This window comes from Dromiciops gliroides, chromosome 4 (assembly GCF_019393635.1).
Source record: "Dromiciops gliroides isolate mDroGli1 chromosome 4, mDroGli1.pri, whole genome shotgun sequence".
In the NCBI taxonomy this organism is placed as follows: Eukaryota; Metazoa; Chordata; class Mammalia; order Microbiotheria; family Microbiotheriidae; genus Dromiciops; species Dromiciops gliroides.
The window spans coordinates 438861736-438933080 of NC_057864.1; the positions used below are offsets into that span (position 1 = coordinate 438861736).

A 71345-nucleotide genomic window follows, 5' to 3' on the forward strand; every position below is an offset into this window, starting at 1 on the left:
GTGCAAGTTCTTCTAATTCCTCGGCATTGGTCCCTAATGCAGCTCTCCCGGGTACCAGCAGCTGTCACCACATCTCTGCCCAGCTGGAAATCATGGACAGCTTAATGTAGCAGATGGGTGCTCTGGACCCCCAGGCCATGTGGCTGTTAAGTCGAAATGTGGAGTCGGACCAGGGAACCTCCATTCTTTAGCCTCTTCTGCTATCAACTCCCCTAAATCTCTGGCTTCCATAAGAGTTCACCCAGCCATCAGTAACACCACCATTTCCCAGGAATCTCCAAAAAGACCTTCACTGACACTAGATTGGGTCAGGGTGAAATCACAGTCTAAACCCACCAATTGCCAAACTAGAAGATTGTCTTGACACTTGCTAGCTGTGTGACTCTGAGAAAGTCACTTAACCTCATTGCCCTGAAAAAAAAAAAATAAAATAAATAAATTAAACTAGAGGACTTTGTAAATAATCAGTTGCAATCCTTCCCTTAGAGGTTTTACTTACCTGTTTTACAGGAATTACACATTGTGAGGAATTGGGTGTCTGTTGATGTGGCGAATCAAAATTTGGCTGGCAAAAGTTTTCATTGAAATCACAGTATAATATCCTCTTCTCCCCACTATGGTGGTATGTTTTCCACCCACATCAGCACTTGACATGGGCAAAGAAATGTGAATAAAATGCCCCCAACACTCGATGTTACCTCAGTTTTTCTGTTAGCCCACTAGGCCCAGTTTAGGACTAAATGAGTGGAGTTATTCAAATTGCCCAGCATTAATGCTGGGGTTTTCTTTCTTCTTTCTTTCTTTTTTTTGGGGGGGAAAGCAATGATGGTTAAGTGACTTGCCCAGGGTCACACAGCTAGTAAGTGGCAAGTGTCTGAGGCTGGATTTGAACTCAGGTCCTCCTGAATCCAGGGCAAGTGCTTTATCTACTGCACCACCTCAGCTGCTCCCAGGTTTTCTTTTTATCCACAGTGCTTGACACATAGTAGGTACTTAATAAATATTGTTGACCCATGATTTTAGGCCAGGATTTTGTCAAGAAATATGTTGGGGGCAGCTAGATGCGCAGTGGTTAAAGCACCGCCCTGGATTCAGGGAGTACCTGAGTTCAAATCTGGCCTCAGACACTTAACACTTACTAGCTGTGTGACCCTGGGCAAATCACTTAACCCCCATTGCCTGCAAAAAAAAATAAAAATAAAAAAAATAAGAGATATGTGCAATTCCTTTTGGACTCTATATTCAATACCATACTTGGTAGTTCACCAAACTAAGTGTCATTTCCTTCTTTAGTTTTTTTTGTTTTAAGTCATTTTTCAGTTGTGTTTGGCCTTCATGACCCCTTTGGGGTTTTCTTGGAAGAGATACTGGAGCAATTTGCTATTTCCTTCTCATTTACAGATATGGAAACTGAGGCAAGGAGGGTTAAATGACTTGCCCAGAGTCACACAACTAGTAGTGTCTGAGGCCAGATTTGAAATCAGAAAGTCTTCCTGACTTCAGGCTGGCACTCTATGCACTGTGGCACCACTAGTGGCCCCTTAGTTCTTTTTTGTGCTACCAATCTTGTTTATCCTTGGTGTAGATTTTCATTTCTATTCCCTTTGTGAACTTAAGGCAGAGGCCATTATTTTTTTTCCTCAATTTATAAGCAATTAAGGAATAACAATATAATAGATTCTAAATATATGCTGCGAAAGGACTTTAAAGGCCATTTTTTCCAACGACCTCATTTTACACATCAGGAAACAGAGGCCTAGAGAAATTAAGGGATTTTCAAGGTCACACAGGTGATAAAAGGCAGAGAAAGAATTTTAACTCAAGTCTCCTGACTCCAAATCCAATAAGAATTAAGGTAAAATAAACCAAACTTATAGAGCACACAATTACTAAATTACAGAAACACAGGAATCAAAAACTATGAAATGCTTAACCTAGTTTAAGAAACTGGCACCACACTTCCTTGGTTAACTAACTCTGTTCTCATCTCCAAGGGTTATAATACATGAAATAATAACAGGTTATGCTCCAACATAAGTCTAGGAGATGAAGAGATATTGAAAATATATTTTTCAAGGGCTCAAACCTTTTTTGTATCATGGGCACCTTTGGCACATTGGTGAAACCAGGTGGATCCCTTTCAGTATAATGCACAAAATAAACTCATTGGATTGCAAAGGAGAATCAATGATATTTTAAACTGTTATAAATTTATTAAAAAAAAAAACAAGTTCATGAGGGGGCAGCTAGGTGCACAGGTGGATAAGCGTCTGCCCTGTATTCAGGAAGACCTGAGTTCAAATCTGGCCTCAGATACTTGACACTAGCTGTGTGACGCTGGCAAGTCACTTAACCCTCATGCCCTGCAAAAAAAAAAAATTTAATTTTCTAAAAGTTCATGGACCTCAGTAAGATTCTCCAAATCAAATAAATATCTACATTGATATTCAGAGACTTCAGTACAAAAAGTAGACACCTGTTGAGAAGAGCAACAACAAACACACATTAAAAAGCATAATTAAGGAGCAGGAAATGAGAAAGGTCAAGAAAGTGTAGGTTGTACAGAAACTTTATATACCATGAATGATTTTCTTCAGAATGAATCGGACATGGTTCATCGACACTGACACCCATTGACATGACATTGACATGGTGAGTAATGGCTACTATTCATATAACTCTTTAAGATGGGGAAAGCGCTATATATAATTATTATCTCATTTGATCCTCACAACAATTCAGGAAAGTAGGTGCTTATTTTAGATTTACAGATGAGAAAATAGGGGCTAAAGGGATGTAACTTGCCCAGGTAGTAAGAAACCTGAGAAGGCTTTATTCAAACTCAGGGCTTCCTAAACTTTAAGTCCAGCACTCTAGTACTATACAACCTAGCTACCTCTAAGTACCAAATTATATCATCACCACCCCCCCCCAAAAAAAATGGAATGGATTATATTTTAAGAGATGCAATTGATGTGAGACATTCTTGAATAAGTTATGTACAATTAGAAAATTACTTGTGGGGGGCAGTTAGGTGGCGCAGTGGATAGAGTACTGGCCCTGGAGTCAGGAGTACCTGAGTTCAAGTCCAACCTCAGACCCCGGCCACAAGACACTTGACACTTACTACTGTGTCACCCCTGGGCAAGTCAATTTAGCCCCAATTGCCTCACTAAAAAAAAAAAAAAAAGAAAGAAAAAGAAAATTACTTGTTAGAGCAAAGATCAAAATTAATATAAAGTTATATGGAAAAAATGCTACAAGTCATTAATAATTAAACAAATGCAAATTAAAGCAATTTTGGATTCCTTCCAATAAGATTAGTAGAAAGGTGACAAAAAAAGAAAAATGACAAATGTTGGAGGGACTGTGGGGAAATGGGCACGTTGATACACTGCTGGTAGAGTAGAACTAGGAGTAACAATTCTGAGAGACTCTGAGTCAATGCAATATTCAACTATTATTCCAGAAAACTGATGATGAAGAATGCTGCCTACTTCATAACAGAGAATTTATGGGCCCCAAGAAATACAGAATGAAAAACATATTTTTAGATATGACCAATGTGGGAATTTCTTTTGCTTGACTATTCACATATGATACCAAGGTTTTGCATTTCTTTCTTTTTTTAGTGGGCATGTTTGGGGAAGAGAAAAATAAATGCCTAATAACTGAATAAATGAAATTTATTTAATAAAAAATAATACAAAGCTAGAAGGAAGAATTAAAATGATAAAAAAAAAGAAAAAGTGCGGTGCTACCTGACCTATTTGATAAAATTATTGCACTAAAATGGGAAATGGATGAAGAACATCAACACTGAATATGACAATTTAATACAGAAGTTTAACTAATATAAAGCAATTGGCTTAACAAGGAGGCCAAAAGAACCTAAAAACTGCCTTGGTTTTAGACAATTTGTCAAGTGGAAAGATGTGACAGTCAAGGGCAACACTGGCTTAGATCATAAACTCATTTCTATGATCTAAGAATGGTAGAAGGTTTGGGAGGAGGAGGAGGAGGAAGAGAAGGAGGAGGAGGAGGAGGAGGAGGAGGAGGAGGAGGAGGGAGGAGAAGTAGAAGAAGAAGATAGTAAAGAGAAAAGCTAGTTAAAGAAAACTTGGTGTAAGCAGCTAAGCAAAGTCATCTGAGGGCATTAAGGATGATACCCAAAAAAGGATAACAAATAGATAAAGTATGGAAAACATCTGCAAAGAAGTTCATAACAAACTGCACCATGAAAGAATGTGGAGCCACCACATTTGGATGCCAACTTGACAGCTTAGATCTGTTGCTGGAGGATAGAAATGACATTGAAGAAAAAAGATGGGAAAAAACAGCCGGATGAGGACAAGAAGAGAATAGGAAGAACAGCATGGACATTTAATCATTGGGGCAATAAGGATTGGTTCTCAAAATAACCAATAATTCCCAACCCATTTGCCTAGTTTTCTCTGTTCTGTAAAGTTTTATGAGAATTATCTATACATAAGTCAAAGATATTACTATATGAGAAGGTATTCGAAAAGAACAGATGGGCTTTATCAAGCAAAATTTCGTACAAGCTCACATCTTTACCATCACATAAATAACTGAAAAATGTAAAGAATACAATATCCCAAACAATGGTTATTATTTGTTTAATTATGAAAAAATAGTTCCATTTGGCAAATCAAAATACTCCTTACAGGTTCTTTTCCAACCAGCATCTTCTATGCTCTATGTCAAAATCATATACTATTACTTAAAAGGTATAATGACAGGGGCCAGCTAGGTGTGCAGTAGATAGAGCACCGGCCCTGGAGTCAGGAGTACCTGAGTTCAAATCCGGCCTCAGACACTTAACACACACTTACTAGCTGTGTGACCCCTGGGCAAGTCACTTAACCCCAATTGCCTCACTAAAAAAAAAAAAGGTATAAACGACGGAGTTATCTTGTTCAATGACTCTCCAATTATTAAAAGAAGGGGTGACACAGACAAGTACGTGTAAGCTTAACAAAAGATGTTCACCATTGGATTGGAGGAAATACAGGACAGAGAGTCAAGGTTGAAGAGGAATTCCTTATCAATTATGGGGTTCTCCAGGTATTCCTCTTTGTGCATGACCACTGTGATGATTGCCTCGAAATCTGAAACACTGAGATCCATCATAGATGAAAAAGACTTTGGCCTGCCTCTCTGCACAAGAAAAACCAAGGTGAATGAAGATTGCCTATTGTCAAGAAGGCCTATATGATTTGTAAGTTGGATGGATAAGGCTATAGAACTCTTCAATTTTCCATAGAAAGATTATTTACAAACCACACACACACACACACACCACACCTACACACACACACCTGTCTAGTGTTGAACAGTATCATAGAACCAGGATTGCTAGAGGCCTCATAAGTCACTTAGTCCAGTCACTCATTCTTCAAATGAAGAAACTGAGCCCCGTGTTGGTGTTGACTTGCTCAAGATATAGTAGGTACATCAGGAGAAAGCATTTGATCCCATGCTGCCTCAATAGAAAGAGGAGGAAAGATTGTTTAACCCTTTGGAAAATTGCAAATCACCTCAGATTTTTCCTTAAAAGGTCCATCTTTTTCATTCTAATACTCTTCTGGAGATGCTGCCTGAATGTGAGTCAAGAAATGATATGAAAAAAAATCTTAATTAAAAAAAAAAGGAATAGTATGACTCAGAAAAACAAGTTGAGGGTCAACATGATGCCACTAAGGGAAGCTACATAGTGCAGGAGATAGAGTGCCAGGTCTGGAGCCAAGAAGACCTGAGTTCAAATCTAGCCTCAGACACTTAACAGCGTGAGCCTGAGTCAGTCACTTCACCCTGTTTGCCTCAGTTCCTCATCTGTAAAATGAGATGGAGAAGGAAATACCAAGCCATTCCAATATCCTTGCCAAGCAAACCCCAAGTGGGGTCACGAAGATCATTAAATCTTCAAGTCAGAAGATCTGGAATTTTACAAATGAGGAAACTGAGGCCCCTAGAGACCCCCCCTCCACTGTACCCCTGCCCATAGTTGGGCAGAGGCCTAATTCTGACTCTTATTAGCTATTTTGTTGTTCAATTGTTTTAATCACATCCAACTCTTTATGATCCCGCTTGGGGTTTTCTTGGCAAAGATATGGGAGTGGTTTGCTCGTTTTCCAGATGAGGAAAAACAGGGTTAAGTGACTTGCCCAGGGTCAAACAGATAGTAAGTGCCTAAGGCCAAATTTGAACTCAGGAAGATGAGTCACTGTGCCACTGTGTCTTCAAAGGCCAACTGTCCTCTGTCCCCCTTCTCTTTCCACCAAGCCTGGGAAACCCTACCACACCTTTTATAGGGACCAATGGAAAAATCAATGGCATAGGGCAGCTAGGTGGCACAGTGGATAGAGCACTGGCCCTGGATTCAGGAGGATCTGAGTTCAAATTTGGCCTCATACACTTGACACTTACTAGCTGTGTGACCCTGGGCAAGTCACTTAACCCTCACTGCCCCAACCAAAAAAAAAAAAATCAAACCAATGGCAACTTAGAACATGTCAGTTGAGGTGGGATCACAATGCCTTCCTGTACCCCATTTGATCTATCTCCAGCTAGGCCATGTCCCTCCCCAGGTAGCCTCCTAGAAGTGATGTCCTGAGTTAGGGGGGGGGGGATAGGAGATAGGTTATTGTCCTCTTTTCTAAAAGGCTAGCTCCCTCTGCCCAAAAGGTGTGCAACCTGGTGTCTCTGTCCACCTCCCCTCTCACTACAGAACAGTGTCTGTCCCCCCACAGGGCTTTATGTCCCATGGCTGCTACCTAGGCATGCCAACAGGTATCATGAGTGCCCAGAAGACATAGTTCTAGAGAACCCTTCCCCTACCCTTCCCCAACCCACATTGCCCAGTTCCTACCCACCCTCACTTCCAACTTCTGCCTCAGGTAACACAGAATCCCAAGCTCCTTAGACCCTCCAAACCCACTAGCTTCTTCCCAACAGTTATTGGTCAGGGACCATCTGCCCTGGCACTGCTCCCCAAGATCTACTGGGGCCTCACCATCTCCTCCATACCCTCCAGATGCTAAGAACCACCCGGCCTTTCCATCCACCCTCAAGCTGATTGTACCTCCCGCTATATGTTGTCTCCCATAATTGGGAATGTGAGCTCATTCAGAGCAGAACCTACCTCCTCTTTCTAACTGAGGTCAGAGTGGCTTAGTGGTAGCTTGGTAAATGCCCAATAAATATTTTTCTATCCCTTAAGTCTGCCTCCCACAAACTGAGTTTTCCACTTGAATTAGGGCTCTGTCTCTTCAAACCTCAATTTGCTCATCTGTAAAAAAGAAAGCTAGCGACACTTCCTACCTACCACAGAGGTTCTTTGGAAGAAAGTATTTTGAAATCTTAACATACTATAGCAATGAGAGTGATTATTGCTGCTATTATTGTCTAAAAGATGACCCTAGTGAGAGAGTAGGTCTGGAAACTCAGGGGGTTAATATTGTGCAATAAAAAAACCACACACAATAACAAACCATGTACTTGTGCCAGGTTTCTTATTGGAAAGGCACAAAATTCCTAGGGAAAGATCCGAGCTTGGCCTTTGTCCTCTGTCTCTCTTTCAAGGCCAGTTGCAGCATTTGTCAAACAGAAGGCAATCTGCACATCTCTTGGCCACGGTGTTACCACTGGCACACTCAGAAAACCCTGAATGGATCGTCTGGATCACCATGGATTCCATCAACTTTGCCCTCACAGAAGGTGCCGTTTGGGAAGGTCTGGGGTAATTAATACAGCCTCACGATTCCATCATGACAAGGATTTGGAAGTCATCTGAGTTTTCTTTTGTATAAAGTAGTGTGGTACATGGGTGACATAAGGAACAGATTCATAAGTAATAACCATCATGGTGAGCAATTAAGGAATAAATCATCTTAAGGAAACAACTGCTTGAATGCTAAGTGAAGGAGAGAATCCCCTAATACCCGATGTCTCCCATGGAAATGAGGAACCAGGAAAAACTGGACACCATCTTATCAGAGATAAAGGCTTTGAAATAATCTTCCTTTAACATGAAAGAGTTGGGGGAAAGCAAAGCTGGAACCAGGAGCCCAAGCCACCAGCTTCTTCCCATTCATATGAAATATACTCCCCCTCAATCAAATTGTTCTCTATACTTTCATAGGTACCATTTTATTCCCTTTGATAAAATAGAAATTTGCAGCCGTTAATCTTTGTGTGATGAATGCTGGAGGAGATAAAGATTCAAGAGAAGATTTTAATCCCTTTAGGGAGATGGGAGACACACCCCTGTTTCGGCTCAGGATGAGGAGTAAGGGGATAATTGGACACTGATCACATATGGAAGTTCCACAATCATGGGAAGCACACCGATAGTATATTCTTAGGCAAGAACAAATTTCCAATAAACAGGAGAACCTGTAAATAGAGAGTTGTTATATGCGCGTATATAAATATGTACATATGTATCAACAGTTACAGAAAGCCTTCTTTCCCAAAATCTCAATGTGAGTCGACAGTGTCTATGATCTCTTTCTTTTTTTTTTAGTGAGGCAATTGGGGTTAAGTGACTTGCCCAGGGTCACACAACTAGTAAGTGTTAAGTGTGTATGGTCTCTTAAGAAGCTAATGAGATCAGACTACAGTGAAAGGAATAGTATCCAGTATTACAGAAGTGTTAGTGCCGCTGTACTCTGCCTTGGTCAGACCACATCTAGAAACCATGGGGGTGGTACAGTGGATAAAGCACCAGCCCTGGATTCAGGAGGACCTGAGTTCAAATGTGGCCTCAAACACTTGACACTTACTAGCTGTGTGACCCTGGGCAAGTCACTTAACCCTCATTGCCCTGCAAAAAAATAAAATAAAAAAAGAAAGAAAGAGAGCAGAGACAGACAAACAGAGACACAGAGACAGAGGAAAAGAGAGCACTGAAAACACCAAGCAGGCAACAGGTACCATTGAGCCAAAAACAAAGTCTTCTTCATTCTCCGTTAATGAAAGTAACCCTCCATTTAGCTTAATAGCGGATGAAATATTTTCTGCAGCAGTAGATTTATCCCCCTAATTACTTATTTAGTCTGATGTTTCCAAAACTAAAAAGGACTTACCCTCACAAGGCAATAAATACCCTGGTTATAGCAAAGGTTAAAAAAAAATCTAAGTATCAATTAAGTAGCTAGTTGCTAACTCAATTATTTTAAGCTGTAGTCCCCGAATATCTATTTATTTATCATCCTGTTTATGTACAAGCTGACTGATTGATTACAGTTTCTATTTAGAGAAGTTTTTTCAATTCAGTTATCTAGCCTACTTTTGGGCAGGGGGATTCGGTTGTTAAACATTTATCAGCACAGAATTAGGATTAGGGTTCCTACTCTAACCCTGTTCTAACTGTTTCTAATTTTACTTTTTGGGAGAATTATCATTCTAGTCTTCCACCTAACTTCTCAAAGGGAGCAGACCCTTATTCCCTCTGAATATTTTGAAACCATCAAGAGAAATCACAGGTTAAACAAATGCAACCCATCTGAAAAAAAATCTAAGTTTTCTCCCCAGTGATTTTCTGAATTTTTTAGGTTTGGAAAAAGAACAGAGGCTATACAGTGGAAGTTGAATTGTCTGAGATATTTTGATGTAAAACCAGCACCCTAAGATCATTAATGTTAAGCTATAGTGGGGATTTTAAAGAAAAGACAGCTTCTTTTCAGAAAATATACCAGAAGGTGAGGAAACAGATGGAAATACACCTGAGACAGCATGGGAAGCGTGAGTTTGGGACTCAAACAGTGCGAGGTTATAACAAAGACATGAGAGAGACTTTTCAGTGACCATTCGGACCAGCCATTCTCCAGGAAGCAGCTGCCTCAGTGTCTACAAGGAATGGGTGAACCATCATCCATCACATAATGAGGCTGCTCCCTTTCTTCTCTCTGTGGCTTTGATATGGGAAATCCCTGGTGGTCCTTCACAAACGGCTCCTTTGGAGAAATCGAAATTGGGAACTCAACTCTTAGTAGAAGAAGTTGGAGAGACCTTTACCAGAGGACAGCCATACCCAGCCACTCCAAGGTTTAATGTAGGATCTTTTATTTTCAATCCCATTCATTTAATGTGTGATAATCTCTAATAGTGGGTAGCCCTTATGGGTCACACAAGCTGTAACAGATATGAGAACTAAGTGGGAATCCAGGAAGAGGGAGTCAGGGCAGAAATACAATCAAAATAACTTATAACATTTATATATTCAACTCTAGACTAAGTAAGATGAGAAAGAACCTGGATCAAGGCATTTAATAAGCTGAGAGCCACAAGGCAAGCCATTCTTTTCCCACCGTCTCAGAGGGGTAGACAGAGAATTCAAGGAGGGCTGTAAGCCACAGGGACCCAATTTGAGTCCAAGTAGACAATCCATGTCTACAAATGTGCTAGAAGAAATTGCAGGAGTTGGAACATCTGGAGCTTGGAATGCCACGCTGAGATTCCGATCTTGGCAGCAGCTCCAAGCCACACTCCATCATGCTAAAAGAATCACTGTCTTCTGGGGACCCAGACTGTTCCTGCATGAGGGCAAAACAAATGGTTCACAAAGTTGCACCAGTTTCTTCACACGGAAACTGCAAAATGAATTTTAAGTCTTCCGGTATTCATTGCTTACCAATGGAAGGTGGCCAGATGCATCCTGGATTTTAATAAGAACTGATCTCAAATTCACTGTAAATTAGTTTGTTCTGTGATGGGAAGTGATGAAGGGATATGAGATGGAGAAGACACCAATATCAGGAGGATGGTCGATAAGCCCCCCCCCATTCAATTCAATGAGCTTACAAGGTAATGAAACTTTGGGGCATCTGTTGGTCACCACCCCATAGAGAAGAACAAGCATTTATCAAATGCCTCTTATGTGCTGGGCACTGTGCTAAGCACTTTACAAACATTAGCTTCAAGTACCAATGGACCATCAGTACTTTGTTAGGAGAACAAGGGAGTTCTACCAATTAAACTTCAAGCACTAGAGCTGTCTCCAAGATGATCTAGGGCTCTGGGAAGAATGAACTCTTGTCAGAGGGGTCCCCCCACTCTGTTGGCTAGTGATATAGCTAACATTTATCCAAAATTGTAAGATTTTCCAAAGAGCATTATATGAGTTATCTCACGACCCTGTGAGAGGTGCTATTATTATCCTCATTTTTATAGATGAAGGAACTGAGGCAGGATTTGAACTCAGGGCTCCCTGACCCCAGGTGTAGCATTCTATTTACCACCTAGCTGCTGGTTGCCTCTCATCTCTTTTTGCCTTTTCCCTTGTGCCTTCCTTCTAGAGTACAGAACTGGGGGGAGGGGAAGGATTTATCTCTTCCCACCCCCACCCCCATTCCGGGAACACTTAATGGTGCCTTTCAGCAGAAGTATATGTCAAACTTCACATCCTTGCTCAGATAGCTTGAGAGGGGAATTCCTGGACCTCACTTTCTGCCTTTGTTTCCCTTTCTGGGCACAAATGATAGACCAGACACCTGATAGTAGAATCTCACAGTCCAAAGATGATGACAGCTCGAGTGATTTACCTAGCCCAGGCAGGAGAAGAATGGGCATGGAGGACACCTTGAGCTGATTCAGTGGATCAAGGCCCCCTTGCCTGAGGTTGTCTGTCTATCATGATCCAAGTGTCAGAGGGAGCACTGGGACCTCCTCGGGACTGTTCTGTGCTCAAGTTACCAAGAAGTGATGTCCACAGCGTGTTTAGTTCCCTAAGCCAACGAAGCCTCAAAGATGATCTCAATACCTTTAAGGAAAAAACTAACCTAACTTTTTTAGGGCTAGAGGTCCGATCATTACTCCTACCCCAGATGGCCAACAGGACCAAGGGCAGAGGGAAAGCCCTGGTGGGAGCACAACTCCAAGGCAAACACTGCTTGGGACCACATCTACTTCCCCCTTAACTACTATGGAGAGACCTCCACCCTGCCCTCCTGCCTGGTGAGACCCTTGCCCAGACCAGCATTACACAAGGGGCCTCCGCCATGCATGGCGCTCCAGCCTCACATCTGGGCCACCTTGCCCTGCCTTGAGTACCCTGTCCTCCCCTCCCTTCTCCCCCTCCTTCCCAGCTCCCCTTTATGGATTGTCCTTTTCTATTAGAACATGTTCACTGAGGATGAGGACCATCTTTTTTGACATGTATTTGTATCCCCATCAACAGCATTTAATCAATGTTCTATCATCTCTTTTTTCTCTTTCCTTCCCCTCTTCCCCCCTTCTCTGTCTCTGTCTCTCTCTCAAAGGACTTCATAATCCATTTAGTCCAAGACTTCTTAGCCTTTGTTGTGCCATGGAACCCTTGCTTTAGTAGTCTGGCGAAGCCTATGGATTCCTCAGCAAAATGTTTTTCAATGCATAAAACACACTGGATAACAAAGAAAATCAATTATATTGGAATATAGCTATCAAAACACTTTTTAAAGTTCATAGAACTAAGGTCATGAACCTCTGATCTAGTCCAAATCCCCCCATTTTACAGACGAAAAAACTGAGACCTGGGGAGTTTAAGTGACTTGCCCAAGATCACATGGTATAAGTTTTTAACAGACACCAATCCACACGAACGGAGGACGTTTCCTCATCTGGAGTTCCTTATACCAATTAAATAATAAGTCTGTTCTGGAGAGCAACTTGGAACTATGCCCAAAGGGATATAAAATGGTGCATACCCTTTGACCCAGCAATTCCACTACTAGATCTGTATCCCAAAGAGATCACAGAAAAGGGAAAAGGACCCACATGTACAAAAATATTTATAGCAGCTCTCTTTGTGGTGGCAAAGAATTGAAAATTGAGGAGATGCCCATCAACTGGGGAATGGCTGAACAAGCTGTGGTATATGAATGTAAGGGAATACTATTGTGCTATAAAAAATGATGAGCAGGAAAATTTCAGAAAAACCTGGAAAGACTGAAGTGGACTGAAGCTGAGTGAAGTGTGGAGAACCAGGTGAAAATTGTACATAGTAACAGCAACATTGTTTGGTGATCAACTGTGATAGACTTGGCTCTTCTCAGCAATACAATTCCAAGACAATTCCAAAGGACTCATGATGGAAAATGCTCTCCACATCCAGAAAAAGAACTGTGGAACCTGAATGCAGATTGGACTATACTGTTTCTACTTTTTTGTTGTTTTTATTCTTTTTTGAAACTTTTCCCCTTTGTTCTGATTCTTCTTTTCACAACATAACTAATGCAGAAATATGTTTAATGTGATTGTACATACATAACCTATATCAGATTGTTTTTTGTCTTGGGGGAGGAAAGGAAGGAGAGAAAAATTTGAACTCAAAATCTTAAAAAAAAGAATGTTGTAAATTATCTTTACATGTAATTGGAAAGTAACAAAATACTTTTAAGATTAAAAACCGTAAGTCTACTTAAAAATAATCACTACATAGTTAGAACTAAAAGGCTTTATTTCAGGAATTTAAATCGGTAAACTGACCTTTTTAAAGGCCAGAAATATTGAGAGCTTTACATCTTATTACAGTAGGTAAGAGAAAACTAAATTCAAAACCACTGGAAGGAACATGAGCCATCTGGGCAAAGTTTGGACAGACTTCATAGGCAACCTGAGTGGAGACAGAGAGAAAAGCTAGCTGGCCTTTCGTCTAGGCAGAATAGGCAAAGCCGACCCTGTTGTTGGTCATGTCATACACAGAGTAGTATTCCTTGAGGAAGACGTTACCCAGAATCCACAGGGGCTGCCCATTGGGGGAGGGCAGATAGGTGGCCTCGATCCCGAGCCGGCAGTAACCATTGTTCTATAGAATGAGAAAAGGGAAAGGTTTAACTAAACCTGGGCTCCTTTCCTAGGGAACTTCCCCATCCCATGGTCTTCCGTAGCTGGACCTCTGAGGCTTTGTTTATCCTCAATCAATCTCCACCAAAGGATTCCCCAGGGCTGCCAAAATGTCACCTGGGACACAGAAAGGGTTATCTAGGCTCACCCTCCTTAATTCCTGACGAGTCTGGGAAGTGGATACTTACGTTGAAAACATAGGCAGAGGGAGGCAGAGGAAACTGCGACCCATTGATGACAAAGCTGATGGCGGGCATATCCTGGATGTAGTTGCAGTTGACCATAAACTATGGAAGGAATAAGCAGAGCGGATGTGGGCCTTGGAGCCAGAGCAAGAGGCTGCCCACCCCTTACCCCCACTGTGAGTCATCCTGTCAGATCCCCCCAAGCCCAGCACCTCCAGCAAAAGCTATTACTGAGGGGCAGCTAGGTGGTACAGTGGATAAAGCACCAGCCCTGGAGTCAGGAGGACCTGAGTTCAAATTCCACCTCAGACACTTGACACTAGCTGTGTGACCCTGGGCAAGTCACTTAATCCTCATTGCCCCCACCCCAAAAAAACTATTACTGAAACATATTGTTGGTTCATAGGAAGACTAACAATGGTCTTTCCTTGCCTCTGATTTCTAAACAGAATCCTGGGATTTTTGAGTGTGAAAACAGTATGTCATAAACACAGAGGAGCAGTCTCTGACCTCAGAGACCTCTAGTTTAAATAGAAGAAGGCACATGTAGAATTCACATCATCTGTATCCCATATAAGTATAGACAAACACATAAAAGCTTATGTCCTTGTCATTACAAATCAAGGTTTGAAGTAGCAACCAATAATTGTCTACAGAAGGGGCTCGGCCATCCCAGGCTTCCCATAGGGAGAAGAACGGACAGGAATGGAGTGAGGGAGCAGCTAGCTGCCTTCCCCACCATATGCTTCACAAATAACAGCCCTGAGAAGGACAAAAGTTCAGAACTAGAAGATTCTTCAGAGGTTGCCTCCAAAACCTGCCCCTGAGCAAAAATCCCTGCACAACCTCCCCACCAAGAGGCTCTCCAGCCTTGTCTGGCCCACTTCTGGAGACTGGAACTTAGGGCCTCCTAAGACCTCCGATTTCATACTGAGACAGCTCTAGCTGTCAGGAAGCTTTCCCACAAGCTGGCCCTTGGGGCCAAGATGAAAACTTCTAGTCCTCTCTTCCACATGACAGCCCTTCAAATATCTGAAAACAGAAATGATTTCTGTCCCTTTCCCCCTCCTTCATTCTCATCCAACCCTCTGCCAAAGCTTTCTCTTCTCCAGGTGAAAAATCTCACCATCTTTGTGAGGTAAAAGGAACATACTTCCTAGCAGTATCAAGGATCTATTAGCAATATTCATATTCATTCTCTCTCTCTCTCCCCCCCCTTCTTTCTTCCCTCCTCTTTCTCCTCTCTCCCTCTTCTCCTTCCCCCTCTCCCTCCCTCTTTCCCTCCCTCCCTTCTTTACTCTCTCTATCTCTATCTCTGTCTGTCTCTGTCTCTCTCTCTCACCGGATCTCATTTTTACAGTCAGTTTAGAAGGCCTGTGGTGGCTCACATCACTTACTCTCCTGGACGACCCTTCTTGCATTTGAGGAGCTCTGCATTACCACGCAGTGGTAGCCCTCTAGGAGCAACAGCTCCTGCCCATCCAGGGATACTCCATGCTCAAAGAGCAGATCCATTCCCTTCTGCTTTGACTCCCTCTTGTTCTTGCCCAAGAACTCAAGAATTCCAAAACCTCCCCCTCCTCCCCGCCCCCCCCCCCCTGCTGCCTCCACCCTTCCTAGGCTGAGTTCAGGCTCCTGCTCAGCATCAGCTCATCCCAGCCCTCCGCAGATGCCCCCGGAGATGCCCCTGGTCACTCACGTCGCCGTTCTGAGCCATCTGGGCTCCTGTGGCTTGCAGGAAGGCATTCATGTACTGCTGAGGGACAGCCAGAAGGAAGGTTCCGGTGTCCACGATGGCCTGGCAGCCCTGGGAGCACCAGCCAGTGGCCTGGTTACCCATGGCAAACCTGAAGGGGAGAGCAGACCCCACGCTGTCAGACTCCTCAGTGGACGACTGAACCAGGCCAGAAGCAGCTGTGCCCCTTCCCCAGCCCAGCAGGTCCTGAGAGCCGACCATCCAGCTGGAGAAAGAGACAGGTGGAGCAACAACTACACTAACAGACGCTAAGCACCGAGGGAGTGAGCACTGCAGACATTCGGAGGAGGGAGAAGTCATGGGCCAGGATGGCCCAGAGTCAAAAGGGCTGCAGAACTCCAGACTCCTTTGACATCTTAGAAATCCTCTAATCCAGGGGCAGCTAGATGGCACAGTGGATAGAGCACCAGCTCTGGAGTCAGGAGGACCTGAGTTCAAATCCGACCTCAGACACTTAACACTTACTGGCTGTGTGACCCTGGGCAAGTCACTTAACCCCAATTGCCTCACCAAAAAAAAAAAAAAGAAGAAAGAAATCCTCTAGTCCAGTCCTTTGATTGACTGCTAGGAAAGTGGTGCCCAAGAGAAGTCGGGTGACTTTGCCCCAGGTCTCATGGCTCATGAGTGGCCCACACTGGGATTAGAAGTTTGGGCCAGGGTAGGCTTCCTGAAGGAGGAGGGATCTGATCTGCCTTTGGAGGAGGAGCAAAAGCGGTTAGGCAGAGAGAAGACAGGGGACTTTCTGGCAGATGGTATGGAAATAAGGAAAGATGATGTGGCAAGATGGGGGGACAACTGCCTGTGAGCCGAGAGCTCATGATGGGGAGCAACGGGAAATACCTTTGGACAAATTGACTGGTGGGAGTTTGTGAGACCCTTGAATGCTAGGCAAAGGAGTCTGGGTTTGTTTCTGTGGACAAAGAAGAGCTGCTGAAAATTTCGGAGAATGATTAAAATCTTACTGGCAATCATAAACTCCATACACTACAATCGTAAAAAGTATCACCATTTCCAAAGGCCTTTCACATGCACAACCTCATCTGAGCCCCTTTGTGAGATAAAGCAGAGCAGGTATTATTATTATTCCCATTTTACATATAAGGAAACTGAGGCTCAGAAAGGCGGAGGCAGGGACCCAAAGAACACCAACCCACTGGTTTGGCAAGATCCACGTGACCAGCCAGGGGTGTGCTACAGTCATTTTGAATCAGCTACAGATTGTTAAGTGTGAGCACTTACACTTCAGAAATGAGCAAACTCTACAAGGCAGGGCTTGATTTATCATTTCACTTATTGTCTAAACTTAAGAAAGTAATGGAAAAATTTATAATGCATGTACGTCATGTATATTTTTCCCCAGAAAAGCTTATTGTTAAACATTTACCAGCACACTGCTGCCAATATAATTTAAAGTTTGGAGCAGTGGATAAAGCACTGGTCCTGGAATCAAGAGGACTCAAGTTCAAATCCAACCTCAGACATTTAACACTAGTAGTTGTGTGATCCTGGGCAAGTCACTTAACCCCAACTGCCTCAAGGATCTAGGGCCATCCCCAGTCATCCTTATGTATATCTTGCCACTGGACTCAGATGGCTCTGGAGGAGAGAGTGAGGTTGGTGACCTTCCATAGCCCTCCCTCACTTAAATCCAATTCAGTGCAAGTCATTGGCATCATCTCCCAATGTCATGGTCCTCTTTGAAAAACAAAGGACAAACAGTAACACTTAAAGGGTTAGAGGTCAGAAGGCCAAATGTTCGGATCCACCTTGGACTTTAACTTACTAAACAGATTGTGAAGTCCTTAAGAGGGCTTTCCAGCATCCCCATGACAAGAGAAAATGCTCCCGTTACCCTCCTCCCTTTCTGCTACACCTAGGGAATAACAATTGCTAGCATCATATAGCACTTGAGAGTCTGTGAAGCATTAAAGAGACCAGAAGGCAGTTTCTCACAAGGGGATGGCCTGGAAACACTGTTTCTCAGCTCCTGGACAGATTAAGGAAGTGACTTACTCCTCAATGCCGATCTGCCAGTAAACTTCCTGAGTCATGGGGGTCCAGGTGATCTGACCAGAGTAGAGCTGAGGGTCCACACCTCCGAGGATGAGCTCCCCTCCATACTGCTGAGTTGGCTGACTGTGAACAGAAAAAGAACCTGGTGAGTCCAGGTGCCTGATTCCCTCCTCAGTCACGGGGCTTTAGGAGGGCTTCCCTGGGCCTTAGCTTGCCAGAAAACCCAGGGTCAGAGTTAGACAGGCTGGACAGTCAGAGTTAAAGCAGAGTCATTGACCCAGGAAGGAAGAAATAGGCCTGGGAGTCAATGATGTTCTTGAATGCAAACTGGGTGAAGACTCCCTAGAGCTGAAGAAAAACGGTTTGGGACTGGGGTCTGGGTGAAGAAACATCTATGGAGTCACTTGGAACTAGACCTGATGGAAATCCCAAGCGTGCTCTTCAGAGACTGGTCCTGCCCTTCACACTAACCTGCTCTCTCTCTGCTGGCTCTCTGCCCTGAACCTGGAGTGTCTTATGAAGAAACACCCCAATGACTAATTTGGAAATGTTTCACATAATCGTACATGTATAACCTATATCTGATTGCTTACTGCCTGGGGGCAGGGGAAAAGAGAGGGAAAGAGGGAGGGATAGAATTTGAAACTCAAAACTTTAAATAAAAATGTTAATTATGTATAAAAAAGAAAGAAACGCCCCCGGGGAGTGGAGGGATTAGGGGACTTAACGACCCCATGGATACAATGGCATCTGGGGTAGGCCAAGGCTGAGTGGAGAACAATTTTCTACTTAGAGTTCATGGTCAAGTTTGGGAGATTTCTCTTCCCTCTGAATTCCCTTTAAATGACCACAGGCTTGCCCCACTTTAAGCAAACCCAATACATGAAAATCCAGGTGTACCAAAGAGATCATCAGTGGGAAGTGATTCACTTGACAAAGGTTTGGAACTGTTTTGTAACAAAAGGCTTCATCCAGTTATACCTTAAAGTTAGATTTAAACTTGATTCCCAAAAATTCAATTTACAAACAACTTTTAGGAATTTATCTATTGTATAAAAAGTAGACCACCCATGTCTCATTCTGACACCCACAGTGTCACATGCTTTTGCAATAATAACAATAATAGCATTTCTATAGTGCTTCGATGCTTTACATACTTATCTTATTTGATCCTCACAATAACCCTGGGAGGTAGGTGCTATCGTAGTTTCCTCATTTCACAGATGAGGAAACTGAAACTGAGTTATATCTGCCCCCTAACCCCAGAAACATGATTTTGCTTCTGGGCGTGTGACTGTAGGGCAAATGGAACTGGTTTCGGGCTACGTCTATCAGCATGATGTGATGGAAAGAGCTTTGGAGCTGGAGTCCCAGAACCTCAATTCAAATTCTGAGTTGCCCAGAATCATATGCCTAGTAAGCATCTGGGGCAGGATCTGAACACAGGCCTTCCTGACTCTATCAGTCCAACCACTGTACCAACTAGCCTTTCTGACTAGAAACAGAAGTCCCTGGAGCTCTGAGCACACTGAGGCCCTAAGTGCCCTGGAAGCCTTGCCCCTTGGCCCTGTTTGGTGGAAGATGAGCTCTTACCGGGCGAAGTAGAAGCTGAAGATTGGCTCTGAGAGCTGGCCCTGTTGGAACATCCCCTGCATCACCGTGGGAGAATTGCCTACAGCCATTGCTGGGTAAGCCATGCCCAATATCCCATCAAAGTCAGAATAGTAGAAGGGAGTGACAGGCTCGTTCTCACTCAAGCCAAACTCCTGGTTACGGATGACAATGTTCTGAACCTGGGGAGAGACGAGAGAATTGGGTGAGAAACCTCCATCCCACAGAAGAGCTTCAGGACACTAAAGCCAGAGAGAATCCAGATGGCCAAGCAAAGGAAAGCAAGCAAACGGTGGGTCTATGAGGAATCAAATAAAGCTTAAAAAATAGATTAAATAAAGCTCAGGTCCACAAGGTGAGGCTAGAAACCTCAAGAGACCCAAATCTCTCCTGAAAAAATCAAAAGCTTTATGTGTGTGGCCTCTTCCAAGGCTAGACCTTGGGTCTGACCATTTATGATGTGACCACGAAGGACAGAGCCAAGGAAATATTTTATATCTTCCCCCTAGCCCTGGTAACATGATTTCACTTCTGTGTTTACAACTCTATAGCAAATGAAACTGATTTTAGATTTAAGATGTGATGGAGGGGGCAGCTAAGTGGTGCAGTGGATAAAGCACTGGCCCTGGATTCAGGAGGACCTGAGTTCAAATCCAGCCTCATACACTTGATACTTATTAGCTGTGTGACCAGGGCAAGTCACTTAACCCTCATTGCCCCGCACCAAAAAAAAAAAAAAAAAGATGTGACAGAAAGAGCTTTTGATTTGGAGTCCCAGAACCTCAATTTAAACCCAGGCTTTGCCACTTAGAACCTCTGTGGTCTTAGCCAAATCGTTTCTGCTTTCTGATCCTCAGTTTCCCCATTTGTAAGATGAGATTGGGCTAGATAACCCCTAAAGTTGCTTCTAGCTCTAAGTCCATGGTTCTATAAGGAACAGTGATTTGTTTGTTTTTTTAAAACCCTAGGGAAGAGATTAAGGGGGGGAATTGAAATATCTGAAGTAACCTAAGATTTGTACCATTATATAGAAAACAGAAACCATTGATTTATTCTATTTCTCCAGAAGGGAAAACAAGGACCACTGAGCAGAAGCGATGTGGGAGAAGATTTTGGGTCAATATAAGGAATATCTGAAAAACAAGGTGGTGTACTGGATAAAGTGCTGGTCTTGGATGTCCGGAAAGCCAAGCTCATCAGTTCCTACCTCTGAAGCATACAAGCTGAGTGACAGGGAGCTATCCAATTGTCCCAGTGACCCAGACATGCTCTGCAACTGTAAGTTAACCAGTGACTGATCTGCTCCAGCAGTGAGAATGTCCATACCTGATGAAATCACAAGACTGGACCATCCTCCCAACCCACCTACCCAAGGGGATGCTGGAGCCCAAACTGGAACCACCAGCCTTGTTATCTTTTCATTATGAGCATTTACACCTGGGAAAAGTAAATGCTACACAACAGGACTTGATTTACTGTTTTGTTGGTTGTCCAGACTTAAAAATGTGATGGTGAAAATAATGTAAATTAAATTTAAGAGTGTGCTGTGCAGACTCTTTTTCCCATCACTGGATCGACCACACTAAGAATTATTTAATAGGGCTGTCCAGTCATGGAACAGGATGCCTAAAAGGTCCTTAGAAATGTGCAGGTAAGGGCGGTTAGGTGGTGCAATGGATAAAGCACCAGCCCCTGGATTCAGTAGGACCTGAATTCAAATGTGACCTCAAACACTTGACACTTACTAGCTGTGTGACCCTGGGCAGGTCACTTAACCCTCACTGCCCCACAAAAAACAAAAAACAAAAAAAAAACAAAGAACAAAAAAAGAAATGTGCAGGTACTGCCTGAACCCCCCACTTTGCTGAGGTGGGGAATTATAGGCAATGGAGTACTGCATGTAAGGTCAAACTTTTTCAATATGTTGGTTGGTTTCAATGAGTGGGTGTTTTTCCTCTTTTAAAAATTTTCATTATAAGGATGTCTCTGGTAAAGAAATGGGGGGGGTACTGAAATGCAGATATTTAAAACAAAAGATATCAATAAAAATAATATTTCAATAAAACAATTTTAAGACTGTTCTGGATGCTGAGAGGTATCAATAAAATCAATTTTAAAATTGGTCATAGATGCTAAAAGATAGCAACAAAAATCATTTTAAAAAATCTGTTCTGAATGCTAAAAGATTTCAACAAAAAGATATTTTTTAAAAATGTCACCTCTCAGGCGGCTAGATGGCGCAGTGGATAAAGCACTGGCCCTGGATTCAGAAGGGCCTAAGTTCAAATCCAACCTCAGACACTTGACACTAGCTGTGTGACCCTGGGCAAGTCACTTAATCCTCATTGCCCTGCAAAAATAAAACAAAAACAAACAAAACAAACAAACAAAAAAAACCCACCTCTCTCGGAAGCTGAAAGATATCAATAACAAATCAACTTTTTTTAAAAACTTTTTTTGGTGGGGCAATAAAGGTTAAGTGACTTGCCCAGGGTCACACAACTAGTGTCTAGTGTCAAGTGTCTGAGCTCGAATTTGAATTCAGGTCCTCCCGAATTCAGGGCCGGTGCTTTATCCACTACGCCACCTAGCTGCCCCCAAATTAACTTTAAGGGAAAAAACAAAACAAAAACAAAAATCTACCAGTACTGGATGTTGAAAGACATCAACAAAAAAAATCAGTTAAAATTGTCCTGAATGCTGAAAGATAGCAACAAAAATCATTTTTTAAAAAATCTGTCCTAGATGCTGAAAGTTATCAACAAAAAACAACTTTTAAAAAAGAATCTACCTGTCCTGGGTGCTGAGAGACACCAATCAAAAATCCGTTATTAAAAAAGCCACGTGTCTCGGAGGCCGCAGAAGGGGTCCTTGAATCCGGGACAATGCGTTGGACTTGTAAGAATACGTGGTGGGGGGGGGGGGACGAGAAATGCACCCACCCTGCGCTGAGCACGTCTCATTCGACGCTTTCAGTTGGGGAAACTGAGGTTAACTGACTTGGCCCGGGCCCCACAGCTTCTAAGTCGGCCTGGAGCTCTGCAAGCCTTGCCCAGGGCCGTGTTTGCACTTCGCGCTTACTGGGAGGGGGGAGGGGGGGAGGGGGGCAGCACATGGCCGTGGCCGCGGGCGGCGCTACTCACAGTCACGGCGTCGTAGCCCAGCACCAGTCAGGCTACCCTCCCGTAGGACAGCGTGTAGGTCTGGCAGCCCGTGCTAAAGGTGGACGACTGACTGAAGTTGAACCTATTATGATTGGCTACGGAGACACGGAGGAAGGCGCTGGCATCTCCCGGCGCCGCCCCCGGCTTCCTGAACGCGGCCCGGCGTCGGGCATTTATGAAGCGCCTGCTGGATGCCATCCTCGAGCACGCCCGAAATTCGGGCAGGCAGGCAATGGGAATTCATTAAGCGCCTGCCGGAGGCCGCCGTGCACTTATCTCTTTGCTGCTTCCTGAGCGAGTCAGGCGGGCAATAGGCATTTATTAAGCGCCCACTGGATGCCAGGCCTCGTGCACGTCCAAAAGTCGGGCGGGCAGGCAATGGGAATTCATTAAGCGTCTGCTGGAGGCCGCCGTGCAATGATCTCTTTGCTGTTTCCTGAGCAAGTCAGGCAGGCAATAGGCATTTATGAAGTGCCTACTGGATACCAGGCCCTATGTGGTTTCCTGAGCAAGTTAGCGGACTCAGTGCCTGGTGCCATCACTCATCTCCTGAACGTGGCATTCAAAGTCCTTCAGTAACCCAGTCCGCCTTTCAAGTCTTTTCTCCCAACGCCCCCCTCCCCATTCTTTGATCCACCACCACCCTTCCTTGTAGAAACCGACTGGTCAACAAGCATTTATTAGCCGCCCGCTGTGTGCTTGTTATGGCGCTAAGCCCACTCCACCTCCTCAGTGGGGAGGGGCAGGCCTTTCTCCGGCCTCCCTCACGCCCCCTCCTCGCCTCGGCCTCCCGGCTCTGCCCCGCTTTCTTCGCGACCGCCTCCGCTGCCAGCCCGCCCGGCCCTCCCCTCCCCCACGTGCCGGGGCCTTCCCTCGCCGATGGCCCTCCGCACAGAATCCTGTCATTCGAGGCCCTCCACGAACCCGCGCGCGCGCACACCCACCCACGCACGTGCACAGCCTCCCACACCCCACACTCGCCCCCACGCGTGCTCCGCCTCCTCCCGCCTCCTCCCGCCTCCCCCGGGAAGCCCGCCCCGCTCCCTCTCCATTCTAGCACCTTCTCTCTCGGAGATCACCTCATCTACGACGTCTCCCGCCCGTCCTCACAGACTCCCAGCCCCACCCCCCAGCCCCACCCGGGCGCTGCCCGAGGGCGGGGCCGCCTTACATTTCCGTCTCCCAGGCCCGGGCGGCGGCGCCCCCCCCGCCCCCCCCCCCCGCTCACGTGGACGGCCTCCTGAGCTCGGCACGCGACCCAGGGCCGCGGTTTCCTCAAGTGTAAAATAAGGCGGAGGCCGAGGCCTAGCCGGTCTCTGAGATGCCTCCTGGCTCCCTGTCTGTGACCCCCACGCCCTGCACCCCCGCAGCCCCCCTTGGTTCCGCTCCGCCCTGTGGGCCCAGGGAAGACCTCCCAGGCCACTGTCGTAACATTGTGAAGAGGGGCGAGGATGGGGGGGAGGCAGGCGCCCCTCCCAACTGGGGACCCCATGGCGGGGCAATGATGGGGAGAGGAGTGGAGAAGGGGAGGGGGAGGGGGAGGGGAGTGGCGGAGAGGATGGGGCTATGAGTGGGACCCCCTTCTCCCTTTTTCCACTTCCTCCATCCCCTCCCCCTTCTTTTCCCTCTTTCTCCCCTCCCTCATTCTTTCCCCATCCCCCCATTTCCCTCCCCCTTTCGTCTTTTCCCTCTTTCTCCCCCTCCCTTATTCTTTCCCCTCCCCCTCCCCTTCTTTTCCCTCTTTCTCCCCTTCCCTCATTCTTTCCCCTCCCCTTTTTTCCCTTTCTCCCCCTCCCTCATTCTTTCCCCTCCCCTTTTTTCCCTTTCTCCCCCTCCCTCATTCTTTCCCCTTCCCCTCATTTCCTCCCCCTCCCCTTCTTTTCCCTCTTTCTCCCCCTCATTCTTTCCCCTTCCCCTCATTTCCTCCCCCCTCCCCTTCTTTTCCCTCTTTCTCCCCTCCCTCATTCTTTCCCCTCCCCCCTCCCCTTCTTTTCCCTCATTCTTTCCCCCTCCCCCCCGGCGGGCGGGGGGCACTCACCGCAGGCCCGCGTCTGGCAGTAGCTGGAGGGCACCCACAGGTTGGAGGAGCCGGTGTTGAAGAGCACCAGGAAGCTCTGCGGGGGAGTGCCGATGCTGATTTCCCCAAAGTAGAAGGACTGCAAAGACAAATTCCCTTGAGGTCGCCTCCTGGAGGAGAGGGGATGGAGTTGCCCTGCAGGGTGCCCGTGCCCCGCGGCACACCGGCTGGCCGCCCACCCTGATAGCGGGCTCGGGGGATTGGTCGGAGTGCTTTTCCCACCCCCTTTTTAAAGGAAAAAAAAAAACATCAATATGAGGACTGGCCGTCTGGGGCAGGGGGCAGTGGGGGGGAGAGACACCTTGGGAAATGCAGGTGATGAAAAAAACAAGATGCCCATCTTTGTAAACAAACTCCTTGGGGAGTCAGGAGGGAGTAAAGGAACCCGTGGGGAAGGCTCCCCGGCCGCGACCACCGTCTGAGTCTGTCTCCTCCAAAGACCGTGCTTTTACAAAAGCACAGCCCCTGGCACAGTGTTTAATAAACATCGATTGATCGATCGATTGATAGGATCCCCCATTACCTCCTTTTCTCAATCGGTAACATTTACTAAGTCGCTACCGTGTGCTAGATATTGCGCTAAGCTCTAAGGATATAAAGAAAGGTAAAAAGCAAGTGAGATCTGGTTTACATTTCCATTGATTTACCAAAATAGATTTAGGGTTTGAAATGGGCCGGCACAGTGCCAAGCTAGAAGGATATGCACAAAGGTAAAAACCTTTAGATCCCTGTTAGGTCCCTGCCCTCAAAGGGCTTACATACTAATAAGGGAGCAGCTTTGACTCGGTTTACTCTTCTGTGAACTTCTCAAGTGGGTGGAACAGCTGAGAGAATATTGCTTCTCCTTTCCCCAAAGAATTGGGCTGTTTGTCCCACTATCCTAACCACCAAGTTTTATGGGGATGCTCATGAGCCCTTCTCCTGCCTCTCCCCATCACAATAGAGTACACATCCAGTTCCACTTTCCTGACAAAAAGAATAAAGAAACCTGCAGCAGGATGTGGTGGAATGCTTCCCCTACTTAGAATGGGGCAAGCTTTGATACTAGCTAGCCCACCATTGACAAGTGCCTTAACTTCATTGTTTTCATGGGTCAAATGGAGATGAACACTTGTACTGCTTATTTAAGGCTGTTGCAGAAAAGTGCTTTGTGAATGCTAAGGCACTACATGAATTGAGCTATGATTGTATAGATTTTGTACATCCTAATTTTGTGGGCTCTGTGTAGCTTTTGCTTCCCCCCAATGTGGAACGTAAGCTCAGAATCATGGAATTGGAGAGTCCGAAGGGCTCTCTGCAGCATCTAAAGGAATGCCAGTGTGCCACCTGACAAATGATCATCTAAGGAAGATCCCAAGGAGGGGAACTTACAGCCCATTACAGTTGGCCACAACTCTATTTTCTTAAAGGTTTTCCTGGCATGAAGTCAGGGACCGTTTCATTTCTACCTTTGTATCCCCAACAGTGGATAGAATGCTAGGCCTGGAGTCAGAAAGATTCGGATCCGGCCTCAGACGCTTACTGAATGTGTGACCCTGAGCAAGTCACTTCACCCTGTTTGCCTCAGTTTCCCCATCTATCAAGTGAGCTGGAGAAGGAACTGGTCAACCGCTCCAGTATCTTTGCCAAGAAACCCTCAAATGGAGTCATAAAGAGTTGAACACAACTGAAACAACTGAACAACAAAATGCCCAGCACCTAGCCCAGCTCCTGAGCACTTAATAAAGTAATTAAGGGATAAGTACTTACTGAATACCTGTGCATTGATTATCACAACCCAACAAGTACATCGTCGTAACAAACCAGGATCCTGGTGAATTGGTATGGGGACAGGGTTCTTGAGAACAATTGGACACAGGGTTAGAGAGACTGTGATACATTGGCATGAACCTTTTTTTTACTTTTCTAGATTAAGAGCAGGGCAGTGACCTGAGCCCTAGAACATCTACCACACAGCTTGGCATCCCAGGCACTGGCCCTGTGTCTTCTAAGAAAGCCCCAACTTTCTGTTAGTTTGTAGGCTTTTGTTTCACATGCACATGACCATTTCTGCCTCCATTATTCCTATAGTTCAGGGATGTCACCTCGCAATGGGGACAGCCAACCAAAAGCAGGATGATGACCAGAGGGGAGAGGGGGGAGGGGAGGGGGGAGAGAGACAGAGAGACAGAGAGAGAGACAGACACAGACACAGAGACAGAGACAGAGTCAGAGAGACAGAGAGAGAGAGAGAAGGAGGAGGAGGAGGAAAGAAAGTGAGAAAAAGGAAAGAGAAAGTGAGAAAGAGGAAAGAGAGAAAGTGAGAGAGAGAGAAAGAGAGAAGGGGGGTGGGATCAGGAAGGGTAATTAGGTTAAGTGCTTCTCCCCAGGGCTATCAGCACCACGAGGAGACACTACTCCAAATTCTAGGAGGAGCTGAGAGGAGGGGCGGGGTCCCTGGCTGTTCCTGGGGTAGGGAGGGTAGTACTCACATCCAAGTAGTTAGTGATGGGTTCATAAGCGACAGCATCCTTGTTGAAGTAGTACTTAGCAGCAGGATCAGCTTTCTTGTTGTTCCTCAGAAAATCTTCCAGCACACCATTCTCTTCCATCAGCTCAGGGATGGACTTGCCCTTCCGCAGAGTATGTCTACGAACCAGTGAAGCCAAGAAATCACACCCACCCTCCTTCAAATCCCTGCTCACTATTCACATCACTTCAAGGAAGTCTTCCCACAGTATACCTACCCAGCTCTAATGATTTCAACATTCTCAGTACAAATTTACTTCTGGGTTTATAAAAAATTAAAGAATTTCTAAACTGGAAGAGGCCTTAGAGATCATCTCTTGCTCAGTGCTCATAAGAGTTGGAACGAGAAGAGACCTTAGAATTTATATAGGCCAATCCTCTCATTTTGTAGGTGGAAAAAAAAAAACAGACAGAGAAGACTTTCCCAAGGTCAGACAGCTAGCTAGTGACAAATCCAGGACTGTAATCTAGGTCTCCTAATTCCCAGTTCAATGCAGTTCTTTCTTCCATATTGATTTTCATCTTTCTGTATCTCTTTTGTTTCTTTCACTAGACTTGGAAGGCAGGAATCACTTTTTTTTCCTTTCTTGGATTACCATAGACAGACACTTACACACACACAGAGTGAGTAAGGATAGACTAAGAATAAATGACCATGGGGCAGCTAGATGTCGAAGTGGATAAAGCACTGGCCCTGAATTCAGGAGGACCTGAGTTCAAATTCTGCCCCAGACACTTGACACTTACTAGCTGTGTGACCCTGGACGAGTCACTTAACTCTTATTGCCCAGCCAAAAAAAAAAAAAAAAAGAATGACCATGAAATCAACAGGGGAGGAGACAATACTGAGAGACGGTGTCTCAGAAGCACCTGAGTTTCTAGGCTGCACCCCCTCCTCCAGTTGTTGGTCTTTGCTCTGAACCAAGTCGAACCCCCAATACCCACCTGACAAAACCCTCTGAGAGCTGTAGACAAACCAGCACAAGGATTAGACACTTCATGGTGCCGATTTCCAGTTACCCACTGAGGAGAGGACACTCCAGACACGTTGCAAAGGGTGAGGCACAGGATGGTCAAACTGACACTCTCTCTTATAGTCCAGGGTTCTCCCTGAACCCCTCACCTCTGGACACATGGGCCCCTTACCTCCATTCAAATTTTGTTCCCCCACAGATCCATTGACTGTGTGTATTTTTCCTAATGGCAGGTGTTAAGGCCTTTCATTTCCTTTGTGTAGTTTAGTTTACAAAGCAATTAATGCCTTTGATAATGAAATTAAACAACTAGGGATTTGAAAGCAATGGTAAACAACACTTGGCAACAAAGGAAAGTGGCACCTGTGCCACCCTGGAGCAGTGCTACCAAATACTTTTTTTTCTTTTTTTGTTGAAGCAATTGGGGTTAATTGACTTGCCCAAGGTCACACAGCTAGTAAGTGTTAAGTGTCTGATAGAGCACCGGCCCTGGAGTCAGGAGTACTTGAGTTCAAATCTGGCCTCATGAACTAAAGACTGAGAGTCTAGAATAGGCAGATAGAATGGATAATGAAAAAAATGAGAAAAATCCTTTTTAAAAGGAGCGCAAAAAATGAATTAAAATTTAAATTTAAAAACCCAAGACTAGTTGAAAGGGAGGAAAGGAAGAGAGACTCTAACTGAGAGGGGGGAAGAGGGACGGAAGAATTATATAACTAGATAAAAGCATAAATGAAAAAGGAATTAATAAGCAAAATACCAAAGGGAAAGGGATAACAAATGAGAGGGGGGGGTGTCAAGGGTGAGGGGAAGAGAGCCAGTAAGTAAGGGTCACAGTTTAAAAAAAAAAAAAGATTAAGGTAAAGTAACTGAAATAACAAGGAACTACGTTTACAGCAGAAGACAGAAAAATCATAACCTCAGTATTAAAGACAAATGGAAGAAAATACAAATATAACTTTTACAACTTTAAGTGTGACTCCAACAGAACAAAAAATGAGCAACAGTTTAGATAATAAAACAAAATACTACACTCTGTTGCCTCCAAGAAACACATTTAGGGGCAGCTAGGTGGCACAGTGGATAGAGCACTGGGCCTGGAGTCAGGAGGACCTGAGTTCAAATCCAACCTCAGACACTTAACACTTACTAGCTGTGTGACCCTGGGCAAGTCACTTAACCCCAACTGCCTCACCAAAAAAAAAAAAAGGGGGGGCGGCTAGGTGGCGCAGCGGATAGAGCACCGGCCCTTGAGTCAGGAGTACCTGAGTTCAAATCCGGCCTCAGGCACTTAACACTTACTAGCCGTGTGACCCTGGGCAAGTTACTTAACCCCAATTGCCTCACTAAAAAAAAAAACACATTTAAAAAATCTTAAGATCTATACAAAATAAAACTGAGACAATGGGGGAAAATGTACTATTCATCAAGTGAATTCAAAAAAGCAGAATTTGCAAAAATGCTATCTGACAAAGCAAAAACAGATATTCAAAAAATAAAAAGGAATCTACATTATGCTAAAAGGAACCATTAACTGAACAACAAACAACAAAATAGAATCATAGACAATGAACTCATATTAATAATAAACTTATATGCTCAAAATGCCTTATCATCCAAATTTATAAAGGAAATATTATGTGGGCAACAAGAAGACACAGACAATAATACAATAGCGGGAAGGGGGAAGCTAGGTGGCACAGTGGATAAAGCACTGGCCCTGGATTTAGAAGGACCTGAGTTCAAATTTGACCTCAGACACGTGACACGTACTAGCTGTGTGACCCTGGGCTTAAGTGACTTAAGTGACTTCACTTAACCCTCATTGCTCTGACCAAAAACCAAACAAACATCTATTTAAAAATAAAAACAAGCATCATATAAAATGGGGATACCCTAGAATTTTTTCCAGTAAATACAGGAGTGAAACAAGGATGCCCACTCTCCCAGCATTATTTGATGTAGTTCTGGAAATTCTAGGAACAGAAATAAGATGAGAGAAAGAATTAAGGCATAAAGATAAGTAAAGAGGAGATAAAACCATCCCTATTTGCTGATGACATCATGTTTAGTTGGAAAATCTTAGAGAATCAGAAAAGATACTAATTGAGACAATGACCTCAGCAAAGGTGCAGACTACAAAAAAAAAAATCCAATCCTAAAAAGTTAACAGCATTTCTAATAATGATAACAAAACCCAAGAAGCAATAATAGAAAACAAATCCCATTCCAATAATTATGAAATGCATAAGATATTTAGAGACAACCTACCAAAACACACAAAAGACTTATATAGATTCAATTGCAACATGCTTCTTAAAGAAATTTAAAAAAACAAAACTTAAACAGCTGAAGCGCTCGTGGCTAGACTGTGCCAATATAATAAAAATGGCAATACTGCCAAAATTAATTTACACTTTTAATGCTATACCAATCAGATTACCAAGGGGACACTTTCTAGAACTTGATAAAATAACCACAAAATTCATTTGGAAAAACAAAAGATCTAGAATACCAAGGGAAATGATGAAAAGAAGTTGGGATGAAAGGGGAATCCCACTTCCAGACCTCAGATGATATTATCAAGCAGCAATCATCAAAATTGTGTTAAAATTATATCTTGTTCCGGTCTCCCTGACCATCCTCTCATTCCTAGTCAGTATAGTAAATAAGTTTATAAACAGCCAGTAAAGAGGTAACAGCAGAGGAAGGAAGATTGCAAAGGGGAATCCGTAAGTCACGTTCAAACCATTCCAAAGATAAAAGGAGCATAACTTACAAATTTTATCAAATATCGACCAAAATTCACATCCTGATAATATGTGCTGAATTAGGGGAAACCATGTAGGCTCTGCTGTCAAGGCATCTTGGTCCTGTGATATGTAAATATCAGGCAAATTCCAGACCTTTATAGTAAAGACCAACAACAGATCACCAAAAAGGTGCTGATAATTTTGAGATGATGTGGGCATGTTTAAAGTTTTACTGACAACTTTGAAATGATTTGGACATTAATGAACTCACTTCAAGGCGTCACAGACAAGAGTTGGTCTGGAAAGAAAGAAAAAAAGAAAGAAAGGAAGGAAGGAAGGAAGAAAAGAAGAAAGAATTTTTTTTAAAAAAAGAGTTGGTCTGTTCCCTTCAAAACCCTATGAGGGGCAGCTAGGTGGCACAGTGGATAGAGCACCGGCCCTGGATTCAGGAAGACCTGAGTTAAAATCCGGCTTCAGACACTTGACACTTACTAGCTGTGTGACCCTGGGCAAGTCACTTAACCTCCACTGCCCCGCAAAAACAAAACAAAACAAAACAAAAAATAAAATAAAAAATAAAATGTGATTACAGAGGGCAGCTAGGTGGCTCAGTGGATAGAGCACTGGCCCTAGATTCAGGAAGACCCGAGTTAAAATCCGGCATCAGACACTTGACACTTACTAACTGTGTGACCCTGAGCAAGTCACTTAACCCTCATTGCCCCGCAAAAAACAAAAACAAAAAAATGTGATTACAGCCCCATTTCCTCTTCCCATCATGGTCTTTCCTGGTTAGTACTCAAAGAACGAGGTGTGCCTACCCTTATTTCATAATTTCATAAATTAATTATTAAGTCAAAAACCATTTGGTGTTGGTTAAAGAAGAGAGAAATCAATGGAACAGACAAGAGAAGGGAGATTCAGAAACAGTGGAACTCAATAAACCAGTGTTTGATAAAGTGCAAAACATAAGTAAGCTAGGAAAAAGCTCCCTGGTTAATAAAAACTGCTAGGAAAACTGGGAAGCAGTCTGGAAGAAATTAACAATAGACCAACATCTTATGCCATATTCCACAATACATTCTAAATAGGTAAGTGATACTAATATTAAAGATCAGACTATTAAAAAATTGGAAGAGAAGCAGATCATATACTGCTCACAGCTATGAGTGAGATATATTCTTAACAAAACAAGAGACTGAGACAGTTACAAAAGACAAAATAGCTAACTTTGATTAATTGAAACTAAAAGGCTTCTGCACAGATAAAATTAATGCACCTAGAAAAGGAGGGGTCAAATGAGACAAAATCTTTATACCAAGTTTCTCTGATAAGGGTTTGGCATCCAAATACTAGACATGCACACTCTCACACACACACATACAATTTACGTGTGTAATATAGTCACATACATAAAACACACGTGTAACAAGTGTTATATATGTATTGTACATATACACATATATACATACATATCATATGTGATTAATAGTTATTCCCTAATAGATAAGAGGTCCAAGGATATGAACAGCTCTCAAAAGAAGGACAAAGTATTCATAACTAGATGAAAAAATGCTCCAAATCACTTATACTTAGAAATCAAAACAACCCCTGAAATTTCACCTCACCCCCTACAAATTAACAATAATGACAAAAAACAGCAAGAGTCAAGGTTGGAGAGATTGTAGAAATTAAAAAATACTATTGATTATATACGTTGGGTCTCTGGGAGAGGGACAGGGAGGGATACTTGATACAATCTTCTAAGAAATAGAACATATCAATAAAAACTTATTTAAAATAATAAAGTTGAGAAATGGATATCAGCTAGAAATTATAAAGAGCAGGCATGGCTTCATCAAGAAGAGATCATGCGGGGGCAGCTAGATGGCACAGTGGTTAAAGCACTGGCCCTGGATTCAGGAGTACCTGAGTTCAAAGCCAGCCTCAGACACTTGGCACTTACTAGCTGTGTGACCCTGGGCAAGTCACTTAACCCCCATTGCCCCGCAAAAAAAAAAAAAAGAAAGAAAGAAAGAAAAGAAGAGATCATGCCAAACTAATTTCATTTTCTTTGTTTAGCAGAATTACTAAACTTGTACCTAGCTCAAAGGATATGAACAGGCAGTTTTCTGATGAAGAAATCAAAGCTATCTATTGCCATATGAAAAAATGCTCTAAATCACTATTGATTAGAGAAGTCCAAATTAAAACAACTCTGAGGCACTACCTCACACCTATCAGAATGGCTAATATGACAAAAAAGGAAAATAATAAATGTTGGAGAAGCTGCGGAAAAATTGGAACACTAATGGTGTGAGCTGTGAACTGATCCAACCATTCTGGAGAGCAATTTGGAACTATGCCCAAAGGGCTATAAAACTGTGTATACCCTTTGACCCAGAAATACCACTATTAGGTCTTTTTCCCAAAGAGATCATAAAAAAGGGAAAAGGGCCCACATGTACAAAAATATTTATAGCTGCTCTTTTTGTGATGGCAAGGAATTGGAAATTGAGGGGTTGACCATCAATTAGGGAATGGCTGAACAAGTTGTGGTATATGAATGTAATGGAATACGATTGTGCTGTAAGAAACGATGAGCAGGCAGATTTCAGAGAAACTTGGAAGGACTTGCATGAACTGATGCTGAGTGAGATGAGCAGAACCAGGAGAACATTGTACACAATATCAACCACATTGTGTGTTGACCAACTGTGATAAACTTGACTCTTCTCAGCAATACAATGGCTCAAGATAGTTCCAAAGGACTCATGATAGAAAATGCTCTCCAAATCCAGAAAAAAAGAACGGTGGAATCTAGATGCAGATTGAACCATACTATTTCTACTTTTTTGTTTTTCTTTTTTGAAGTTTTCCCCTTTTTCTCTGATTCTTCTTTCACAGCATGACTAATGCAGAAATATGTTTAATATGATTGTACATATATAACCTACATCAGATTGCTAGCTGTCTTGGGGAGGTGGGAGGGAGAAAAAATTGGAACTAGAAATCTTATAAAAACAAATGTTGAAAACTATCTTTACATGTAACTAGAAAATAATAAAATACTTCTATGATTTAAAAAAAACTTGTACCTAGGGAAAACTCTATGGATATAGTTTATCTGGATTTTAGCAACGCTTTTGACAAAGTATCTTATAATATTCTTATGGTGAAGACAGATGGATATGAATTCGCCAATAAAACAATCAGCTGGATTAAGATCTAGTTGGATGGCTAGACTCAGAGAGTAGTTGTTTATGGTCCAATACCAACATGGCAGGAGGTCTCCAGTGAAGTGGTCAGTGCTTTGTCCTGTGCTGTTTAACATCTTTATCAAATGCTCCAGTTTATGTAAGCCCAGAATTTGGGGTGTTGGGTTATAGGTTATATTAAGAATAACAGGAGTAAAAAATAAAATAAAATAATTTTTTTTAAAAAAGAATAACAGAAGTGTGTTTACTTGACCTATGAAAAATAACATTCTCACAGTGTTATTCCATACAAACCTGGTTAGAGAAAAGGGACAAGCACCATCTACTGGAGGAGAGTCGAACTGCAGATAACAGCAAACAGTTAAGCATCAGAAAGCAGATGTCAATCCGTACTGGCATGATTTGGGGGGAAAACTAAATTGTGGAAAGCAGCAAACAAAGAGTTAAGATCATTCAGATTTAATCCAGCAAGAATTAATTTATTCAGTCTCTGCTTTGGTCAGGGAGGCAAAACAAATAGACAAAAAAAAAATCCCTGGCCTCAAGAAACCGAATTCTAATGGTGGGAATACAACATACGAACAGATATATTTCTGGATAATAATTTCAGGAGGAAGGAGATAGCACTAACAAGACAATCAAGTAAAGCTTCCTGTCACACGTGGCTTCTGAGCCTTGAAGTAAACTGAGGATTCTAAGAAGCAGAGATGAGAAGAGTGTATTCCAGGCTGGGGAAGTGTGGAATTTGGGGAAAAGGAAGCTGCTGTTGTTTGTTGAAGAGGACCATAACATCGGGGTGATGTCATGACTTGCAATGAACTGGATTTAAGTGAGGGAAGGCTGTGCAAGGTCACCAACCTCACTTTTTCCTACAGAGCCATCTGGGTCCAGTGGCAAGATTTAGATCAGCACTGGAGATGACCCGGGAAGTTTAAGGCAATTGGTGTTAAGTGACTTGCCCAGGGTCACGCAGCTAGTAAGTGCCAAGTGTCTGAGGCCAGATTTGAACTCAGGTCCTCCTGAATCCAGGGCCAGTGTTTTATCCACTGTGCTACCCAGCTGCACACCGCCCCCCCCACACACACACACCATGGAGTTACATCTTTAACCAACTTAGTCTTTTTTTTTCAACATTCATTTTTTTATAAGATATTGAGTTCCAAATTTTTCTTCTTCCCTTCTTCCCCTCCCTAAGATGGCAAAGATTTTCTTTTCTTTTAGGGGTTAATGTATAATACTCTAAGAAATAACTATCTGTCAGTCTCCAAATTGATGTCAGCTCTTTCTGAAAGATCCTTTTTGAATAAACTATCTCATATTCACTGTCTATGTGAATTTATATAATGTGATTGCTTTGTTAGATTATACTAATGGCCTTTTCCACGAGGATAAGTTTTAAGCTGTATTTGAGAAAGGGAAATAATAGAAGAAATGAATGTTAAATAATCTTTTCTGTGACTTTTTTAGAAGACCTGATAAATTTTTATTTATTTGCTAATTTATTGCAATAACTTCAGAATCTTGATAACAATTGTGTCTAGCCCTACTATAATTAGTTCGACTTTGCTGTTTGAGGTAAAGCCTTTTAAGGACCGTGATTTTTCCTATTGAGTTTCATTTTCAGTTTGGTTGTATCTTTTGCCAGCAGCTTAATGAGAGTGACGTGGTCTGTGATCTATGGCCAGTGGATACCAGTCCCTGGGGAAAAGGTTGGGAGGATGATCTCAGGAAGGCTAAGGTAAAACCCTCTTGCCTCAGTTTCCCATATATGAATTCTCCCCGGTTAGTTAATTCTGAGCCTGGCTATGGTATTGCATCATACCCTTGACTGCTTATACTGTTCTTGCTTGGAATCAAATGGAACTAAGAGCTTTATCCTATTATACATATATTGAGTCTTTCTGTGTTCCTTAGTTTCTGGCCTGGAAAGACAGTAAAGATGCTGCTACAATGATTCCCACCTGCTTCTCCCTCTCACAGCAAATCTCTATAACCAGGGCAAGATAATCTGTATTTTCTTTCTTTTGTCTAATGGATCTTCTTGTTGCAATACCGTATCACCTCCTACTCTTTTTAATCTGAGATGATAGTCATTTCCACACTCTGAACAACTGCAGAGATGAGTATTTGGCCTTGCCACCCACCTGTCTATACTTACAGACGCACTCACAAGATTTAATCCTTACAATATCTCAAAATCATACGGCAACAATTAAGCAATGATGCAAGAGTTTAATGGGCCAAAATATAAATCTGTTAATTAGTTCAGGTTAAAATCAGAAATATTCTAAATGTAGAACACGTCCCAAGTGCAAACACGTTTGACTATAAGACAAATCATTTGATATACACTGTTCTTTGTATATACTATAAAAGTACTCACTTATTATATTTACTTGTGTCTTTTGTTACCGCTTGAATAAAATGAGCAACTTTGAAATAGTTTCATTTGCATAATAGAGGTCATCTAAATAAGTTTTTATGTAAAGATTAGATCTTTATCAGTCTACTTCTCCTAAGGGGGGAGTTGAAATTAAATTGGAATTAATTGAATTCTAAAAGGGAAAAATTTGGAGTTCTAAAAAAGTATAGAGTAAAATAACTGAGTAAAAATTTTAAGAAAGCAACAAGAGGGGGCAGCTAGATGGCGCAGTGGATAGAGCACCGGTCCTGGAGTCAGGAGTACCTGAGTTCAAATCCGGCCTTGGACACTTAACACTTACTAGCTGTGTGACCTTGGGCAAGTCACTTAACCCCAATTGCCTCACCAAAAAAAAAAAAAGAAAGCAACAAGAGTAGATGATCATATATGCAATTACAAGGTTTTAAATCCTGCCTTCTTGGGGCAGCTAGGGGTCACAGTGGATAAAGTACTGGCCCTGGATTCAGGAGGACCTGAGTTCAAATCCAGCTTCAGACACTTGACACTTACTAGCTGTGTGACCCTGGGCAAGTCACTTAACCCTCATTGTCCCATGCAAAATAAAAATTAATAATCCTGCCTTCTATGGTATGTTAAAATATTTAACTTTAGGGGGTAGCTAGGTGGCACAGTGGATAAAGCACTGGCCTTGGATTCAGAAAGACCTGAGTTCAAATTCGACCTCAGACACTTGACACTAGCTGTGTGACCCTGGGCAAGTCACTTAACCCCTCATTGCCCTGCAAAAAAAAAAATAATAATAATATTTAACTTTAGATTTTTTAGTTGGTTTAGTTTAGTTTAGTTTCTTAACTATATCAAAGTAACAAATTGCTAACTTACCTCACAAAGAAATTAAATAATAATGGAGTCAATGCCAATTTAAACTAGTACTCTTAGCCCTAGCTATAAATATTAAATTTATAACCAGAAAAACTCATTTTCAAGTCAGATCTTTATAGATTTTTTTTAAAAGATTCTTCCTTTAGCTTGTTATTAGCAGTGTTTATTTTAGGAACAGAATTTAGGAAAAGATAGAAACAACAAAGGATATTTAAGAACTTAAACTCTTTGAGATTTTAAGTTAATTATAGATTCCTAATCTGATATTCTTCTCATAGCTTTATTGTTTATAACATCAGAACCCCCAAAATTTCAGCTTGTTTTCATCACATGAATTAATTGCTGGAGAAGTAGAATTTAAGAAGCTGTACTAAAGTGTATTGAGATGTTTTATAAAAGACTGTAATTGGGGGCAGCTAGATGGTACAGTGGATAAAGCACCGGCCCTGGATTCAGGAGGGCCTGAGTTCAAATCCAGCCTCAGACACTTGACAGTTACTAGCTGTGTGACCCTGGGCAAGTTAAAAACAAAACAAAACAAAACTGTAGCAAGAACTTCTAAGAATCTACAAGTGATGTGGAACCAGATAAACAACTGTACTTATGAGGAGCCCCTTCAGGGGACACAATTTATTCTAGAGTGCCCAAGAAAAGATGTTCCACCAGGGAACAGATGACTGTGTGGGACATGTAGGATCCAACTTGAAACATGCTGATAAAATGGACATTGGGAGTGGGTTACTGGGACACTAGGAGATTTGGTGTTAGCTCATTATTGTATTACTTTGGCTTTTGTTTCACTGTACTTATGTTTACTAAGATTTTTTTTAGTTGTCTTGAGCACCTGTTTGACATCTTAATCTCCTCTCTGAATTCAGTCCATACCTTTGGGTATTACTACTGCGGTTTATGTTTTGATTAATCAACCTTGTTATTCTTTTTCAACTTTGCATTAGTTATTGTGTTAAAGTCAGATTTGAACTTCCACTGGAGAAATTCGTGTTAGTGCACCCTAATCTTAATAATGATTATGTTAAAAATCTTATAGGATTAGCTATAGATGTGACCATATATGTGTACATATGGATATGTACATATCTCTATATATAGATAAGTGAACAGATATGTATATATAGATAAGCAATCAAAGGGGGGAATAAGAAGATTAAGGTTGATTCTTTATCATTTTCTTATTGATCCAATTTATAAGTAATTTGATTTTGTCCTGTAATTGCTCTTTGTCTCTGAACTTAATTGAGGGATTTAGCCGGCCTGTGATGGATTACATTTAAAACTCCAGCTCTCGTCCTAATTACTGATCTAGTCTTGCCTCAAGGAATTTCACCGGCTTTGGAGGGCACAAGGGAACCCAAGGGAGTCAGGCCTAGTCTCTTTACCCCACCAAGCGGTCCTTCAAGGAAGTCTGGTTGTTACCCAAAAAGGTGCGGTCTGTTATCTCTAAACCTTGTGGCTGCACTCGAATATGGAGCGCTTCTTAGTCTCAGGAGAGGAGGAAAGGGTGGTTGCTAGCCTCCACTGTTAGACTTCTGACCAATCATGTTCCTCCCTGCACCTTGGCTTTGTAATCAATGATGTTATTCCCACTTTCAAAATGTCACCTTCCTGTTCTGTCCTTTGTTCCATACTCCCCAAAACCTATAAAAGGGAAACTGTCCTTTGGCATAAATGAAGGCACGTCATTGACCCCTTTATGGACAAGCCACACAGTCCTGTTAATAAATGTTATCTTGGGGGCAGCAAGGTGGCACCGGCCTTGAATTCAGGAGGACCTGAGTTCAAATCCAGCCTCAGACACTTGACACTTACAAGCTGTGTGACCCTGGGCAAGTCACTTAACTCTCATTGCCCTGAAAAAAAAATAAAAAATAAATGTTATCTTGCTTAAAGAATTGCCTCAGTTTACCCTTTTGTAAAATGTCCCTCACAACGGCACTATATAACTATTGCTGTTATTATGTGTGATGATACGGAGACAAAGAGGGGATTCTTACGTTATATGCTTTATTAATTAAAAAAAGAAAAAAGGATGAGCTCAGGTTTTTTATATCCCTGCTCTAACAAGTAAGATTTGTCAGACACATGTAGCTCCAACCAGGCCCAGGGTTTTTCTTTATCTTTCCAGGTACCAAGGCTTCCTCGTCTTCATTTATGGAGAGCTATTCTGGTTTGTAGTTTGGGGTAATGGTTCAAAGGTAGGAAAACTGTAGGAAGGGACAATGAAGTCGACAGGGCGACTGCTCTCATCAACTTGGAGAGTGGTCAGGTTACCAGGATCCTGGGTAGTCGCTTTCCACATAGGGGCAGCCTGGGGAGGGCTGCTACTGACAGGTGGAACAGTCATATTTCCAGGAGCCGATGAGGTCGTCGTCGGCAACTGGGAATCAAAGTTCAGCCCGAGTATGTCCTGAATGGTGGGACCAAAGGAGGGAGTTGGTGTCTCCTCCAAAGTAACTTTAATGGCTGTCAGCCTTTTTTGTTCTGGAGAACTATTCTCTCTAGGGGTCCAAGTAGAAACATCAGTAGGAGTCTGGAAGGTCACAATAGGTGAAGAAGTTGAGTTGGGTCCTAGAATGAGAGCATAAAGAGTTGGTCAAATTCCCATTTCTGACTGCCCCCCCCCTTCCTGAAGCTTTCACCAAGCCTACCTGGGATTGTATCTCTCAGCCTTCCCATTGCCAGGCCTTATCCTCCCACTTGAGGGCATTTAAAAACTTCTAATTGAGCTATGAGTGACTCAGAAAGCATCATCCATCCCTCTTTAAATGCTGTCCACCTGAACGGCGATCCTCTGGACTTAACTCATAGCTATGGACCACATACTCAACAAGGTTCCTTCTGTCCTCATGAGTGAATTGGGCCCTTGCTCAAAGTATTCTAAAGGAGAAACCACAAAGCCCAGAATAGATACCTCCTGAGTCCTCATGCCGGACAGGGCACTGGACAAATAAGGCCTCATGTCAGAGTGGAAAAAGCCAGAGCCTGAGAGCCCTGGATTCTGGTCCCAGCCCTCTCACTGACCATACAAATTTAGTCAAGTGTTTGACCCCTCTGAACCTCAGCCTCCTCCTCTATAAAATGAGGTGATTGAACTCGGATGATCTCTAAGCTTTTTTTCCAGCTTCATCACCATTTTCCAACTCCAGTCCCTCCTCTACCCCCCAGCCAAAGATAAAAGAGCAAACACAGGTCTCATTGTGTGTCTCCTCCAAGACTCAGGTCAACAGGTCTGGGGTTCCTGAACAGAAAGGGCCCACCTTGTCACAAGTTCTTTTTGCTGCTATATGACATTTTACTTACTGCCATCAGACAGGAGTTTCTTTAATCTGTTCACGAGGGGAAAGGGACCCTGCCCACAAAAGGAGCCCCTGAAGTCATCCAGATCCAAGGACCACACCATGGCTCCTCCATACTTTTTCTCTATTATGAACTCCGCCTGTGAAAGTAAGTGACTGTTAGCTGGCTTACTGTTCTGAGCACCATCCAGCTTAGGTGCAGTAGGAAAAGGAGAGTAAGTAAGAGGGAGACGCAGTTCTGACCTTTGGGAGACAATCAACCCATTAGAACACCAAGAGAGCAGCTAGAGAGCCTACTTCCTCCCTTGTAGCAAGGTGGAAGAGTGACTATGACCTTGAAGGCAAGTTTAGAACTTACAAAAACCATTCCTCTTCCACTACCGTGGGGCAAGGACAAGTTAACATATCCTTTCCCTTCTTAGTCTTCCAAGAATTACTTTATAAAGGATTCTAAACACACGGACACACTCACACAGCTGTCTCTTCACTGTGTCCCTCACTGGCTCCATGTATTTTTCTTAAGTACAGTGAGAGACAACATAGTAACAGATAGAGAGCTGCCCTCTAACTAGGGAAGACTTGAGTTCGAGTTCCACCTGTGACCCACATATTGGTTTGTGACCCTGAATAAATCACATAATTCTCTAAGATGTGAGGGTGCCTCTACTTTTTGGTAGAGAGAGTTCCTCAATGGGAACTTCTTACACCAATGAAATCACAGATCCAATTCAAAATAAAATATCAGACTAAAGTCAGAAAACCTGACCAAGTTCTTTTCTTTTTTGTTTTGTTTTGGCAGGGCAATGGGGGTTAAGTGACTTGCCCAGGGTCACACAGCTAGTAAGTGTCAAGTGTCTGAGGCCAGATTTGAACTCAGGTCCTCCTGAATCCAGGGCCGGTGCTTTATCCACTGTGCCACCTAGCCGCCCCCACAAGTTCTTTTCTTAATCCTAGAATTAGTTAGTGATATGACTTGGACAAATTAACCTCTCTGGCCTTTACTTTCCTGGTTGGTGAGTTAATTTGGTACAGAATGACACAGTAGGGGGAAAAACCCCACTGGATTTGGACTCAAACTGGGTTTCAATCCTAGTTCTGCCAATTACTATTTGTGTTATCTTGGGTAAGTCACTCAGCTTCTATAGGTATCAATTCCCTGCTTTGTACAATGAGAGGGTTGAACTAGATGGCCCCTGGGGTCTGGTCCAACTCTCTACCAATAGTTTTATGATCCTGTGATCACCAAGATCTCTTCTAACACTAGGAAACTTTTGTTTCTGAGAAGCGGACATACTCCAAAACCCTTTGGTCTTCTCACTTGACGCTTTCTCCCTCTCTTCATAGCTCCAGCTATGACCTCCATGGGGATGACTCCCAAATCATCATCTGTGCTCAACTCTCTCCTGGGCTTCAATCTTCTACCTACAAGTGCCTCCTAGACATCTTCACCTGAATGCCTCACCTCAGACTCAATACATCTGAAAGCAAGCTTCACATCTCTACCTCCCTCCTTTTAATAGGAACATTCTTCTTCTTGTCAACTAATTTGGAAAACCTCCTCTCCTCCCTCAAAAGATTTCGATCTTTGCAATAGGGAGAAGCTGGTTGTTACTAAATTATACTATGTCAATGTCCAAATTCATCTTTTTTGTTGTTGGTCATTCCTGAACCAGGTCGCTGTTCATCTGCATAGCCCATCCCAGAGATAAGTATTAATGGGTGAACTGATGGAAAAGCCAACCAAACTACGTGTCATAGTGCATTTTCCGCTAGTTAATCCTGAATAAATAATTAGGCTGGTTGCATTGGAGTATAAATCCTGATGGAGACAGCTTATAATTTCCTGGGGCTTGATGCAATCAAAACAATATTGTCCACAGATGGGAACATCTGGAGTACATCATATGTCACCATCTAGAGAAAAGTCCTCTTCTGTTTGGACCTTAGGTAAAACATCTTCCATGAAGATCATTTCATTCCTTTGATTTGGATCCCTAGAACCTAGCACAGCGATTGGCACATAGTAGGCATTTAACAAACGCTGGTTGATTGATTTATTGATGATAGTGGCAAACACTTTGGGCAGGCTTACACTGACTCAATTTATGCTTCACTTAGTATTAATAGAAGAAAAAGAAGAAGAAGGTGGTCATTGAACTGAATTCTAGCTTTGTGGTTGCATTAATTAAGGGTTCTTTTGATCCTATCACAGCCACAAGGGACTTTTTGTTGACTGAGAATCTCTACGGCTGTGTTTTGCTGTACCAAATCATTTTTTTTGTAAAAAAATAAACAATACAGGGCAGAGGGATCTTGTCATTAGTCAAAGGTCTCATATGTGTGTGTGTGTGTATGTGTGTATGTATAGCACCTAAAGATAAATCCCTACATAATTCTTAGGAAGGAAGAGAAGGAGAAAGAGGAAGAAGAGGAAGAAGAAGAAGAAGAAAGAGGAGAAGGAAGAAGAGAATGAGGAGGAGAAGAAGGAGGAGAAGACGGTGAAGACGAAGATGATGAAGATGAAGACAAGAAGAAGGAGAAGGAGGAAATTCATGGGACTGAGGGCCATCTTGTATTTTTCTTCATTTCATGGGTAGCCATGAAACACACATGACCTAGGATCCCACCTGCCAGTGAGAGGCCTATGTGTAGTTACTTGGGTTGGTCCTCAGACAGCAGATTCAGTCTGTTGACAGGATTCTATTCTAAGCCTTTCCAGCTTCATAGAAACTATCAAAGCTTAAGAGTTTAGACTTGATCCTAAAGACAAGAATAAGCTAGGTGGCACAATGGATAAAGTGTTGGACCTAGAATCAGGAAGACCTGAGTTCAAATACATCACAGCTGTGAGACTCTGCACAAGTCACTTAACTTCTCTCTGCCTCAATTTTCTCATCTGTAATATGGGAACAATAATAGCATCTAACATATGGGGTACTTATGACGACTAAATAAGATGTAATGTGTAAAGTACTTTGCAGACCTTCAAAGTCTGTCTAAGGAGCAGCTAGGTGGCACAATGGATAAAGCACTGGCCTTGGATTAAGGAGGACCTGAGTTCAAATCCAGTTCAGACACTTGACACTAGCTGTGTGACCCTAAGCAAGTCACTTAACCCTCATTGCCCTGGAAAACAAAAACAAAAACAAAAAGTTCTGTCTAAATACTTGCTATGATTATTGTCAGCAGCAAGGGGAAAGGGTGTGCAAAGGGATGTTTTAGGAAGGTGAATCGGCAGTCCTTTACAATACCCATTCCAGTGCCTCACTGTGGCATGCCATTGACCCGGGGCGCGTGTGTCCTCGGGATCCCGGCTCAAACTCTGCTGGCATAGCTTTTGATAATATCGGATCTATACAATGTGATGGGGGACCGGCATAGGCTTTAAGGGGGACTGCCAGATTTGGGGCACGTACGTGTTTTAATCGTTAGTAATTAGATACCTTAGCATGAATGAGCAGATGTGATCCTCTCCCTGTGTTAGATGAGTAGGAGAGCAGGTGCTCAAAAACCTTTAATGATTTCCCCACTGCCTGGAGCATGAAGCTGAAATGCTGAAGCTTGGCATTTAAACCCTCCATAACATAGCCTCAACCTTCACTTCAAATCTAACTCCCCTACACCAGTCTTCTGCTCCAGGCACACCGGTATTCTCTGGAACACTCCATTGGCATGCCTCCCCCTTAGACTTTGCTCTCAACCCTCTGGCTGCTTAGCTCCAATCACCACAATTCACTTCCCTTTATCACAGAGAAAGATGATGTATTTGGGCCAAGATGGAAGACAGAAGACGAGGCTGGAGACTAGAGGAAGATTAAGTGGAAAGGCATAAGAGGATCAAAGACCGAGTCATCAAATTTGGAGCTGGCCAGCCTATGGCATGGATGCCTTTGGCACATCACTAAAGAAAGAGTCTCGGGGCAGCTAGGTGGCACAGTGGATAAAGCACCGGCCCTGGATTCAGGAGGACCTGAGTTCAAATCCGATCTCAGACACTTGACACTTACTAGCTGTGTGACCCTGGGCAAGTCACTTAACCCTCATTGCCCTGCCAAAAAAGAAAGAAAGAAAGAAAGAAAGAAAGAAAGAAAGAAAGAAAGAAAGAAAGAAAGAAAGAAAGAAAGAAAGAAAGAAAGGGTCTCCTACTGTTCTGCTTGTCATGCTGCCAGCCCACCAGTCATGCCACTCGGCAGAGAGCACTGGATGGTTGGCCACAGTGCAAAAATCTTCCTTGAAGCTAGAGAAAGGAGACAATCCTTGTTCTTAGAATATTCTTCACCTAAGGCCAGGCTCCTGTGAAGGCAAAAAGCCTAAAAAGCCTCTCTTTCATGTCCTTTTGGGGAGCCAGAGTTCTCAAGCAGCCTCCCAGCTGCCAGGGCTCCCCAGCCAGTCGGTGCCCTACCTACCAACCTCTTTCTCTCTTCCCTCTCTCCGGTCAAACCTGCTCTTCCACCTATCTAACTTTGGGAAAGGATCAGATCCACCAATTCATGCTAATGTGCCCAGGACTAATAATGGTCTTCTGTGCTATGACACCATGCCTTTTGCTGGGGAGCAACATCTTAACCCAAAAGAATGAAACTTGAATTGAGGGGAGGACAAAAGGTTAGACATTGGTATTACATCAAAAGGTGAGAGCAGGGGCTTCCCTGGTACACCTCCACCAAATCCTAAGACCAAAGCAACTGCCTACTTCCCAAAACTGTTAACAGTCCAACACACACACACACACACACACACACACACACACACACACACACACACACACCACTCTTTTTTTTGTGAGGCAATTGGGGTTAAGTGACTTGCCCAGGGTCACACAGCTAGTAAGTGTCAAGCGTCTGAGGCCGGATTTGAACTCAGGTACTCCTGACTCCAGGGCTGGTGTTCTATCCACTGCACCACCTAGCTGCCCCTCTTAAAATTGAATACTAAGGGGAAATGGGAATACAGAACACATTGGGCCCAGTTATGTGTCACCAAGAAATGGAGCCTCATGGAGCCTTGAGAGAAAGGAAGATTCAGGTCCTTACTTTGTAAGCAAAGCTGAGGACATCATCGTAGGCAACCCAAGTGTTCTTCTTGTAGGCATAGGGGACACTTTGGTGCTTAATCCATTTTTTCGTGGCCTCCTTGAGGAAGGGACAGATCTGCCAGCAAAGTACAAATTAGAGTAAGGTGTGTGAATGAGGGACATGCGCAGAGGTGACGACTTCGGAGGGAGGGAAGGCCTACGGAGCCACCCACCTCTCCAAGGGGTGAAGACTGACTTCATGTGTATAGGGTGAGTGTGGTGGAGAGAAGGAAACTCACCAAGGGCTGAGTAAGGTTATATGTGTTGGGGTGATGAGGAGAAAAAAGAGGGGAGGACTCTAGGACTATCCATTCTCCCCAGAAGGCAGAGATTAACCAGGTAGAGTGCTCAGCCAATAGAGATAAGCATAGCTCCCATTTATAGAGCACTTTAAGGTTTACAAAGTCTCCTCTTTGGTCATCTGTGAGTTAAGGGTGGATTTAGAAGCACTTGTTTTTGTTTCCTCCCCTCATCCCACTGAGTACAGAGCAGAATACATCCTTCCCAACACTCACACGTTGAAATTCTCTCCAGCATTGCCAAAGTCTCAGACCTCTGCCATCTGAACTGCTTTCTCCAGGTAGATACACACACACACACACACACACACACACACACACACACACACACACACACACACGGCTAAACAGAAAGGCCTGGCACTCAGGACTCTCCCAAACGTTTTTCCTTGCCCTCGGTGGAAGGTCTATCCCAATCACCTCATAGTAAGCCCAAAACCCAGATTCCTGGGTGTAATTCCCAGCGGAGGCTGGCCCAAAAGCAGGGGCCCCTACTCCCTTGTTGGACTTCAGGATGTCAAAGGTACGTCCATAGGTAGGAAACCCCATGATAAGCTTCTCGAGGGGAACTCCCTTCTTCTCCCAGAGTGTCATGGCAAACTCCTGCAGAGATGAGAAGAGATTCACACCCACTCTCTGTTAGTGGGGAGCCCCAGCAGTTCTCCTCCTCACAGGCGTGGGAACCAGCCCGCGTCCACCTTCTTACACAATTTAAGTAGTCTATTTCATTCCTTCCCCGTTTCTCTCCATACAGGGGGCTGTTGTGCCCAGTGACTGCATCCCAACTTCCATGGAAGTCAAAAGTCAAGACACTGATATAGTCCAGAAAGCTGGAAAGGAAAGTTATGTAATAACATGAAGATTGAGACAGGCAATTCCCATTCCAAAAAAGGCCAAATGGTTTATCCCAAAGTTGTTCCTTTGCTTTCTGCCTTTGCTGCTTTCTCCCAATCCATGCTATGGGCCTGACTCTTTGCCATACTCTTCCTCCCCATCATTCCAACAGCCTTAAAATTCTTCCCCCCCCCCAAGTCCTCCTGGACTAATGGCTGCCTGGCTGAGGAGCTCCCATATCTCTCCCATGGACACACATTCCTCTTGTTGGGTCACCAGTCTAACCACCCAGTGCTTTATTTTTATTTTACATTTTTGGCCCATCATCCACTTGTGCCAGAGTGCACATCTTGGATTCTGGGCTGCCAGAAAGCAAGAATCAAGGTGTTTTTTTGCATAGGATCCAGCCCAAGACTTTTGGATTGTGCTGGTGATTACGACGTCTTCTCACTACACTAGGAAAACCTTGGCTATGGAGTTGATAAACTCTACACACACACACACACACACACACACACACACACACACGAAGCTTCTCTACTTGTCTGGGTTCAGGCAACAACCCTCCCTTCCCACACACCAATACTCCTCACCTTGCAATGGTTGATACATCGTAGGCAAATCTGACAATGTTGTAATTACCAGACACAGCTGCAGTGACCAGCAGCCTTCTTTTCTTAGTGATGTGGGCTTCTTTTTGGAAAAAAACCTTGAGTTCCTAAAGAGAGGTGACACAGAGATAGGCAGGCAGAGAGAGGAAGGGAAAGAGAGGTGAGGGAAAGGAAGCAGGTAGAGAGAAGGGGGCAGATGGGGAGAAGAGAGGCAAAAGAAGAGAGAGACAGAGACAGAGAGAGGAGAGAGAGACAGATGGAGACAGAGAGACAGAGAGAAAGACAGAGAGAGAGAGGAGTAGAAAAGGGGAGAGAGGCAAGAGTGAGGGAGAAAGTATCAGAGAGAAAGGTAAATGGAGACAGACAAGGAGAAAAGGAGAAAGCATCAGTGAGGAGGACAGAGGGAAAACTGACAGGCCTGCTGCAGGGACTCTTGCCCAGAAGCTCCCACTCCCCTTCTCTCAAGCATCTTATTCTGTTCCATTCCTATCTCCCTTGGCATGGGAAAGATGTTGCTGGCTTAGGAGTCTCACATCAGGGAACCTCCACTCCTATCCCAGAGTCCCCCTCTCCCTTCTAGTCCCCGGAGAGTGACTTTACTTGGATCAAGAAGGCGAATCGGCTACGATCCTGCTTAGGACTGCCCCTAAAAGTTGGGTACTGGAAGAAAAGGTCAAGCCCATCAAAGTTGTGCTTCCGCAAGAAGGATATGGCTGACAAAATGAAGGTGCGTCGGTTCCTGGGCGTGGAGAGCATCGTGGTGAATCTGTAGGGAAGACCAAGGCGTCAGGAGGGCACCATCCTCCAGGTCTGAGGGTCCCACGGGTCTCCTGGGCTGAACTCCAGAGAAGCACCGATCTGATAGTGCCAACTGAAGTGGGCAAAGGCTCAAGGGAAAAAGTAGGCTAGAAACTTGAAAAACAAACAGTGGATTTGTTTTGGTTTTGTTTTCCTGAGTGTTTGGGGCAGCCTGAGCCCCAGCCCCATTGCTGAGTGGGAAGATATTTCTAAAGAGCTGAGTACCTCTCTGCCCCCTCCGCCCCCATCCCAGGAGGATGGGTAAAACAATATCAGAGCTCTAGAGCAATTCTCAAAGGTTATCTAGTCCCACCTCCTCTTTACAGATAAGGAAACTGAGACCCAGGAAAGTGAAGTAACTTGCTCCAAGTCATGCAGGTAGTAAGCATCGGAGGCAAGCTTTGTCAGGACGCTATGCCAGACTGCCTCCCCACCACAAAACAGGAATAATTCCTAATTCACACAGCCCTCTGACATCTATAGTGCTCTTCCAACGACGCTAAGTCGACAAGCATGGGCCAGGCATGGTGCTGAGCGTACAAAGGAAAACCATCCCTGTTCTCAAGAACCGCACTGTCTAATGGGGGAGACAACATACAAATAACCATGTACACATAAGATAGAGAGATATAGATCATACACACACATGATAAATTGGAGATAATCGACAGAGGGAAGGCACTAACATTAAGGGATGGGAAGGGCTTCTTGCAGATAGGAGGACTTTAGCTTGGGACTTAAAGGAAAGCAGGAGCTAGAGGTGAGGAAGAAAAGCCCTCCAGGCTCGAGGGACAAGCAGAGAAAATGCCCAATCTGGAGATGGAGTGTACTGTGCAAGAACCAGTCAGGAGGCCGGCGGCACCGGATCTGAGAGGGAAGACTTGAAAGGTATTAGGGAATCAGCTTGTGAAAGGTTTTGAAAGTCAAGAGGTTTTCTATTTGACACTGGCAGTGTTAGGGAGCCAGGGGTGTCTCCTGAATAAGAGGGGTGACCTTCACTTTAGGAAGATCCGTCTCGGGCAGCTAGGTGGCGCAGTGGATAAAGCACCGGCCCTGTATCCAGGAGGACCTGAGTTCAAATCCAGCCTCAGACACTTGACACTTACTAGCTGTGTGACCCTGGGCAAGTCACTTAACCCCCATTGCCCCGCCAAAAAAAAAAAAAAGGAAGAAAGATCCATCTCATCAGGAAGCTAAGGACTGAAGGATGGATTAGAGTCAGGAGATCATGGAAGCAGGGAGAGGAAGCAGCAGGCTACTGCAATCATCTAAGCAGGAAGTGATAGGAGCTTATGCCAGGGTGGTGGCAAGGTCTATTGCCTCTCTTAGGGGATATGGAATGGACTTGGGATTTCATAGGGAACTCTCAAAGGAGGGAAATGCCAGACAACACATGTTCTGCAGTGTATGTATGGGTTTAGAGAATTGCCCAGGGAGCTCAGAGGTTGAGAGTCGTGCTCAGGTTCACACAGCTGGTATGTGTCAGAGAAGAGACTTGAACCCCAGTCTTCCTGGCCCCAAGAGTGACTTCTATCTACTGATCCCACTGCTTCTGACTGACTCTCTTGCTGCTGCGGCTACTGCTACCACTACCACCACCACTACCACTACTACTACTACTACTATTACTACTACTGCTACTATTACTACAGCTACTACCACTGCTACTACTGCTGCTGCTACTACTACTACTGCTGCTACTACTACTATTACTACTACTACTGCTACTGATACTACTACTGCTACCACTACCACCATTACCACTACCACCACCACTACTACTACTATTACTACTACTGCTACTACCACTGCTGCTGCTGCTACTACTATTACTACTACTACTGCTGCTGCTACTACTACTATTACTACTACTGCTACTGCTACTACTACTGCTACCACTACCACCACCACTACTACTACTATTACTACTACTGCTACTACCACTGCTGCTGCTGCTACTACTATTACTACTACTATTACTGCTGCTGCTACTACTACTATTACTACTACTACTGCTACTGATACTACTACTGCTACCACTACCACCATTACCACTACCACCACCACTACTACTACTATTACTACTACTGCTACTACCACTGCTGCTGCTGCTACTACTATTACTACTACTACTGCTGCTGCTACTACTACTATTACTACTACTACTGCTACTGCTACTACTACTGCTACCACTACCACCACCACTACTACTACTATTACTACTACTGCTACTACCACTGCTGCTGCTGCTACTACTATTACTACTACTATTACTGCTGCTGCTATTACTACTATTACTACTACTACTGCTACTGATACTACTACTGCTACCACTACCACCACCACCACCACTACTACTACTATTACTACTACTACTACTACTACTACTGCTGCTGCTGCTGCTGCTACTACTACTGCTGCTACTACTACTATTACTACTACTGCTGCTGCTGCTACTACTACTGCTGCTACTACTACTATTATTACTACTACTACTGCTACTGCTACTACTACTACTACCACTACTACCACTACCACTACCACTACCACCACCACCACTACTACTACTACTATTACTACTACTGCTACTACCACTGCTGCTGCTACTACTATTATTACTACTACTGCTGCTACTGCTACTACTACTATTACTACTACTACTGCTACTGCTACTACTACTGCTACCACTACCACCACTACCACCACTACTACTACTACTATTACTATTACTGCTACTACCACTGCTGCTGCTGCTACTACTATTACTACTACTGTTGCTGCTGCTGCTGCTACTACTACTATTACTACTACTACTACTGCTACTACTAGTACTACTACTAGTACTACTACTACTGCTACTACTACTGCTACTGCTACTATCACTGCTGCTGCTACTACTTATTTTTTATTATTATTATTATACAATAATAATAGGCATTCTATCCATAAGGGGCACTACAGAAAGCCTGTAGGGAAAGACCCCTTGGGATAAATAAGGTCATAGAGGGGTCTAATTTGCCTACTTGTAGCCCCAGCCCCAGCTTCAGTGGACCTAGATTATAGCCAAATCCTCACTGACCATACCTTCTGCACATCCACCAGCTTCTAATCGCCTGATTCTCTCCTCCCTGCTCACCAATCCCAATCCTTCCTCAACCCAAAGAGGTGATAACTAAACATTCCCACCTGTTTGTGCCGAAGTTCCAGCCTCCAATGGACAGTAGTATACGCAGCTCCTTGTTCCTGGTATAGGGAAGAAGGAGACAGAGGGAATTACAGGCAACTCTCAATTATCTGCCCTCACAGAGTCCCAGAGAAATACGACCAAGAAGTGACAAGACTCGGACCCAGTTCTTCTGACTGCAAATCATTTTGTTCACCTCTGGCCAGGCTTAGAAAACAAGCAATTGCAAGACAGCTGCTTTCCTGATGGTAAATTAGCTTTTACCTCTCTCCACCTGTATTTATAAATAGGAAACCTCTCCCATGGAAGGGAAGGATATGGGGGCAGGAGAGGATGAGGGAAGCAGCAGGCAGAACAGGAAGAAAGGCATGAAGAACATCTCTAATCTTTAAGAGCAGCCTCTGTTCTGGTGTTTGCATCAGCCAGGTACCCCACCTCCCCAACATCTCTCAGAGCAACAGCAAGGTAGGATCATAGAATGTGAGACCAAAAAAGGGCCTGAGCTACTTGTTTGATTTCTTAAGTTCAGAATAAAAAATTTTAAATCAAAATAAATAGAGAGGGGGCCTGAGAGATCATTGGGGCAAATCCTCTCATTTTACAGATGAGGAAATCAAAGTCTATAGGAAAGTGACTTGCCCCACAATCACACTGCCAGTTGGTGACAGGGCCAGGATTAGAACTCAGACCTCCTTACTCTCAGTATGGGCCTCTCTCCCCATCTCTCACAGGTGCCTCAAACAAAAGAATGTCTGACCTTTCCTTGAGCTTTCTAAACTGTGGGTAGATTATGTTTTGATCGTCCTTCTCTCTGGTGGTAATCCTGTTGTTGTGCATTGAACCAAAAGCATACACCAGGTGGGTGCAGAGATAGGGGTCGAGGTCCTTGGGGAAGACAAAGGCAGGGCTTGGGCGGTACTGGGCCCAGCTCGTGAAGTAGCACACCAATTTGAAGGCTGTACCTGGCATGAGAAAGCAGGCATTACTGGGGGAAGAACAAAGCGTTGGCCTCTTCAGAGAGGGCCAAAGACATCCTCAGGGGGCTAAGCCACCAGGCTGACTCATGCTCTCTGAGAAATGGAAGAGATTGTAGAGACCAGTGAGTCTGACCACTCATTTTACAACTAAGGAAATTAAGTCTAAAAAGGTGAAAGGGCTTAGTCCACACAGCCAGGACATGAAGGACAAAACCAGGATTTAAATCCAGTTCTGACTCTTGATTTCCCACTGTGCCCTCTGCCTTCTGAGAGGGACACAGTCACCCTGGATTCTCCAGGATTCCTTATGCATAGTCAGATGTGCCCAGGATGAGATGCTGGAATGAGGTTGATATTCTGTGTTTTCTCATCCCCCCAAGCTGGGACACCCTCTCCCTTAAAATAAGAGGAAGTACAACCCTCCCCTCCCTTCCCCAAGAGACATTAGAAGTTTGGAGAGTTTGTCAGTATGTGAAACTCCTCAGCCCTGGGGGGACTTGTGGGAAACAGGGTTGGGGGGAAGGGTTCTACTGAGTCCTTACCCAGCTGGAGCTGAAGCAGAAGTGTCAAACCTACCGGAGAAACATGAAAATTAATCTCACACACACACACACACACACACACACACACACACACACACACACACCATTGCTAGGTAGGGAGGCAGACGACCTGGTTATAAATCCCAGCTTTGATACTTCCCGAATACATGGCCTGCTCTGGTCCTAGCTACCTCGTGTGGACTAGATAACAATCATCATCACTCTCACAGTAGCTAACATATCCATTATTGTGGTTCAGTCATTGCAGTCGTGGCCGACTCTTTGTGGTGCCATTTGGGGTTTTCTTGGTAAAGACACTGGAGTGGTTTGATGTTTCTTTCTCCAGCTCATTTGACAGATGAGGAAACTGAGGCAAACAGGATGAAGTGACTTGTCCAGGGTCACACAGCTAGGAAGTGTCTGAAGCCAGATTTGAACTCAGGTCTTCCTAACTCTAGGCTCAGTACTCTGTGCCACCTAGCTGCCCCTAATATATCTATAATATAGCCATAGAACCTTCAAAAATAAATATAATATAAATGCACATATACATATATACATATGCATACACAGGTATACATACACACAGGCATACACACACAAAATCTCATTTGAAGTCCCTTAAAACTCTAAAACTCGGGGGCGGCTAGGTGGCGCAATGGATAAAGCACAGGCCCTGAATTCAGGAGTACCTGAGTTCAAATCCAGCCTCAGAGACTTGACACTTACTAGCTGTGTGACCCTGGGCAAGTCACTTAACCCCCATTGCCCTGCCAAAAAAAAAAAAACCTCTAAAACTATGAACTTAAGGTACTCTATCCAAACAGAAATGCAGACAAGAGCATGCACACACAAATGAATACCTATATGAATACACCGACACTCAAAATACAAAGAAATACACACATGATAGGGGTAAGCAGAAAGGCCCCTTAAGCTGCTGAGACGATATGGACCAAATAAAGAAAACAATTGGCACTTGGGTAAAGTTCTAAAGTTTGCAAAGAATGCCAATCAAATTATGCACGTTCTCTCATCCAGGCCTCTCAACAAATATAAACATCGGTGAGGTTAGGAGTGCAAATGTCATTATTCCCCTTTTGCCAATGAAGAAGCTGAGATGATGTGATCTGCCCAAAGTCCCATCATCAGGAGCCCTCTGTACGCATACAAACGCAGCTCCCCCTGCCCCCTCCTGTACACTCACACACAGAGAAACACAGCCTTGCACACACATGGCAACGCTTTTCCAGACTATCCAGTAGCAATTCCCATAGTCCATCCCTCTAAGGTATCGTATCCTAATCTTAACCCTAACCCTAAGAATTAAGATGATCTGTCCATTGTCCCTGAGATGCAGCTCATTTGGCAGGGCAGAGCAGGAGCCGGTGAGACGGCTTCTCTGCTGGGCAGATGGGGTTGGGGAATGGGGTGTGAGGCCTGGACACACTTACCCGCCCAGAGCAGCAATCTTGCCATTTTGCCAGCCCTCAAAGAGTGAAGTCAAAGTGTGGAGTTGATTTTTATGAGCCACTGAGTACATACTTTCAAAGGACAGCCCAGCCCAGAGGAGTCGTGTGCCAGCCACTGGTGATTCATGGGCCCCCATCACCCATTGCAGGGACACGCTGCCCCAGAGTCACAGTGTCCCCAGGGCTTCCTGGCTTCCCTGCATAGCCCACCTGCGGCTGCTAAAGCAAATGGATTGTCAGTGCTGGAGTCAGATTGCCAGCATTTTGAGCTCCTGCCAGGGTCTCCCAACTCCTCTCTCCTTTGGACTGAGCCCTACCCCATGCTTCTACCCTAAGACCATGTCACAGATTTCAGAGCTTGAGGGGACCTCAGGGACACCTAGTACAACCCCCCCCCCATTTTACAGATAAGGACATCAGAAGCTAGGGAAGCTGAGAGACCTGCCCAAGGTCACCTCAGCCCCCCACCCTCGTCTTTGGCACTCATCCTCCCTTCCCGGCTATTGTTCTTATACTCTGGCTTTCTCTCCTGGATAGAGTGAACTCTCGGAGAGCAGGTACTGTGTTTTTGCCCTTCTTTGTATTCTCAGGGTAGCAGCTAGCGCAGAGAGGTAGGTGGTAAAGTGAATGGAGTGGTGGGCCTGGAGCCCCAGAGTTCAAATCCAGACACTTACTCACTGCGTGAGTCAGGTAAATGACCATCTGTAAAACAAGGATAATAAGAACACCTAATTTTCTCAAGATTGTTGTAAGGCTAAAACAAGAGTGCTTGGTAAATGCTACCTACTATTATTAGCACAGTGCTTGGAACATAGGAAACCTTTACTAGACTACCTGTTCATTGACTAACTGGGAGTCAGTTCCAATACCTGGCACTTAGTTCTCATCCCTAACTCATCCTGCCCTCTCTGGCAAGTGTATAGCTCAAAAGAAAGACAGACTTTCTCAGTCCTATTCAGTTCTTCTCACCAGCACTCAAACCCCTTTTTTGATACCCACCCACCCCTTCCTGATACTTAGTTTCTTCTCCCCCTCTCCCCATCTCCCCACCCTATCATGGGTATTCATATACACAAAGATCTGGACATTTCAAAACCTCTCTGTTGAGCACTAAAAAACTCTAGAGAAACCCCAACACATTTTTAAACACTTTAGCATCACACTTCTGTTTTTGTTTTGTTTGTTTGTTTTGTTTTTGTTTTTTTTGCAGGGCAATGAGGGTTAAGTGACTTGCCCAGGGTCACACAGCTAGTAAGTGTCAAATGTCTGAGGCCAGATTTGAACTCAGGTCCTCCTGAATCCAAGGCTCACATTGGCCATGTCCAAAAAACCGTGTGTTTTATTGTGCATCATGAGTCCACCACTTCTGTGTGAGGAGGCAGGTTGCCTTCTTCATCACTGGTCCTCTGGAATTATGGTTGATCATCGCATCAATGAGAGCTCCTAAGTCTTTCAAAATTGTTCATTTTTACCACACTGTTGCTCTAGTGTAATGGGTATGCCTTCTTCACTCTGTATCAGCTATACAAGTCTTTCCAGGTTTCTCTGAAACCATTCATTTTTTACAATGTGATAGTATTCCATTACATTCATCCACCATAATTTGTTTGGCTCATTACCCAATTGATAGGTCCTTACGTCTCCAGGATTGTTTGTTTGGGTTTGGGTTTTTGTCCCTACCCCCCTGCCGCCCCCCCCTCCAAAAAAGCTGGTTGGTTTTTTGTTTTATTTTTGGTATGTTTCAGACCTTTTTTTCTTTCTTTGATTTTTGGGGGTTATAGGTCTAATAGTGTCAATGCTAGTTGGATCAAGGGGTGAGCACAGTCTAGTGACTTCAGGCATAGTTTCAAGTTGCTTTCCAGAAAGGCTGAACCAATTTACAGTTCCACCAACAGTGCCTCAATATACCTCTTTTCCCAAAGCTCCTCCAACATTTATCTTTTTTTTCTTTTGTTAATTAGCAAATGAAACTTGGCCTATTTGATGGGTATAAGGTAGAACTTCAGAGTTGCTTTAATTTTCATTTCTCTAATAGTGATCTGGAGCATTTTCCATATAGCTGGAAACAGGTTGGATTTCCTCCCTTGAGAACCACCTTTGCCCATCCTCTAGCCATTTACAACTGCTCACCTGACTACTGCAATAACTTTTTTGGCCCCATCTCAGATGGGCGATATCTGCCCATTTCCACCCTCAGTGTCTCTCCCATCATCTACAAACCCTTAATGATCACCAATAACATTTTCAAATTCTTTCTCAAAATACTGTGTGCTTCTGGGCCTAACAATGAACTTGGGGAGAACTTGTTCGGCATATCCTTACTTGTGTTCCCATCCTAGGTTCCCCCTTTTTGCTCTCACTCTGAGAATCATTTTCCTTGGTAGAGGAAAATACGCCTTCTGTCCATCATTGTCTTTCCATCTATCCCAAGCTCTGGTTTTAATACCTGCCTGGATCTGCCAGTTGCCCACTTTTACCACAAATCTAAGCCCATGCCCAGCTTCAGCCTTTTTGGATGCCTATTCTTCTAAAACTTTTGCAACTCTTCCTCAGGCAATGGGACCCTCACTAATCTTCCTACAAATCATTTGGTTGTTTTCACCAAATCAAGAGTGCAAGGCAGACTACATAAGCTTTCCTCTTCTCTACTACAAACTCAAGGAGGAAGCCTGGGTCATTTCTACATCATCCCCTAATTCTGCTGGATTCTCAGCATTTCCTCCCCATTCATCACTTGATGAGAATAAAATCCAGCACAGAATTTCTTCTTGTTAGTTCTTTTACTTTTTGAAGGATTAAATGATCATTACTTGAGTAAGGAATGCATTAGCTACTGTTTTTGGCAGAAAGCTGCAGTTATGCCTAGATAATTGAAGTCCCTATCTCACAATTGCATGATACCTTTGTGCCAGGTTTGTGATATTTCCCAAATTCGTCTAGTTGTCCCTTCTGTCCAGGTGGTCTGTAGTATACTTGGATATCCGACAAAATCACTTCTAATGATCTTTACCTAAGTGAACTGTATGCTTCCCCCCTCTGGCTCCTGGATTTCCTTCAGGAGTACACCATCTTAATATACAATGTTACTTCACCCCTCCTTTTACATGTGGGATTTCTTTTTTTTTTTTTTTTTTGCAGGGCAATTGGGGTTAAGTGACTTGCCCAGGGTCACACAGCTAGTAAATGTTTTAAGTGTCTGAGGCCGGATTTGAACTCAGGTACTCCTGAATCCATGGCCGGTGCTTTATCCACTGCGCCACCTAGCTGCCCCTTTGGGATTTCTTTTGAACAATGTATACCCATAACAGTAGCTAGTAGGCAGAGCACTGGGTCTTCAGTGAAGAAGACTTGAGTTAGAATCTGGCCTCAGATACTTACTGTGTGACTCTGGGCAAGTCAATGAGTTTGCTTCTGTTTCCTCAACTGTAAGATGGGGATCATACTAGCACCTACTTCCCCCAGGTTGTTGGAAGGACTTAATGAGATATTGTAAAGCCCTTAGTACCTGGCACTTAATAAATGCTGGTTTCTTCTCCTTCCTGCTATTCAGAACCACATTCCAGGTGTAGGTCTCACTCATCTCAATGATCTAGGACGTGAAATTTGCCACTTTGAGCTAGGTCTATCAGATTATCTTGCTTGTTGATACTGTGCATTTGTGTATAGATGTTTTCTTGCTGGTTCATTCATTTATAGATTGTTTCCTGTGAACCTGACACTCCTCCCTATACTGAAGCTACTTCCTGCCCCAAGCTTTTCAGTTTAAACTTTTTTTCAATCAGATTTTCAAGACACAACATTCTTACTAGCCTTTATGCTGAAAATCAAGGACCTTCTTGAGACAAAAAGACTACTTAAGGGCAACATGGATGGGGGTTTTGATAGTGTAGTTCTGGCACTGCAGGGTGCTAAGACACCCCTTCACTAGGAAAGGGGGCGGCTCTAGTTTTAGCATGCGTGAGGAGGCTGCCACAGATTTAGGGTGCTAGGAGACTTCACAGGCATCCAAGAGAAACTATTTCAACTTGGTCTGGGGCCAGGGCCAGGGCCAGGATCAAGGCCAACAGATGGACAAGGAGAAGTCACAAACATACAAGGAAGTAAAAGGCACACCCCTCCTGTTCATACCCAAGAGCTCATGAAGACCTAGAACAAAAACGATCAACCCCATTGTTTCCCAACAGCTGAATGTAGGGCTGTATGTATATACTCAAGAGAGAGGTCATTGTTTGGCTTTTCAGCCTAACTGTGTGATACACAGGTGTGCTGGAGATGTGGGGGAGACAGGAAGTGAGAACACCCCAGAAAGCCGCTAGTCCTGGCCTTCCCTATTTCCTATTAATCCTGTCTGTAGCTTGTTTGTTGCCTCCCAGCTCCTGGAGGGCAGGGCTTAGCACGGTGCCTGACACATAGTAGGCGCTGAATATTTATTGGTTGGTGTCAGTTAAACTCCATTCCTGATTGTCTCCTTAAGGATGTTGTTCGGACGCTGCCACTATTACCAAAGAGCAGTTGATAACTCAGTGGCTCAGTTTCCTCCTCTGTAAGAGGGAGAAGACAAAGAACACAGACTCTACAGGCTTTTGGAATGGCTAAGTACACATAATGCAGGCCCAGCTAAAAAGGTTCACAGCATGAATCAGAACTGGAAGTGCACCAGTTCAACCAGTACAAACGCATTTCACAGATGTGGAAACTGAGGACCAAAGCCACCTAAGCTCCTGTTGGGTAGCAGAGCTGGAAGTCTGTCCCGGTACTTTGGCTCTCTGTTCTGCACCAAATCATGCTCTCATTCAGATCACCTAACTCACCTCTTTCATTTTACAAGAAAAAACCGAACCCTGGGAAGAAGTGACTGGTCCACAGCCACACAGTCAGTTAATAAGAAAACTTAAAGGTCACTTTTTTGCGTAGGATGAACAGGGAACCTTTACAGGCTTGTTGTGCTCAGCCTCAAACTTCCATCATATTTTCTAAGGCAGGGGCTCTTAGCCCAGGTATGAGAACTTGAATGGAAATAGAAAACCACATCATTTCAGCACAACTGGCTTTCTTTGCAATCCCATGTATTTGACTACACATTTACAACATTATTTTAAGAGGTCCATAGGCTTCACTGGACTGCCAAGGGGCCCATGAGACAAGTGATTAAAATCCCTGCACTGAGTATCAGAGGCTGTGACCTAATAAGATTAGATTCAAACACCAGCTTAACCTGTTCTTTGGTGGCCTTGCCACCTAATGGGCAAGTCATTTAGCCCAGGGATTCCTGAACTTTTTCCCCTGGTGACCCCAGCTATATAGGCATATATAACCTTCAACTGTTGCCAAATTTTCACACCATATGGGGGTCAACCCAGAGTTTAAGAAGCCAGACTTATTAGGCTAACTCACTGAGCCTCTTCAGCTACACCCTGGTAAACTTCCAGGCCCTACTTCATCTGTTCTGCCCCACCTACAGCTCCACAAATGGCCAAGTGCAGCCCCAGCCTTGTGGCCTTCTCTCTTTGCTGGATGTTTCACTTTCATCACTCCAAAGCCCAGCTCGCCAGCTGTTTCATGCTTTAGGGGGGGATATCCCACCCTGCTAATACAATCTGATGTGCCTAAGGACAGTTTTATGGAAACTTATCTATCTTCCTGTTCCTGGCGGTGACACTGGAAGCCAGGATTTTGTTTTAAACGGACTTTTGATTTTATTGGAGAGAAAGAACACCCTCTCCCAGTGCAGACTAGCACTTGTAATCTAACAATGTTCAGGGAATTGCCCAAGATGATACAATTAGTATGTGTCAGGGCTCCACTACCTGCACACTTACTGTCTGTAAAATCCATACATCTCTAAGCAGTGTTAAGATCTGCTTCCTGATTCTTTTATGAAACTTTTGCTGATGAAAAAAATTCCAGGAAAAAGATCTCATCCCTGTGTTTCCTTACTAATCTTTCCTGTGCAGAGTAGTTTAGTTTGCAAAACCCTCTTAACACGCATTAACTCATTGCAAATTCATAAACCTACTATGTATAGCTAATAGCTAACATTGGTGTGCCAGGTACTTTGCTCATCTGATCCTCAAATAACCTTGGGAGCTAAGTGCTGTCATCATCCCCATTTTACAGTTGAGGAAACCAAGGCAAAGAGAAGTTCAATGACTTACCCAAAGTCACACAGCCAGTCGGTACTTGAAGCTGAATTTGAATTTAGGTCTGCTTGATACAACCCAGCTCTTTCCCCTCTGTGCCACCTAGCTACTTCTAGTAGAGCATTTATCATCCTCATTCCAATCCAACAAGCATTCGGTGCCTACTATGTGCTAGGTATTGGGGATACAAAGAAAATGAAAAGCAGACCCTGCTCTCAAAAACTTTTGTAACTATTGGAATGATGCCACCTGATGGAGACTTACTGTAGAAGAGTTCCGCCCATGAAGCGAAGGTCTTTGAGGGCAAGACCAGGAGTCTTTTCTTTGGCATCAGGAAGTGACGTTGGGTAGTGGGAGGAAGAAGGAAGAGACTAGCGCTCTGATTGGGGCTTTTTCCTGAGGACTCAGGTGGAGAAGGGAGCTAGAAATGCGCTCTCCTTTTAATAGATTGATGAATGTAGGCTTTTCTTTCTCTCTTTACCAAATTCTTATTCTCCTTAATAAATGCTTAAAAGTCTAACTCTTGCTAAAGCTTATAATTTATTGGTGACCACTCATTAGATATTTTAGACAGACTAGCTAGAATTTTAGCCCTTAACACTTTACTGATGTCAAGTAGAGAAAGCATAATGGACCCCAGCTACCACTAAACAATGTAACCAAAATGGAATCGGTGAAGCTTTAAAGAGAAGGGAAACAAATCATTACTGACTTAGGAGTCTTTCCTGAATTAGCCATCTGTGTTGGCGGGGAACACATCAACTTCTTGGGGGAAAGATAAATTAAGACAAAACAAGAAAAATAAAAAACATGGTGAGCACAATGACTCCGTCCTGACCTTTTCAAACAAGTGACTGAGACTGAAAGATGGACAGAGAAACAGATATTGCTAACAATTTCCTAAAAAGGTTTAAAATCAAATTACCAGTCAAGGTCAAGTGGTCATCAAGCAAAGGCTGGCAGGCCTCTTTTCAGTTGTTCTGTCAAGAGGGTCGGCCTGGGTGCCCACTAAGGTCCCCTCCCAACTCTCAGATGCTGTGCATCTCATCAATGAAGAGATTTAACACGGCTAACAACGCTTGCAGCTAAGGCACAAGTCTTGAGAAGTCAGACCCAGATTTCCTGTCTCTCTAGAGTTGCAGCAACACAGGCTGTGTGCCCTCAACCCCTCTCCAAAACACACAAGCTTTAAAAGACACTCACACACAAAACAGAACCTGGAACAGAGAATTTTATTTCACCAAGTCATCTCAGATTCTCCATTGGGATGGTTCTTGGCAACGGGATCTCTATGCCTAACGAGGTGCTAACCACAGCAACCTGACTCCTGAAAGCTGAGAAGGCTCAGGAGGTGGTGGTCAGGGCAGTTTGGTACCAGAGGAGCAGATCCCAACCCCCCCCCACCCCAGTCTGTCAGTTTTCTGTCTTGTCCCTTCCTTCCATTCTCCCCTCAAATCCATTCAGATGCCCCCATACCAAGTCCCACCATCCCCTCTGGCACCCAGCCAAAAAAAACAAATGTTGGAACTAGTCTTGTGATTAGGGCAAGAAGGATGGCAAGCAATCTCCCTGAGTGCTATGATTGCACTTGGGAAAGAGGGTCCCAACGACCTAGGTCTTTTTCCTTCCTATTCAGCCAAAGATGCCTAATAAAGAAACTCCCTCACATGACCAAGGCAAGAGGTTGTCCTAGTGTTAGCCAAGCTGGGAGAGGGTTTTAAAGAGTTTCCTATTTCTATCTCAGATCTATAGTCATAGAACCAAAGCCCCCAAAGGGCACACGAGGAACACCATACCTAGGATACAGGGACGCCCAAATCTCAGTTTATTCCCAGGACTTTTGCAAATTCCTCAGGACCAGAGGGAAATGAAGGACACTTCTCTACTCCTTTATGTACTTTTCAGGAAGGAGGAGGAAGAGGAGGTAACTAGATGTAGGAACAGACAGTGCCGATGATCATTTTTAAAAAATTTAAATATAATCTAAAAAAATAAATGGCTGTCTCCTTATGACTCTACAGGACCCCAGGCAGAGAAGCTTGGTGCCTCGATGGCTCTGCTCTAACAGAACAAACCTGCTACACACAGGACTTGTCATCTCACAAACCAAGTGGTAGGTGGCTATGGATTTATAGCAGTTCTGCCTTTTTGTCTCAAATCCAATCTAGTTGCTGGCACCGCTGGGATCAGGAAGTGTAACTGACTCTGTGGGCACAGTGTGGTGGAAGACCTGATGGTCCCAGCCCACCGTAGTGAGCAGGAAGTGGTTATGGGGGGACCACGTAGCATCTCTCACAAAGTCCCTGTGGGCTCGGCTTCTGAACCTGCAAGAGAGAACGTGGAACCTTGCGTGATGGGAAAGGACCAAAGTAAGGGAAAAACACAACTGAGATGGGTCTGGAATGTCATTTGAAGGGTAAAAATATGCCCTCAACACCCACAGGGCACAGAATCAAAGAATTTGGAAGCTGGAAGTGTGCTTAGACCATCTTGTCTATAACCCCAACATGTTACAGACAAAGCCAAGGACAAAGTGAGAACTAGCCCCTGGGCTCCCTGGTTCCCAGTCAAAGGTTCTTGCCATGATACCCAACTGCTGTTCCTAATATGTAGGGATGTGTACAGCATGTGCACTTGTTCCTCGGAAGGGAAGAGTCTCTGTAACTCTTGCTGGCTCTCATGTCGGGAGGACCCCAGGAGTTAATTAATATCCCCTACCCCTCACCCTTGCCAATGCAAAGTTTTGGTTTCAGGCTGGCCCTGACACTTGGAAGCTTGCATATCCCTCCTTTCTTCCTCATACGTGACACAGGTGATGGGGATAGACCTTCCAAATGACGATGGGCTTTTTTCCAAAGGGAAACTGGAGCCCTGTAGTCTGAAATGCCCTAAGGACAGTGGGCCCTGAGCAGTCCTGCTGGCTAAGCCACACCCCATCAGGAATCCCTGTGTCAGGCCCATGATTCCCTTTCATACTTACACCTCCGAAAGGCCAGAGTCCAGCACAGCTACAGAGCAGTCTTCACTGAGGGATGCCAGGAGGGGAACGCTGTAAGGGAGAACAGACAACAACAGCAGAGCTGGCAGCTCCCCAGAGAAAACCCTAGACTGGCTGTTGCTGACTTCCCCCACTAGCCCAAAGGAGGAGTGCCGAATGGTCGCTCCCAGCCTTCGACAAGGCATCAGGAAAGCTGAAGAAAGGAGGGGACCCAAAGAAGCAAGGACAGATCCCTGGGACCAGGACCCGCCTGCAGCTTCAGCCACATCAGTTTCCCTGCTACACCAACTACAAGTGATACACAGGAGCAATGGGAGTACTCCCCAGCCACCCTTAGTGACATGTCTACAAGCCCAATGGCTGGTCCTGGTGGGGCTTTGCTCAGCCCTCACAGTCAGCAGCCACCTGACTGGCCAGGACAGGCCTTGTTTCTAGAGTTCTACCTGTAAATATCTAACCCCACACAGGGCCCATAGGCGGGCCATCAGGGCAGTGGCCAGTACCTGTCTTGGGAGAACACCAGCCTCGTGACGCTCTGGGAGTGCACAGACGAGCAGAGGATGGAGTTAAGTTTCTTGATGTCCACAAGGTAGACGGTGCCATTCTCATCACCTACACAGAATGAACCCCAATGCTGTCTGTGAAGGGTCTCACTGATATACTGGGCCTGGAATCTATGCTCAATCACCCATTTTCTATGGTGTTTCTGCGCATTCCCTGTGGCCCATTTCAAACCCAGACTAGCCACTCAACCAACTTTTGCCCAGCCCCCATAAGCCCCTTGGTGTGTCATAGGTTTCCTTGCACTGAGGAGTGGCAGCGCATGTTCCGGCTAACGTAAAAGGGTACGCAAACAATCCTAGAGGAGAGGCTGCTGTGGGGAGAAGCTACAAGCGCTGCCTGAAGCCTTCTCATGCTTGCTTCCCTAGACAGGTCCAGACCCTATCATAAACCATGGATAGCCAACCCCCCTTTTGGGCCCAGAGACACAAAAGTACAAGAAGCGGGATGGCTACAACCAAGGAACAAGAAGACGGATGGCTACAACCAAGGAACAAAAAGACAACCGCCTCAGCCCAGGGCCTCGTGCCCTCAAAAAACAAGACCTCTTACCAAAAGCGAAAACTTTGTCCTTCTGAGGATGCCAGGCCAGGGAGGTAGGAAGGTGATGGGAGGCACTTTGGCCTGAGGGAAATGAGCAGAACCAAGAGAATGCTGTAGGTGGGATTCAACCTTATTCAAAGAGTAAGGGCACGACTAAACTATTCTGAGTCAAGTGAATATTCAAATCAACTACAAAGGACAAGAAAATTCTATCCACCTCCAGATAAAGAGCTGATAACTCATAGTGTGTGTTGTATGGTTCCACATATTTACATTAAATGTTCTCTAATGCAGGGTTAGGAGGGAAATCAAAACATAACCAAGAAAAATTAATAAATAAAAGATTCTTAACCTGGAGAACAAGGGAACTGAAAATCCCCAGAGATAGAAAATCGAACTGTTCTACTCCCTGACTGCATCCTCTATCCATATTTCTGCCTTGGGCCTGGTACGCTCTCCTCCGATCCTATACTTCCAAGACACTAGCCAAGAGAGGTAAATTGATACATGACTCTCCTTCCCCTTTATCCTAAAGTGACTCAATCCAGTTCCCCATCCACCTACTATCACAGTGAATGAGACAGACCTATCCAGGAATAAGGGATCTTCTTTCCTTGCTACCTGGGGGGATTAGATTAACAGAAATCTACAGCAGGGTCCTAGTCAACTACAGGATAAATCCAGCAGCCAGTTTTTATATAGTCCTCTTGAGTTATAATAATGATTTTTGTGTTTTTAATAGTTCTAATGTATTTAAAAATATAAAAGCTATTCTTAGCTCCAGGGTCCACACATAAAAAGGTGGTTGCCAGTTTGCTGACCCCTGTCCTAGAAGATAGAGAAGCTTGTCCCCTGTAAGAGACCTATTGATCTTTGACAGCCAAACTCATTGAGCCTCTCCTACCACCACCATTCCGACTCACCAATGTGTGAAGCTGGCTTAGGGCACCGGATATCCCAAAGTAAAATTCTATTGTCCTAGAAGTAATAACAGAATAAAGTGCTTCATGATCAGCATGGTGTAATGGAAAGAACATTACATTTGAAATCAGAAGTTCCCATCACAGCTCTGACACTCCCTGGGGCAGTCCCCCTTCTTTGGGTAAAATAAGGGTCTCTCCCAGTTCCAAATTTCTAAAATGATCACTTTAGGCTGAAAGCTATAACTGAGTCTGCTAAACACTTTAGATTTGGACAAGGGAAGGGTGTCATCTCACCTCACTGCATGACAGGAACACAGACTCCTTATAATGAGAAGCAGCAACACAGGAGACTTGACCAGAGTGAGCTATGAAGGAAAGGTGAACCATACCATCACAACCAGGCATAAGCAGAGAGGCAGGGCCCGACTAACATCAGCAGAAAAAAACGACTTGGCCTCAAGATGGGACTCTCAATGACCATGTTTAAAGATGTGGACAAGATGTGGGGAGAAGTGGAATGAGTTTGCAGAAAACAAAGGACAAGACGACAGCCATTAATGAAGCCAGGAAGGCTGCTCATCAATTGGGGGAGGCAGCCCTGGCTCTCTAGTCAAAGGATGTGGGCTCCAAGCCCACCTCAGCTCCTTCTGACTATGTGACCTTGGGCTTGAGATTCCCCCCTCTAAAATGAAGGTTAGATCACATGGTCTCCTTTCCAGCTCTAGGTCTACCTAGGATCTTCAGCTACTTCCCCTGGAAGAAGTGGAGAATGGTGGGAAATGACTTCTGTGAGGCTTCGGCAGAACATCCAATCTTTAGGATGGGAAAGGCACCCTCTGTTGCAGAGGCTGAGAACAGAGAAAACATCTTCTCCTTGAAGCAGAAGAAGGAATATGTGATTTCCTAATGACCCTGTAGATTCTAATGGGGCCCTACCCATCAATATACACAGCTTTCTGCATGAAAATCTAATCCAGAAACAAAAGAACCAAGATGACAAAGATGAAAGTGGGAAGGGGAAGCAAAACTCACCTCTATAGGAGTTCAGCAATTTCTCTTCAGCGAGGTCCCAAATTTTTATGCTAAAGAGAAAAAAAACCATACCTACATTCACTGCTAAATGGAATAATTGATAAAAAGCACATGTTCTAGTACAGGCACTAAAATACAGCTTAGAAAAATCTGAGAGGTTCATTATGTGGAATGTTCATGCTAAAATCTGTTAGATTGGCCTGCTGTTTCTGAGGTGTCTTTGAATGTTATTACCTAGGTTCTTTTAATGAATGAACCAGAGAATTAAAAGGTGAGAAGAGGAGACACTCACCAGAAGTCTTTGCTGCCACTGACGGCCTGTGTGCCGGAGAGCAGGACACTAACGCTGGTCACTATGTCATCATGCTCATATTTGCAGAACTTGCTGACGATGAGTGTCTCACCCTCATCTAGTTCCCATAGTTCCACAGCACCTAGAAGATGTGGGGGCTGGATTTATTCCAAACCTACAATTCACAGAGCAGCAACGTTCACTTCTAGGACTCTGGAAACCCTCCTTCTGTTCGTCCTATGCATCAACCAAGTGGATTAATTATTCTTCAGAAAGCAACAGGAGAGCAATTCCCAACCTCAGAGGTTTGAACTATTTCCCTTATATTGTGATTTCGTGGTGGTGCTCGTTTCCCCACAATAGTGGTCTGACACTGTAGAATGTTTCCTGAGTTGTTCTTGCTTATGTCAGTTGGCTTCACTTAACTGTTTTTCTCTGTTATAAGGAAAATTCTATGGGGGAGGGGAGGTCCTTGGGAAGTGACTATGGTGTGGGAAGGAAAAAAGCATCAATAAAACATTTGTTGGAAGGACTGACATCCGGAGTGGGCCGGGGCAGATAAGAGCAAAATAAGCAGCGGGGGGGGGGGGGGGGGGAACCTGGGGACCTGGGGACGCAACTCCAACCAGATCGGGAGCTCCTGGGGGCCAAGACCTGACTCCTGTTGGCGGAGCCGGGCTCCGGACTCAGTGCGGTGGGGAACCCGAACCTCCACGTTCCAGCAAACTTTCCCCGCACAAGCCCAAGATGAGCTGGCTCCGAGGGGTTCGGAGCCCGGAGCGGGCCGGCCCTTCCCCGGATCTGGGCTTCACCTGGCCCGGGGCACCTACCCCGGACCAGCGGGTCGGGCTCGAACCTGAGGAAGGAGCTTTGCCCGCAAAGCCTGGGCACCTGTCGGGTGTCTTGGCGTCATCGCGTCCCAGGGGCAGGTGAGGGCGCAATCCGAAGCTGGGACCCCGGGTCCGGCCCGGGGTGCCTCCAGCCCCCACCCCCGCACACGGCTCCCCAGGGGGTACTCACCCGAGTCGGAGGCCACGAGGATACCCCGGTCCCCTACCCAGGCGAGGTCGGTCAGTCCGGCTTCGGTCTGGACTCCGGCCGAGCAGAAGCCCTCGTTGGGGGCCGCGCGGGGGTCCTTGAAGAGCCACAGGGAGCCGGCCCAGCTGCGGCCGCTGAGGCTGGACGCGCCCAGGAGCAGAGAGCCATCTGCGGGGAGAACAGGCGGCCGAGCCCGCCATCAGCGCGGCCCGAGGCGAGGGATGGGGCGTGGGAAGCGGGGAGGGGGCAGGCCGGGCCGGGGTCGGGCGGGGCGGCGCCGAGGCGGGCTCACCGGACCGGTAGCGCGCCGCGTCCAGCTGCCGCTCCATGCAGGCCGGCGCGTTGGGAGGCAGGTTCCATTCCGGGGCGGCGGGAGGCCCGCTCGGCGGCGGCGGCGGCGGCGGCGGCTGTGGCTGCGGTGGCGGCTGCGACTCCTTCCGCATCTCCACGGTTCCGGCTCTCGTCCTCTCTCGGTCCCGGGATCCGCTCCCCACGTGGTGTCCACTCGGGCTCCCCGCCCCTCTCCGGCTGAGAGGCCGGAGCCCTCGCTCCTCGCGAGATTTGTCTTTCCAGCCCCGCCCTCCCCTCTCTGCTTTCCGTTAGCCCCTGCTGGGTTCTCGTTAAACTACACTCTCCGTGCTCCTACCTTCTTGCCTTCTCCCGCCCCGGCTTCCTTTTTGCTCTCGCGACAATTGAGGCTGGCGACGAGAGGAGCGGCGATTGGACGAGTCGAGAGAGCTCGCGCCCTCCTCCTCTCGCGAGGTTTGCCCTTCGCCATCTTAGTGCGGCGGCTGACAAGTTCTCCCGGCCGGGGTCACAGGGACACGGAGGCGGTTTGAACGGACCTTCGCTCAACATGCTGTCCCGGCTAGCCCTGCACGCCGCCGGCGCCGTGGGTGAGCAGCCCCGGCCGGGGGGCACGGGGTGGTAGCTGGGGAGGAGAATGTCCTTGGGGTGGCGGTCGCAGCGGGGGGTGGAGGAGAGGCCTGGAGGGGTCGCGGGGAGCCGGGGGAAGGGCGCGGGCAGGGAGGCCTGGGACCGCGACCCCCGCTGACCCGAGCTCTGTGTCCCCGCAGCTCCGGCGCTCAAGAACGCGGCCCCGCTGGCTCCGGGGTAAGTACCGCTCGCGGCCCCTCGTTTCCGGGCCGGTCAGCGCCAGGCCCGGGCCGGCCCTGTTGAGAAGCCTGCTTTGCAGCCCTGTAGCGCTGGGCCGGATCGGGGTCTCGAAGATCCGGGCTTCCGCCCGCCTTCGACGCCTACCCAGACAGAGCGCTTAGTTCGCCCTCTTTCCGCTCGGTTTCCCCATCTGTACAGTGAGGGGCTGGACCGTAGGACCCCTGGCCGATGCTCTGTCCGCTTCCAGTGGCCCCGGGTTGGAAAGGGTCGGCGATCTCCTCGAGATCGGCTTTTCCCCGTGTGACCTTGGGCTACTAGGCTTCTCTGCCCCTCCCTCCCTGGGGTCAGAGTCCTAGGCAGCCCGGCAGGGGAGTGGGCGCCGGGAACCTGTCTGGGTGGATCCGTAGCATTCATTCACCTTTAAACTCTAGCCGAGCTTTTGTACTTGCACATAAAAAGTCAGCTTTTACGTGTTTTCTTGTTTAAAAAAAAATAGTAAGACCTAGGGCCTAGTAGAGAGCTGTTCTCGAGACACGAAACTTGGGTTCAGGTCCCGCTTGGACAGGGACCGACTCTGAGTTTGGGGAAATCACCTAATTTTTCTGTCTGGACAACTTTCCAAGACGAGACTAAGTTGCAGAGAAAGTGCCGACCTGCATTGTTAGAGGGGGTTTTCTCATCTGGGAGTTCCTTATACTAACGAAGTCATGAGTTTGGTTTCTGACCTTCTGTATTTGTTTTCGATGTACCTGGAGGGTCCATTCTTGCTGATCTGAATGTTAGTGTAGTTTTAGAGCTGAAAGAGGACACATAGTGATGGATAGAAGATGTCAGTGATAGGTGGGGCATCAAGGCAGCATAGCATAGAGCACCCGCCCTGGAGTCAGGAGGCCTCAGACACTGGACACTTAGTAGCTGTGTGACCCTGGGTGAGTCACTTAACCCTGATTGCCTTAAACATCCCAGGCCATCTCCAGTCTCTCTGATGTATATCTTTGCCACTGGCCCTGGAGGACAGAGTGAAGCTAGTGACCTTGCACCGCCCTCCCTCACTTACATGCAGTTCACTGCAAGTCATGACATCACTCCCACGTCAAGGACACAAAAACCCCCCAACAAATGATAGATAACAAATCTATAGTAATTAGAAAAGAATTCCTCACAGAGAGCAAGAAAGACTACAATATAATTGCCAAACTTATTGACTGACCAAAATTGTTTTTGTTGTTAATAACTTGGCTGACAGCAATCATATAAGAAGTGAAATGTCTCCTAAAATCAGGCAGTTTTATATATATACTTGTTTACTTTTTTTGGTGGGGTTTATTTAAAACTGTTGAATTAAGGGAGCATTCTGAGCATTTTGCTCTTGTTTTCAGTCAGGCATCATAAGTTTGTCATAATGCATATGGTTCAGATAATCATAGTTAAGTGAATCCATGGCCAGTTATACCAAGAGAGAGTATGGATAAATGTGTCCATTTGAATGGAGCTCATAGTGGTGTGTATCAGGACTCTGCCCTTGGCCCTGTGCTGATAATACCTAGCAATCTCTGTCTTTCCATAGCTGTTTAAAATCACTTTTGGAGAAATATCACGTGATCATTAGCCCTCCCCCTCCGTTTTTTATTTATTTGTTTGTTTGTTGCACACTGCCATAGGTAGGATTTAAAGTCAGGCCTGCCTGAGCCTACTGTAGCATTGACTTGGAGTCCAAAGATACCTGTGTCAGAACTCAGTATGACATTTGGAAGTTCTGTGAATTTGGAAAAACCTCTTAACTTCACTGAGTCTCCAAGAGCATATGCCTTCTAGTCCCATTCACTACCACTAACTAGCTGTATCTCCCTTACAGAGCATATCTGCAGCACCTCCTTAAGAATGTTGTGAGGTTCAAATACATAAGACATTTTTAAAAACCTTTTAAGTACCGAACCAAACGTCAGGTGTTATTTAACATTTTTTTCAGTACTGTAAATGAAAGATATGGAAGGAATACTTATTAAATCAGCTGGCAGATAGTTAATGTTAGCCCAAATGTAGATCACTTTCCTAAGAGGAGAACTTATTGAAAGTAATGAAATACATAAACAGAACAAAATAATTATTCTACCCCACCCTCTATCATATTTTTAAGACATAGAGTTCTTATTCCAGAGGTTCTGTAGACTTTACAGCTGAGCAGGAGGCTAACACTCACTTTTCCACTTTAGCTTTACTCCTGG

The 71345-nt window shown here is 44.7% G+C and overlaps 4 protein-coding genes across 4 annotated transcripts in view; 1 reads left to right on the top strand and 3 right to left on the bottom strand.

Moving 5' to 3' along the window:
- Nucleotides 1-13657: 13657 nt before the first annotated feature.
- On the bottom strand, nucleotides 13658-28163 carry LOC122755466 (pepsin B-like). The gene is given in 9 exon segments (XM_044003955.1): nucleotides 13658-13810; nucleotides 14037-14135; nucleotides 15733-15880; nucleotides 17803-17925; nucleotides 19396-19595; nucleotides 22557-22672; nucleotides 24616-24733; nucleotides 27126-27282; nucleotides 28108-28163. Coding segments are annotated over 9 exon segments (1170 nt in total).
- Nucleotides 28164-39539: 11376 nt separating this feature from the next.
- LOC122755214 (oviduct-specific glycoprotein-like) lies at nucleotides 39540-54484 on the bottom strand. Its single transcript, XM_044003539.1, has 11 exons — nucleotides 54460-54484; nucleotides 53006-53035; nucleotides 52244-52448; nucleotides 51489-51545; nucleotides 48105-48270; nucleotides 47487-47611; nucleotides 46766-46889; nucleotides 46480-46662; nucleotides 45720-45836; nucleotides 40691-40826; nucleotides 39540-39958 (listed from the first exon to the last, which is right to left on the bottom strand). The coding sequence occupies exons 1-11, from the start codon at nucleotides 54482-54484 to the stop codon at nucleotides 39540-39542; spliced, it is 1587 nt and encodes a 528-aa protein (XP_043859474.1).
- Nucleotides 54485-61830: 7346 nt separating this feature from the next.
- Nucleotides 61831-68583, bottom strand: WDR77 (WD repeat domain 77). The gene is made up of 10 exons (XM_044002339.1): nucleotides 68297-68583; nucleotides 67987-68172; nucleotides 66967-67108; nucleotides 66675-66724; nucleotides 65937-66007; nucleotides 65643-65697; nucleotides 64729-64800; nucleotides 64119-64227; nucleotides 63598-63666; nucleotides 61831-62941 (listed from the first exon to the last, which is right to left on the bottom strand). Exons 1-10 carry the CDS (start codon nucleotides 68445-68447, stop codon nucleotides 62782-62784), a joined length of 1065 nt encoding a protein of 354 aa, XP_043858274.1. The 5' UTR covers nucleotides 68448-68583; the 3' UTR covers nucleotides 61831-62781.
- A 160-nt stretch (nucleotides 68584-68743) lies between these two features.
- ATP5PB (ATP synthase peripheral stalk-membrane subunit b) overlaps nucleotides 68744-71345 on the top strand; it is a 9608-nt gene continuing 7006 nt past the window's right edge. The window contains exons 1-2 of the mRNA XM_044002340.1: nucleotides 68744-68900; nucleotides 69081-69117. Of these exons, the coding sequence (XP_043858275.1) occupies nucleotides 68861-68900; nucleotides 69081-69117 (77 nt within the window). The 5' untranslated portion in view covers nucleotides 68744-68860. The remainder of the gene's footprint in view (nucleotides 68901-69080; nucleotides 69118-71345) is intronic.

Excerpts from the sequence above, each read along its gene's own strand:
- LOC122755214 (XM_044003539.1), bottom strand. The coding sequence starts at position 54,484 with ATGGCAAGATTGCTGCTCTGGGCGG. Across the intron at positions 47,612-48,104 it reads GATTCGCCTTCTTGATCCAA|GAACTCAAGGTTTTTTTCCA; the intron begins GTAAAGTCACTC and ends ACCTCTCTTTAG. Across the intron at positions 40,827-45,719 it reads TCCTCAGCTTTGCTTACAAA|GCGGAGTTCATAATAGAGAA; the intron begins GTAAGGACCTGA and ends TTACTTTCACAG.
- WDR77 (XM_044002339.1), bottom strand. The coding sequence starts at position 68,447 with ATGCGGAAGGAGTCGCAGCCGCCACCGCAGCCACAGCCGCCGCCGCCG. Across the intron at positions 65,698-65,936 it reads TGTTCCTGTCATGCAGTGAG|GACAATAGAATTTTACTTTG; the intron begins GTGAGATGACAC and ends TATTACTTCTAG. Across the intron at positions 64,228-64,728 it reads GGACAAAGTTTTCGCTTTTG|GTGATGAGAATGGCACCGTC; the intron begins GTAAGAGGTCTT and ends CATTCTGTGTAG.